Consider the following 68,561-nt stretch of genomic DNA (forward strand, 5'->3'; position numbering starts at 1 on the left):
GGTGTGTGTGTGTGTGTGTGTGCCCTGTGATAGACTGGCGCCCCGCCCAGGGTGTTACTGTGCCCCACCCCCTCCCAGTAATTGTTCAATAAATTTGCAGAGGAAACAAATGTAAACATGATCGTTTCTTGTATTTGATAATTGTGCAATAAATTTGCAGAGGATTTCTGTACAGGGTGTTTTTTTTAGAACTGAATATAATTTGTTTATGGTTCTCCAAACTTTTGCATAGGATTGTATCTTAGTATTGGTGCATTGGGTTTGTCAAGAATAGATAACTAAATTTTCTGCACCAAAACCAGGCAAGAAAATTCTAGATCTTGCTATTAAAAGGTTCCATTTATGTGATTTTTTAATTAAAGTTAATTAATTAATCTGTCAAATTCATAACGAGTCTTACATAACGTACTTCAAACCATACACTTTGTTTTTATATTGTACAGAGATACATACTGCAAAAAAGTCCAGAGATAAATGATTTTATGAGTTTATTCGTGTACACAACAGTCTAAAAACAAGCACAGAGATTAGAGCACATTCTGTATTGGATTCACAATCGGGGCAGTCTGGAGTTATCTCAAACGTGTATTATATCTCTAGTGAAGGGGAAACTACAAACAGATAAAATGACAATTAATATAAAACTAACAGTCTTTGTGACCACATGTGATCGCTGAGATTAATTCAAAGGAATGTATTTTTAACAATATAAAATCTTACTAAACAGGCAAACATTGACAGTAATGGGATGTGCTGATTGATTACTTAATTATTGCTTTTCGGGTTTTTTTTAAGCTAGATGGATTGCTTTTTCTCACCATGGTGAATCGCGACGTAAACATGTGATTACTTCTTTTTTTTGGGGGGGGCGGGGGGCAGACAAAGCTCCTCGCTGAACGACTCCCATGGAGATTTAATCCTCTTTGTTTGGCCTCACGCGTTTCCCGCCTTTTTTTCTGGTGAATGATAACAGAAGAGATAAAATGTATTACAATATATATTCAAATGCAATCATTGTACACAGTTTGTGTAATATTAGTTTTATAGCTTCACTCTGATAATGCCACAGTTTGGATCCAAATACAGGGGCATACTGCACCATGCTGTACAATGCAAAGCTAACTTGAGATAAACAACTAAAGACAGCTTCTTGCTGGCTTTACACTAAAAACATGCCTGGCAACAAGCTATAATTTTTGGTTTTATTACATTTCTCTAAATAAGCATACTATAGACCATTACTAGAACAATAAAAAACTAGTATTAAACTATCCTCCCCCTAATAATAATATAATACAAACATTAACAAAGTCCTAGTGTTCCAGGGAAAAACGTGAATGCTTTCTAAGCTTGTCCATAATACAACACTTTCTCTTTCAATGTGATGAGGACGAATTATTTGGCCCTTGCTTTCATATCAGTAAGCAACTTCAACATCTGTATTGTTCATTGTTTGAGAGCAATTCTGACTATTGTCCAGAAAATCCTTCTCTTTGACTAACTGGTCAGTGGCTGCCAGTAACACAGTTTGAACGATGGAAGTCGCAGCCTTATAGAGAATCCTCTTCAGGGTCTCGTCTTGGTCAGCGGGCTTTTTTTCAGGACTGCTACAAATCCCAGTCTCTAACTCAATACTAGAACAAAATCCTACAATAGACTCTGTCATGCCAGACTGTGTCTTGTCATTGGAGTCAACTGCTGCTTCAAACTCACCGCTTTGGGCAACTGCATTTTCGGTGCCGCACATCTCGTCCTGATTCAGAATCTTCCCGTCTTTCGAACACGTTTTGTCACTAGAGTTGCCGTTCTCCTGGTTGGTCTCTTCTTGCTTTTCAACATCGTTTTGGGTAGGAGGGTCATGACTGTTTGCTGTGGTGTCTTCTGTGGCAGTATTTGAACATCCATTCTCTCCGTTGGTTTTGGGTTCTACGGTTGGCTCTGTCTGGTCTCCTCCCTCTGATGATACGGTAGGTGTGTCTGACTGCTGACCAGATGGTCTGTTCGGGAGGGATTTCTCCTCTTCGTCTGAACTCTTGTGCTCGTCTGCCACCTGAGCTCCGTTACTGCTCTCAGTTTGTGCGGCAGCTTGGTTTTCTGACTCACCTTGTGGTTCAGTTGTCCCACTTGTGTCTGGAGAGCCATCGATGTCTTTAGTTTCCTCTTCGCTTTCTTTCTGTACTGCTATGCTCTCTCCTACATCCATGCTAGCACTCTTTCCCTTGCGCAATATGAAGTTCTTAAGCGAAACAGCACGGTTAAAATGTGTCCGTTTTGACTTGCCAGTCTTTGCTGAGTCTTTACCCGCCTGTGGATCTTCAGTCTGTTCTTGTTCACCTGTTGGTTCCTCCTCTCCCCCACAAGCATCTGCTGCTTTCTTTGATTTGGGAATTACACGTTTTTTGAATGAAGTCCAGATCTCAGTTGCATGCTGATCCACAGATTTTGAACGTGGTGGGGTAGCAGTTGCCTCTTTCTCTTCTTCCCCTTCAGCATTGGGCTTCTCTTCTTGGGTTTCTTCTTCACCTATCACCTTTGACTCTTCTGACACTTGTGTTGCCCCTTGGTCTGCCTCTGTGGCATTTTTATCTTTGACACTATCTGAAGAGTCTTTATCCTTTGGTTTGTGGATTTCAGCAAAGGATGGATCTCTTTTCAGACCTTGAAAAGTCCACGACCGTTTTAATTTCCACTTTTTTTGCCCACTATGCTCTGATTTTGTTGAGTCCAGTGTGCCAGTGCGTCCTGGTGCATCAGTGCTACCACCCTCTGCTCCTTCCACTTCCTTGACTTCTTCAGTACTTTTCTTGTGACTCTTCTGTCCCATAAGTTTCTTAAAGGAGTGCCAGCGCTTTATGGGTTTTGCAGTCTGGGATGTTGACTTTTCTGTCTCTTCTGGTGCTTGTGCGTCCTCATTTTGTTCCACCACAACCATGCTGGCATCAGCATCTTCCATTCTATCAAGAGATCTAGACCGAACCTTTCCGTGTTTTGATGCCTCCCCTGAGCTTTCTTTTTTCTCTGTGCTTTTGTGGGAGAAAATCATGGCAACAGGCTTGCGAATAAAATCACGTACACTGGACTTTTCACCCTGCTTTGGCTTGGCACCAGGTGTCTTCTGCTCTTGGCTGGCCTCTTCATTTTCTGGTACTTTATCAGTACCTTGGCCAGCAGTCTCTGCTTCATCTGCTTTTGCTGGTTCACTAGATTCCTGGTCTTTAGGCTCTGCAGACTCCTGATTATTCTCGTTTGTAACTGAAGCCTTATCAGTCTCCTCAGCAACAGCATCTTCAGCTACTGTACCGTGTTCTTTTTTCTTCTTCCCACCCATTACTTTTCCAAGTCCACTTTTATTCAGAAAAGAGTCCCAGATTTTTTCTGGGGCTGGTTTAACTTTATCTGCTGATTGCTCTGTGCTCTGTGGTTCCTCAGTGGTAGGTTGTGTCTCCTCCGGTGGAGCAGGGGCTGACTCTGCATTTGCAGGCTCCTCATCAGCTTTGGTCTCAGTGGATTCCACTTGGACTGGCTCTGCGTTGGCTTCTGTTGCCGCCATTTCAAAGAACTAATCTTTGATATTCTTCTCGTAGGTGCTATCCTGTCTTTTTTCGAATTGTTGAAGAAACACAGTTCATCAATGTCTAGATGTGTTGGATAGTATTCCACCAAAAAAGAGGAAGAACTTCTGCATCCTATTCCAGTCAGAAAAGTGGGGCCTTAGGTCTGAAAATTAAAAAAAATAAAAGGATGTCAGATTAAAAAAAAACTTGACCATACTAAATTCCCAAGCATTTTAAATACACAATACACTTGAGAACTAAGTAAGTAAACAAATCATGGTATCCTGGAGTAAAACTGGAGTATGTACCAGATACCAATGGGAGGTTTGACTTCTGCCTCCAATGTTTAAACCAATACTATTCAGATAAGTAGACCAGGCCTTTTGTTTAGTAATGAGCACTGTTTAATAGGTGGCCTTTTTACACCATCCTATCAAAACAAGGCTTATATGCCCATCAGTAAACAACATAAACAGCATTATACACCATACAATGGTACATTCATAGTCAGACAGCCCCAGAGAGAATAAAAAATATTCTTTTAAGAAGCTAATATCTGCTTGAAATACTTTTTTGTGATATAAATGCACAGAGGACATAAGATACCAAATGTAAAAATAGTTCTTCCTATTGATGTCTATATGGTGATACAAGAGATTATTAATATGTGTCATCCGGTGTCAACTTCTGTCCATTTCTTAACACTAGGCCTTTTCTTCCAAGTCCACAGAGGCTTCTTTTATTGGTCCATATTTTCCCCAAGCCAATTTTATGCCTCCCTTGCTCTGCCTATAATCAATTTAGTGAATGTTACAAAATTACAGCAGCCCAAAATATTCCCTATATTAGAAGCATGCTGCGATTTAACCGCAACTAAATGCCTAGCACCAAGTCTGTTTACTGTGAGACCAAGTTTACCCATCGGACTGACACATGGACAATTAAGTCTTGACAGTTTTGTCCTCTCTTTTCATCGACAAGCCCTTTAGGCCCCCTCGCCTTTTGTTATGATAAAGCGAGTTAGTTAGGGGAGCAGGAAAGGTCTGTACGACGAAGCTCCAGCGATTGAAGCTCGACTGTGGACTCGAACCTCAGCTAAACAGAAGTAAAGAGACTGATTCTAATGAGATGGTGCTCGGGAGGTGGGGGGTGGGTGATGCAAATGCTGGGGACAGCAGGTGTCCATGCTTTTCAAAAAGCTCATTTGCAATGCTAATGCAATTCCTAACCCCCTTTTTTGCAGAGAAAAAATGACAAGACGTTTCAGTAACAATGCTGCTGCAAAAATAGAGTACTTACAACGTTGAACCGATGACGTAAAAGGTGCAAGTTAGTCTAAACGTCACCAAGAAAGAATGAGTCATGCTTGGAAAACATCTTGAACAATGGGGATGATGTGAAATAGTGCGTTTTAAAGCATCATTCAGGTCATAATGACTGAATATCTTTTAGAAATACTTAGTAATGCTGTATTATGATATGTGACGTAGATATGTGTGGTTGCTTACTGGTGAATAAACAGGTAAATCATTAAATCAAGATGCAGCGGGAAAACAACAGCAACTCGAGCGCCACACGCGCGCACGCGCACGCACGTCCACACATGCACAAACAAACCCAGTTCACTGTGATGAAGCGCAGCACTGATTGCGCTGCATTCAACAATTATCTGCTCTAACAATTAAAAACGAGAACCTACAAATGGAAATGTATGTTCTAAGAAGAATAAAACACTCGAGGAGTATAAAATCAAAGTCACACTTGTGCACACTTGTGCGCGTATAATAAATACTAGGTGCAAAAAAAAGGCAGCCAGTCTGGTGTGCTTGGCGAAGTTGTCTGAATGAATGGTGCTGTCTGCTCGAGCAAACAAAGCAATAAAACATTTAATACCGGCTTCTTTGGAACAATATAGACTCATTAGGGATAAACAACTCACCAATTGTTAATATCCAAAAACACCTGCTTCTAATAACATCCGAAACATGAATACAAAACAAGTGCGCATTTATGAATGACGTTTTCCTAATAACGTACAGTGTGCAGAGTGAACGTCTGCGTCTACTACACTCCGCCATGTGATTTAACAAAGCGGCTCTACTGTATGGAAAAACACGCACACATTGCTTATGATTCAACAAAGCCGTCAAGCGCGAGCGGCGGCAAAAACGAGACAGCCCCCCCCTCCCCCCTCCCCTTGCCATTCAAGACCATTGATAAACACAGACGCTTCAATATTTCAAAATATTAACCGAAATTCCGAGCATATTTATAATCCTTACTTACCTCGTTTCGGTGACGGCAATAATAATTTGGAATAGTCTGGAAAAGGCAGCGAGACTAAATCCCCGTTCGCATCCTGCACGCCTCAGCACAGCACAGCACAGCACAGCCAGTCAGCCAGTCAACCCCAGTGTGCACAATCACATCGCGCGCGCGGGGACTCGAGGGTCGCGAGACACACACACACACACACACACGCGCGCGCGCGCACGCACGCGCACACACACTCACCCGTGTTGCTATCTTTTTGGTGTGTTTACGTTAACGTTTTGATTTTAAAACAGAGACATAAGACGAAATACAATTCGTATTATAGCAATGTTAGAATACGTGAAACAAATCATACTTTTACCTCTCTTAGAAGATGTGCTAAATAAGTAGCAATGAAACGGAAAACGGCTAAACAAGAAAAGGCTCACTGACCCTTTAAAACGAGCCTAAAACTACAACACTGCACTGACTGAATTTAAGTCGATATAAAAGCCAGATAAAAGTGTTAGAAATAAAATAAAAACAGACACACAAACCCCAAAAAAACCCAACCTTAAACCTGCCTCAAACCCACCCTGCCTAGCCACCGGTTTAAATTAGCCTAACATTCATCTTCAGCATTGCCAACTACAGTCCAAAACTAGACACAAAACAAGCCCAAACCTCAGTCGTCCCAAAAGCTTGTTAAAAAGTGCCAAAAACATCTTAATTCTTCAATAAAATAACTCATAAGCTTTAACAAAGTGCTAATGCTGCTTTCTGCAGCATTAATGCAGTTATCTTGAACTATAATCAACTACTGTAGAATTAGATACAGATATAATAAAAAAAAACAAAAGCTACACAAAATTCAATTTAAAAACAGCTAAAGTTAAAAACACACACACACCTATACCCAGTTTTAATCAACTGCCTCAAACCCACCCTGTCTAGCCACCAGCCTAAACTATCCCATCTTCAGCATTGCCAACTACAGCCTAAAACTAGACCCAAACCCCAGTAGTCTTAACAGCCCAAAAGCTTATTAAAATTGCCAAAAAAACTCCCCCAAAACAACTGAAAACCAGCCTTAAGTTTTCAATAAAATAACTCTAAGCTTTAACAAACAGTGCTAATGCTGTTTCTGCAGCATTAATGCACTTATCTTGAACTATAATTAACTACTGTAGAATTAGACATAGATATAATAGATGTGAGAATAAGCTGACCAGTTAGAATACATAAAACAAATTACATTTTTACCTCACTTGTTAAATGTTAAATAAGTATGCCAAGATATGGAAGGTCAAAAGCTCACTGACCATTTAAAGCTACTTAAAACTAGCCACTCCCACAAGAAAAACCAAAAGCTACACCAAATTCATTAAAAAAACAGCTAAAATTAAAAACACACACACAAAACCCAAACCCAATTTTAACCAACTGCCTCAAACCCACCCTGCCTAGCCGCTAGCCTAAACTATCCCACCATCTTTAGCATTGCCAACTGCTGCCTGAAACTAGACCAAAAACAAACCCAAACCCCAGTAGTCTTAACAGCCCAAAAGCTTATTAAAAATGGCCAAAAACACCCCCAAAACCAGCAAAAAACCAGCCTAATGTTTCAGTAAAATAACTCTAGGCTTTAACAAACAGTACTAATGCTGCTTTCTGCAGCATTAATGCACTTATCTTGAACTATAATTAACTACTGTAGAATTAGACATAGATATAATAGATGTGAGAATAAGCTGACCAGTTAGAATACATAATACAAATGACATTTTCACCTCACTTGATAAATGTTAAATAAGTATGCTCATGGTTAAGAGTGCTAAGATATGGAAGGTCAAAAGCTCACTGACCATTTAAAGCTACTTAAAACTAGCCACCCCCACAAGAAAAAGCAAAAGCTACACCAAATTCATAAAAAAAACAGCTAAAATTAAAAACACACACACAAAACCCAAACCCAATTTTAACAACTGCCTCAAACCCACCCTGCCTAGCCGCCAGCCTAAACTATCCCAACTTCTTCAGCATTGTCAACTACTACCTAAAACTAGACCAAAAACAAATCTGAACCCCAGTAGTCTTAACAGCCCAAAAGCTTATTAAAAATGGCCAAAAACAAGCCCAAAACCAGCTAAAAACCAGCCTAATGTTTCAGTAAAATAACTCTTAAGATTTAACAAACAGTACTAATGCAACTTTATGTTATCTTAAATTATAAATTACTCTAGAATTATAATAATTACTATTAATAGATATAATAGATGTGAGAATAAGCTGACCAGTTAGAATACATAAAACAAATTTTCATAAATTTTTACCTCAGTTGTTAAATGTTAAATAAGTATTCATGGGTAAGAGCGCTAGTGAAACAGAAGACTGCTAAGCTATGGAAGGTATGCAAGAAAAGGCTCACTGACAATTTAAAACTACCTAAAACTAGCCACAAGAAAAACCAAAAGCTACACCAAATTCAATTTAAAAAACAGCTCAAATTAAAAACACACAAACCCCAAATCAACTTTAACCAACTGCCTCAAACCCACCCTGCCTAGCCATCAGCCTAAACTATTCCAACATCTTCAGCACTGTCAACAGCCTAAAACTAGACAAACGCAAACTCAATCTAAAAATCAGCCCTAAAACCTGCTTATAAAAGCGTACCACCCAAAAGCTGCTTAAAAACGGCCAAAACATCCCCAAAACAAGCTAAGAACCAGCCTTAAAATTTCTACTGGTCTAAGTTTTAGCAAGCAGTGCTAATGCTGCTTTCTGCAATAAACTGTTGTACAACAATAACAATAATTATTAACAGATAGTTAACAGATTTTAGAATAAGCTGACCATTTTTGTAATTCACACAATACATTCACAATTTTATACTTTCAACAAATAGGATAGAATAGGACTAGTAGAACGTGAGCAGTGTGACTAACTCATGCGACATGCATGTGTATGTTTTACTAAAATTAATCAAATGTATGCAAAACATGCAACCTCCAAACCAAGTAAAAAAAAACCCAGACCAGCACCTGACAAACCTGTGACGTGATGAAAGTGAGCATGTGTGCTTGTTTTTAATGCATAAACGATTCTGTAATAGAACACTTTTTAAAGTAACACCTATTCTATGTTGCAATAGTGCGCAGCATTTAAAAACACCATCCTTCTCCCACTACTCTTAAAAGGAAGTATTTCTTAGTGTTTTTTGAATGTTTGATGGAAAGAACCCTTTCAATTTAAAGCAATTTAAAGTTTTTCAAGACCAAAATGGGTCATTTGCACCTCAGTGGACTAAGTGGGTTCTAAATGGGTGTGCTTGACTAAACCTGTTTTTATATAAAGAAATAAAATCCAGTGCACAAGTTTTTGACCTTCTTTGTGGGGTGTTTACAGTAACGTGTGTGTTACTACAGCTAAATAAATACACCACAAATAAATCTACACTCTTAATTAGGGGGTTCCTCCATGTTTCCTTGGATGGTTTAACCTTCTCTATTTAACAAACTCTTTAAAAGATATATAGAAGGTTTGTGCTGCTCAAAGTAAAAAGCATTATAAAAGATAGAAAACACATTTAAAAAGTAATAGCACATTAAATAGACTTTTTATGGTGTTTTTTAATGGAAGTTTTAAGAGGTTTAAGGACAGTGATGGCTCAGTGATTAAGGTACTGGACTAGTAATCAGAAAGTCGACGATTTAAGCCGCACCATCAAAATTATAAATCGCTTTAGATAAAGAATAACTACTAAATGCTGTAAATGTAACAACTGTGAATGTGTGTGTTCTTAATGTTTTCAATTCATTTTAGATTTACTGAGCACATTAAAATATTTGACATACACCGATCAGACATAACATTATGACCACCTTCCTAATATTGTGTTGGTCCTCTTTTTTCTGCCCCATACGCAACAAACTGTGATGCACTGTGTATTTTGACACCTTTCTATCAGAACCAGTATTAAGTTCTTCAGCAATTTGAGCTACAGTAGCTCGTCTGTTGGATCGGACCACACGGGCCAGCCTTCGCTCTTTATGTGCATCAATGAGCCTTGGCGCCCATGACCCTGTCTTCTAACACATCAACTTTGAGGATAAAATGTTCACTTGCTGCCTAATATATCCCACCCACTAACATGTGCCGTGATGAGGGGATAGTCAGTGTTATTCACTTCACCTCATAATGTTATGCCTGGTCGGTGTATCTAAATATGTTAACACTGACTCGATTGCTAAATTAATTACTTCCCTTTTGTAGGATGTTGTCTATCAGACTGAACAGGGTGGTTATGATTGGTCCTGTGCTTTAGGTGTTACTTGAATGAGAAGAGAAGACAAAAACAGCATATAAGCAGAGTAATGACAAAAATGTTAGTCGAAAGCCAGAGGCTTTACAGCAAGTAATGGACATTGGACAGGCAATTTTGTGAAAACTTTGATGCTGGGATTGTCTTAAATTTAATATCAGGGATATCCAGAAAGTTTGCCCTCTGGACAAAATAAAATAGGTGCTGCATTGTTCTGTATTTAATATTTGATCAGATTAAGTATTCAAAAATCTATGTTCGGTTAGAGCTTTCATTTCCCATCAGGGTTAAAATTTGCTTTTGGGCTAGTAACAGAAATCTAAGTGACCTGTCCTGTTGATCAGACCAGAAATGTAATGTTATTTGCAAGAGCATTTATAATGGCTTTTAGTGAGGGTCCATGTCTACTTCTATCATTCAGTGAGTCCAGGACACAGGATTTAAGCATGTCTGAACTGAGTTCATACAATTCAAATAATCTACACAATATGACCAATTTACACTAATTAGCCATAACATTAAAACCACCTCCTTGTTTTTACACACATTGTCCATTTTATCAGCTCCACTTACCATATAAAAGCACTTTGTAGTTCTACAATTACTGACTGTAGTCCATCTATTTATCTACATACCCTTTTAGTTTGCTTTCACCCTGTTCTTAGCAGGTATTATTTAGGTGGTGGATGATTCTCAGCACTGCAGTGACAATGACATGGTGGTGGTGTGTTAGTGTGTGTTGTGCTGGTATGAATGGATCAGACACAGCAATGCTGCTGGAGTTTTTAAATACCATGTCCACTCACTGTCCACTCTATTAGACACTCCTACCTAGTTGGTCCACCTTGTACATGTAAAGTCAGAGACGATCGCTCATCTATTGCTGCTGTTTGAGTTGGTCATCTTTGAGATCTTCATTAGTTGTCACAGGACGCTGCCATGGGGCGCTGTTGGCTGGATATTTTTGGTTGGTGGACTTTTCTTAGTCCAGCAGGGTCAGTGAGGTGTTTAAAAACTCCATCAGCGCTGCTGTGTCTGATCCACTCATACCAGCACAACACACACTAACACACCACCACCATGTCAGTGTCACTGCAGTGCTGAGAATGATCCACCACCCAAATAATACCTACTCTGTAGTGGTCCTGTGGGGGTCCTGACCATTGAAGAACAGCATGAAAGGGGGCTAACAAAGCATGCAGAAAAACAGATGGACTATATGGTAAGTGGAGCTGATAACATGGGCAGTGTGTGTAGAAACAAGGAGGTGGTTTTAATGTTATGAATACCAGGGAATACTTGCCACTATTTAAAATGTGTGAATTTGTGCCCAAAAGAGCATATGTGAGGTCAGACACTGATGTACAATGATAATACTCGGCTTGTAAGTGATATTGCTGAAAAGGGATCGATGAGGTGGAGATTAGTGCTCTGTGCTGCGTTCAAACTGGTCAAAACGTATCATTATGAACTACTTTTGCTAAGGTGCACAGCCAACAAAATTTAAAGCTTTATTTTATTTATTTATTTTATACACCTGTTAGCAATGGGTGTGGCTTAAGCACTTCAACTTGATCATTAGTAGGGGTCTTCAGATACTTTTGTCCATATAGTGTATGTTATGCAAGCAAATACACTATATGGACGAAAGTATTTGAGCGCATTTAAGCACAGTCAGTGATTTGAAAATTACTAACTGGAAGGGTGGCAATAGTCAACTAACATAGCTGCTGCACAGTCTAATCTCTGTGCTTAAATGTTTTGGGTAAAAGCAGCACAAATTTGCAAAGGACTCACAGAGAGAGAGAGCTCACTGCACAAATCTCATCTTGGTAGCCTTTACAAGACAAATCAGAGAGTCTGTAAATACAAATCGGATGTTTCATGAGCTCAGTGTGCCACTATGACTTCAGAAAAAAAGGCTCAGCTGTTGTAAGAATGGGTACAGCTATGTCAGGAAAGGAGTCCTACTGTGTGGTTTTGCCCTAATAACGTCTGATGACAGTGTGTGTGCATGTGTATGTATGTTGAAAAGGGGGTTGGGTGCTGCTGCTATGACAGGCTCAGCTGAGGGCTGTGTCAAGCTCACGGCGCTGCATGTCAAGTCCATTTCCTGCGTTCTCATCCTCTGCACAGAGGTCTTATTTGAGGTCTTATTTTAAGATGCCGGTGACGTGGGGACGGACAGACTGCACGTGCCAAAAAATGCAGCTGTAAACACCGTGATCAAGAGGAAGCTGATCAGCTAATACCACTATTGGTAAGAACATAAGGCTACAGCAGATTATGAGTGGCTTAAAAAAAAAGAGATACACTACACATGCAACCTAATGAGAGAAAGATAATCAGTGAGAGCTGTAGGTCTTTGCCCAGGCGCTGCTAAACATTCCTCACAAGAGCCATTCAGATAAATCAGGACAGTGAGCAGAGCAGGAGGAGGGGTTTGTTTGGGGGCTCAGCCAGGCTTACTGTCATTGTCAAGAGCTTGTGTAGAGGAATTAAAGGCTGATCGAAATCGTACTCCCCAGCACAGCGAAAAGCCAGCACATCCATGTTCTAAACTAGATTTCAGATCGTATAGTGTATAGGATGCACTGCTGTAATATAGTCTCTTTTGGGGTGGCCATTTGGGTAATGACACTTCCATGGGACATTAAATGGTGTAATTAGGTTTCTGCCACGCCATGTAAAATAGATTGCATAATTTACCCTCATCCAGCCTATGTCAGGCAGAAATAAGTTAAATGCTTTCATCTGATCACGTCCCCTTTTTTGAACCCATAGCCTAAATTATGAGGGACCAGGATACCCCAGTCTTGAGAAGGTCATAAAATATTTTGTTATAAAAATAAGAATGACAAACAGTCCAGGGCAGCATTCAGCAGCATGAACCTGAGGACCTGGATTCACTACTTGCCCCCACTCACTGTGTACATTCTCCCCTGTGTCCTCATGGAGTTCCTCTGGGTATTTTTGGTTTCCTCCAATATCCAAATGCTGCAGGTGGATCTGCTGCTGTAAAATGCACCTAGGTGTAAAAGCATGAGTAAACATGAGCGTGGTCTGCTTTAAGATGAACTGGCACCCTGTCCAATGTATATTAGTTCCTTGGGCCCAGAAATTCCAGATGGTGCCAGGACACTTCGATCCTAATCACTATCAACCAATATGGTTATTTTTTTATTTAAAAAGATTGGACATGCCGCTCAGGTGGCGCAGCGGTAAAACACACGCTGAACACCAGAGCTGGGATCTCGAATACATCGTATCGAATCTCGGCTCTGCCTGCCGTCTGGGCTGACCGGCAACATGAACAACGATTGGCCTGTTGTTCAGATAAGGGTGGGATATTAAAAAAGATAGGGACTCTCTCATAACTAATGCAATTACGAACTCTGCTGGCTGATTGATGGTGCCTGCACAGAGACGAGAAAAGAGTGCTGTCAGAGTGTGTCTCTCCGTACACAGTGCTGATCCGCATTGCACTCGTCAAAGTGTAGGTGACAAAATGCATACAGCTGCTGCCCACGTGTTGGAAGGGGCGTGGATTAGCTTCGATCTCCTCAATCAGAGCGGGGATTGGCATTGGTGGAGAGGAAGCATGACCCAATCAGGCAATTGGATGTGCTAAAATGGAGAAAAAGAGGAGAAAATGAATAAACAATATTATATATATAATATTGTTATATATATATATATATATATATATATATATATATATATATATATATAAATATATATATATATATATATATATATATATATATATAAATAAAGAGTGGACATTAGTACCTAAATTAGGGTTTAATTTAGATTTTTTTTGTAGACATCTCTCCACTCAGCTGGTCTGTCTGATAACTGTAAGAATATTTGATTATGTAAACCATTTTCTTAACCATTCATCTGCCCCAACAGCAGGAGATTACATCATGTCTGAAAGTGGGAATAAGTGGTTTCCCATTTCCAATTTCCAAATGTCCTAAACAGTTACCCTCCAAGGGATTTCTACATAATCTCTTTATGTGTGCACAGGCTGTCAATCTCCATGCTCGGTCACATGTGTGTGGGGGTTAAGTTGAGAGCCAAGGTCCCAGTCTATGGTGATCCATCTTGTCGATTAGCTTTACGCTATCTCATTATGTTTGTTGTGTGATGCTGGTACAAGCTTTTAAATAAAGCTGGGTATGCGTGTATTAACCAGTTATGTTTTAGAGCAGTGGTTCCCAGTGTTTTTAGCAGGGCTGCACCAGTAGCCAACAGCAAGTTTCGCAGACTGCACACTCACTTTAATGCACAGTTTTAATAGACATATGATCAACCATAACATTAAAACCACCTCCTTGTTTCTACACTCAATGTGTGAGTTTATTCTTTCCTTTGGGTTATCAGACTACACAGACCCTAAAACGCTTTCTCTTTGTCCATCTTCCTTCTTTAGGCATGCTTCAATAACCAATTCTTTTTTTATATCGAAATATGTTGCTGGCTATTATCTCTCATTTAAAGAACAGACTCAAGTAAAGCAGTAGGTTTTAAGGTCAAATGCAACACTGTCAATTGACCTAATAGTATGTAAAAACACAAAAACAAAGAAGAGAGTAACCATGTTCCATCCTTGTTATTCATACTCATTTCTGTTTCAGCATGTTTATGCTTCAGTGCCCAAAAATAATATCTTACCATATTAAGATATGGTATAGTGGGTTTGGTGTGGTGGCACTCCAGTGGCCTGCACAGAGCCCAGACCTCAAGCCAAATGAACACCTCTGGGATGAATCGGATTGTGAGCCAGGCCTTCTTCTCCAACATTAATGCCTGACTTTACAACTGCTCTTTGGACTAAAATGTACACATAAAAAGGGGGCAACTTTATATTAACACCCATGGTATTGGGTCATCCCAAAGATGCTTATCGTTAAGGTGTAAAAGCATTTATGTTACTGCTCAACACTGACTTCTCCAACTGTGCCAACAACCTATCTGTTTATTAGCCATTCAATTAATAGCAAGGGTTTAAATCACTTAACATTTCAAGCATTTGAAAAGGTTGTTCAAGGACAGCTGGAGAGTTAAGAAAGTAAATGGTTAGGCTGTCTTTTTGTGTCCTGTATTGCATCATTTATGTGTATAATGCTTTCAGTGTATTGACAGTGTATTGACAGTGGTAGCCTAGTGGGTAGAGCTTTGGGCTATCAATCGAAAGGTTGAGAGTTCGAATCCTGCCATTCTGCCACTGTTGGGCCCTTGAGCAAGGCCCCTAACCCTCTCTGCTCCAGGGGTGCCGTACAAGAGCTTACTCTTCGCTCTGACCCCAGCGTCCAAACAAGCTGGGATATGGCCTTCTTTTCCAACATTAATGTCTGACTTTACAACTGCTCTTTGAACTAAATGTTCACATAAAAGGGGGCAAATTTATATAAATGCCCATGGTATTGCATTGGGATGTCCAACAAGCTCATGGTCAGGTGAGCGTCCACATACCCTTGACCACATAGTTAAGATAACTATTGTATATGGTCTAAAAATCCTCATCCTTTAGTAACTTGTGTAATGATTGTGACTGGTTTATTTTTAAGCTGAAGGATCTCACTTCCCTAAACAATTTTAGTTGATAGTACTTGGTTCATCTCGAAGTTGTCCACAAAAACAAGTACAGTGGTACCTTGAATCTCAACGTCAATTGGTTCTTGGTTAAAAGGCATTAAGTGTCAAGGTATTTTTTTTCCATAAGGATGTATGGGAAACCTGTTACTGAGTTCCACAGTCCTATATGCAATATTTACACTTATGTAAAATTATGGGGCTGTTTTTGACACTTACACACAAAAAAAAATCACAAATATAATATAAAAACACTGAAATAAAAATAGCTGATTCTTACAATTTCTCAGAACCCCGAGCTGTAAATCCAGCTAAACACAGATACATGTGGACGGTTATTCCACACAAATGCAGTTTCGCCTCATATGCACACATTGATGGCATATTACCGCACCTCTCAAGCCGAGTGCTGAACAAAACGAATGTTCATTGTTAATTTGAAATTAATTAAATAAAAATTTTTTTAAACAAATTGAACACGTTGAGTTTAAGGGAAACATTGAGTTTAAGGGTACAAATTTTTTTGACAAAGGTGTTGAGTTTCAAAGATTTTGAGTTTAGGGGATAATTTAATTACATCAACTTTGCACAAGGAGGCTTTTAACTCTATGCTCTGTCTTCACCGCCCTACATAATGCACATATACAATTGCACAGTTATACTGCAAGTACAGTACTCTGCATAAAGCTGAATGATCCTCCACACATTTTTCAGCCGAGAACATTGTGTGCTAATTGAACTTAAAATTCTTTGCTGCCGTTTCCTGAATCTCAAACACAAAACCCCTATTCAGTCTGTACACTAACCCCAAAGATCCAGAGATTAATATGGCCTGTGTCCCCAATGAGGATCACACAATGTATCACTCCACAAAGTTAAAACATTTTCTTTTTTATTTACTTATTTATATATCAAATGTAATAAAAAATATATTTATAGCATTTTTTAAATACAGTTGATTTTTACATACACATACATTTTCTCTGTTCATATTTTCTCACTGCTGTAAAAAATCTGATGAAGTAATTCCTCGTGATGTGGTTTAAGGCTGTTAATACAACACATACTGTACAAACAACTTTGTTTAGACTTTGTTTGTCTGTCTAATCTAGTAGTGCTTATTTTCTCTTGAAATTGAGTTTTTGTAAATCTAATATAAATACAACAAAAACAGGCTAAGAATACACTGATCAGCCATAACATTAAAACCACCTCCTTGTTTCTACACTCACTGTCCATTTTATCAGCTCCACTTACCATATAGAAGCACTTAGTAGTTCTTCAATTACTGACTGTAGTCCATCTACTTCTCTGTGTGCTTTGTTAGATCCCTTTCACGCTGTTCTTCAATGTTCAGGACCCCCACAGTGCCACCACAGAGCAGGTATTATTTAGGTGGTGGATCATTCTCAGCACTGCAGTGACACTGACATGGTGGTGGTGTGTTAGTGTGTGTTGTGCTGGTATGAGTAGATAAGACACAGCAATGCTGCTGGAGTTTTTAAACACCTCCCTGTCACTGCTGGACTGAGAATAGTCCACCAATCAAAAATATCCGGCCAACGGCACCCTGTGGGCAGCGTCCTGTGACCACTGATGAAGATCTAGAAGATGATCAACTCAAACAGCAGCAATAGATGAGCGATCGTCTCTGACTTTACATCTACAAGGTGGACCAACCATGTAGGAGTGTCTAATAGAGTGGACAGTGAGTGGACACAGTATTCAAAAACTCCAGCAGCGCTGCTGTGTCTGATCCACTCATACCAGCACAACACACTAACACCATGTCATTGTCACTGCAGTGCTGAGAATGATCCACCACCCAAATAATACCTGCTCTGTGGAGGTCCTGACCATTGAAGAACAGGGTGAAAGCACGCAAAAAAGGTATGTACAGAAATAGATGGACTACAGTCAGTAATTGTAGAAGTACAAAGTGCTTCTATATGGTAAGTGGAGCTGATAAAATGGACAGTGAGTGTAGAAACAAGGAGGTGGTTTTAATGTTATGGCTGATCAGTGTATATTCACAAAAAGCATAAACAGCATTAATCTGAACAGTAAACATAATGTTTGGCTTTTAAAATATTTGACAGTTAAGGCTACACTGGGCAGGACAAAAGGATGTAAAATGATTGGAATGTGTGCCTATAGCTGCCCTGATATTTCGAGTCCTATCAAATGTTTTCGTTTACATCCTCATCATCATCATCATCATCATCTATAAGAAAAAAATGCAAACAAAAAAAATTTATAAATTGTACCTGATCAAAGTCATAATACAAACAAATCATTATACAATTGTACTTTTCATGCCACTATGCTCTGTTAACAAATTAAAATTAGATTTGAAATGTAAGTTCTAGAGGTGCACGGTAAAAAGGCACCATTGTACGTTCATCAATCCTCAAATATCACACAGTGTTTTCACAGGTACAGCATTTTTTCCAGATGCATTTGTCTCTTAGAAGGTGTTCTGGAAACCCTGACACACAAAACACTGCGTAAAAAGTGAAAGGTTTACACTCCTGTGCTCAGTTTAGTGAAATGCTAATGAAAAGTAAAAGAAATGCAGTGTGTGTTGCAGGTGTAATCCCAAAAACCTGATCTATACATCAAACAGATTATTTACAATAGCCCAATAGGTTTTTAAGTTCATAATCTACGCATTACATAAAAAAACCTCACTAATATCCAACATGCCTTTCCTGTTATGATCATATATCACTAGTCAGACTTTGCCTAATAAAGCCATGGAGGCCAGGGAACTCCCAAAATTTCAGAACCAAAGATTGTTTTTTGGCATTCGTAAATGCTCTTGATACAGTACAAGAACTGCCAGGCAGATTACAGCAAATAGAATGGCTGTCATAAATATTCATATTTTACATTACAGTACTTTGTTATATACTTTGTTTTACATCTAAAATACAAATAAATAAGTTTGTAAGTGAATTATAATAGTGCTTCATGCTCTACATTCATTACTATATATTACAAATGTGAATAATGGCACACTTTAAACTGTGGTTCTTATTAAAAAGCACATTTTGGTGTCCACAAGTTTTACATGCATGTGAAATGATTCTTCACTCCCACCCTGTGATTTCTTTTTCAAAGTTACTTTAAAATGACCTGTCCGTAGACTTCTTCCTTCCCTTAGTACCACTCAAATGCTTCTGCTTTTTGTGGTATACATAATCCAAGCCTTTGCCATCATGTTGGAGGTGGTCCATTGACATAGTGCAAGGCTAGATGGAAGGAATTTGCCAAAGAGTTAAAGTTGTGGCATGGTTTGTCCTGGAACACTGGTGGCCAAATCACCAGAATGAGCAGCAGAACTAGCAAAATTAAGAACAGAAGTGCCATCAGTTTCACGAACCTCTGCGGCAAGAGATGCTTTTTAGTCTTGGCACTGCACGGAGAAAAAAGCAACATGAGCAATAAAAAAAACCAAATTATTACATTAATATGATCACAAAAAAATAAATAAAATCAACAAATATGGTCATTAGTCTGTGATCTAAAAATGACATTCATAGACTGTGCCGGTTAAACAAAAGTTTTGGTTTCAGCCTCTAGGGTTGTACTGGAGTCAGTCTGTGTTCCAACTCATCCCAAAGATGTTTATCATTAAGGTGTAAAGGCATTTATGTTACTGCTCAACACTAGCTAATAAACAGATACATTGTTGGCACAGTTGGTGAAAGCGTTCAATTAATAGCAAGTGTTTGAATCACTTTACATTTTAAGCATTTGGAAAGATTGTTCAGGGACAGCTGGAGAGTTAAGAAAGTAAATGATTAGGCTGTCTTTATGTGGCCTTTATTGCATCATATACACTGATCAGCCATAACATTAAAACCACCTCCTTGTTTCTACACTCACTGTCCATTTTATCAGCTCCACTTACTATATAGAAGCACTTTGTAGTTCTACAATTACTGACCACAGTCCATCTGTTTCTTTGTATGCTTTGTTAGCCGCCTTTCATGCTGTTCTTCAATGGTCAGGACTCTCCCAAGACCACTACAGAGCAGATATTATTTGGGTGGTGGATCATTCTCAGCACTGCAGTTACACTGACATGGTGGTGGTGTGTTAGTGTGTGTTCTGCTGGTATGAGTGGATAAGACAGCAGTGCTGATGGAGTTTTTAAACACCTCACTGTTACTGCTAGACTGAGAATAGTCCACCAACCAAAAATATATCCAGCCAACAGACCACTTCTAGACCACTGATGAAGGTCTAGAAGATAACCAACTCGAAAAGCAGCAGTAGATGAGCGATCGTCTCTGACTTTACATTTACAAGGTCGACCAACTAGGTAGGAGTGTCTGATAGAGTGGACAGTGAGTGGACACGGTATTTAAAAACTCCAGCAGTGCTGCTGTGTCTGATACCACTCATACCAGCACAACACTCTCCATTAAGAGTTTGTTGTAACACTTATTTGAGGTTTATTAATAGAATTGTATAGGAAGTGCTACCAACACTTTGATTTGGATAAGCTTGTAAACTAACTTGACTGACTCAATAAAATACCTGGTTTAAAGGATTCATTTATTTACAAATCAGACAATACTACAGGATAGACCAAGAATGCCCAGACTTATTTAAAAAGCGCCAGTGAGGCTGCAGATTGATTCTACTTGTTGAATTAACTGGTCCTGTTTCTGAAATGTCTGATCAGGTGAATCAGGTGAAGCTCTGTAGCCTCACCAGCCCTTTGTAAATAAGATTAGACACCCCTGGTATAAACTATATATATAAAACCCGTATGGTTTTTAACCAGCCCAAACACTGCCACATCACCCCACTGCTGCGTTCTCTTCACTGGCTTCCTGTAGCTGCACGCATTCAGTTTAAAACACTGATGCTCACCTACAAAGCCAAAAATGGACCAGCCCCAAGCTACCTTCGAGGTCTAATCAAACCCCGCTCTGTACCACGCAACCTCCGAGCAACCTCCGAGCCAAGTCTCGCTCGACTTGATCCTCCACCCAGGACTAAAGAAAGACAAGCATCAAGGCTCTTCTCTGTTCTAGCACCCAAGTGGTGGAATGAACTTCCTCTGTCTGTCTGAACATCTGAGTCGCTTGCTGTCTTTAAAAAACGATTAAAAACCCACCTTTTTACTAAACACTTAAGCTGACTTGTACCTATTTACTAAAATTTTTTTCCATTTCCAAATCGGTTTCAGCAGATTTGTGTTTCTTTGACTGTTTACAAAAACTTGAGAAATGAAATGTTTACTATGGAAGCACTTCTGTAAGTCGCTTTGGATAAGAGCGTCTGCTAAATGCAGAAAATTTAAATGTAAATATATATATACACTACAATGTAATAAGCATTTACGAGCATATTTAAAAAGAAATAATAAATAACATATTATTGGTAAATAACTGATCGAGCCTTCAAACCTTCACTCACCTGTGTGTTTCAGATAATTCACTGTCCTCCATCAAGTTAGTTGAGCACCGTCTCTTTTTCAAAACCTAGTAGAAATGTGAGACAAGATTGCAGTGACAAGATGGCAGCTTGTGAAAATAAGAGACAAGATTTTAAAGTAACCCCACAGGACTAAGCTGCTTATGAGCAATTTGCAATCAGAAAACATTATGAGTGTAATTATACAGCAGGGCTAATAGGTGCAAAATGCATTAAGAAAATCAACTTCACAGATTAAAAGGATTACATCTGCTTTATTCCACAAACCTTTGCCGTTATTTCCTGACTGCAAAAGGCCATTAGAGAATTTATGTTGACCTAGAGTGTTATTGTAAGCTGGAAGAATGAGGTCACCGGGGTTGGTAACACACGAGATAAACAACTTGCACAAAGAAAAAAAAAAAAAAAAAAAACAAAAACACACCTGTGGGTTTGGTTGTCGTCTGGCAGAGTGAGACTGAAAGTCACATGACCCAGATGAACTCATGTTTTTAGTGTGTGGAGTGTGAGCGAGTCTCTCGGGTGAAGCGATCTCCTGATACCCAGCTCTTCCTACCCCGTTCCAACTCTGCTTCGGGTTGGATGGTGACGAAAAGCTGGAACACTTCTATGAAGATGAACACAAAGAACAAATTGCTTACAATTCTTGAGTTCCCAGAGCTGAACAACACAGAGCTCAGTGCAAGTGACAGCCTTTCTATGCTTAAAAAAAGAACCATAAACAAACACAGACTGATGCCAATAACTAATGAGGGTCTAACTTGATTTTTTTTTCTGATTTCCTTTCGGTCACCCATTCAAGACTAAATGGGCAAACTGTCACCTCTCCAGGAACACCTACGGGTGTTCTGGCCTGGTGCTGTGCGTCGTTTTATTTTATTGTTTCTTTCCACAATTATGGCAGCCATTAAAGAACCACTCACTGCAGTTGCTCTTTTTTTCATCAGTGTATTAACTGCCAACAGTGAGAGATTAAAAGAGCATCTTCAAAATGCTAATGGGTTTTCGCTCACCTTGTTATTCCAAAGCTTCAGCTGGCAATCAGTGCCTAGATTAGCCTAGAAAGTTAATTTTCTCAAAGGAATGCTTCCCTTCCTTTTCTAGCCTTCTTAGCATAGATATTGAAGTTTCCTTGATTGTTTCATTGCTGGGTGTGGATTGGATTGTTTCATGTTTGTGTAGATATTCGTCCGGCCATTAGCACTGCTAAAGTTGGAACTCCACTCACTCACTCACTCACTCACTCACTCACTCACTCACTCACTCACTCACTCACTCACTCACTCACTCACTCACTCACTCACTCACTCACTCACTCACTCACTCACTCACTCACTCAACCGCTTATCCAATCAGGGTGGCGGGGGAGTGCTGGAGCCTATCCCAGCTTTTCAATGGGCGCAAGGCACACAGCAACACCCTGGACGGGGCGCGCCAGTCCATCGCAGGGCAGACACACATACACACACTACTGTGGGAGGAAACGGGAGAACATGCAGATTTCTAGATTGGAATCCAGATTTGCCTGATAAAAAATGCTTGTAAGTAAAAGGTAGATTTTTTTGCAACATATATACACTTTCTTAGCTTAAGTAGCAAACCAAAGGGATGGGTCACTGTGGCATGCATTAAAATGAAGAAAAAAGAATGACTTCTAAAGAATAGGGCTAAGTATTATTTACTGATTGTTATGGTTGTATTTCTTAATATGCAATAACTCAGCATTACATTCACTTGGCACTCTACAACCCAGCACTGAGAAGTGCATCACAAAACAGACACTAAATTAACAAAATTATAGCAATTAAACCTACATACATGGAAATGTAAAAATTTTATTTTTAGCTTCATTTGAAACTTACTTTACTTTTTTGTTGAGATTTTATATTTACTTTTAATTTTGTAAATATTTCCATACTTGATTTGTTTAGTTCCAGTTTTTGTAATGTATTTAATGAATGTATGTATACACCGATCAGCCAAAACATTAAAACCACCTCCTTGTTTATACACTTACTGTCCATTTTATCAGCTCCACTTACCATATAGAAGCACTTAGTAGTTCTACAATTACTGACTGTAGTTCATCTGTTTCTCTACATACCTTTTTAGCCTGCTTTCACCCTGTTCCTCAATGGTCAGGACCCCCCACAGGACCACTACAGAGTAGGTATTATTCGGGTGGTGGATCATTCTCAGCACGGCAGTGACAATGACATCGTGGTGGTGTGTTAGTGTTTGTTGTGCTGGTATGAGTGGATCAGACCTAGTTGGTCCACCTTGTAGATGTAAAGTCAGAGACGATCGCTCATCTATTGCTGCTGTTTGAGTTGGTCATCTTCTAGACCTTCATCAGTGGTCACAGGACGCTGCCCACAGGGTGCCGTTGGCTGGATATTTTTGGTTGGTGGACTGTTCTCAGTCCAGCTGTGACAGTGAGGTGTTTAAAAACTCCATCAGCATTGCTGTGTCTCATCCACTCATACCAGCACAACACACACTAACACACCACCACCATGTCAGTGTCACTGCAGTGCTGAGAATGATCCACCACCTAAATAATACCTGCTCTGTGGTGGCACTGTGGGGGTCCTGAACATTGAAGAACAGCATGACAGGGGGCTAACAAAGCATGCAGAAAAACAGATGGACTACAGTCAGTAATTGTAGAACTACAAAGTGCTTCTATATGGTAAGTGGAGCTGATAAAATGAACAGTGAGTGTAGAAACAAGGAGGTGGTTTTAATGTTATGGCTGATCGGTGAATATATATAGGCAGCCCTAATTGTACTTTGACACATTTGAAGAATTTGACTATATACAATACTTTTAAATTAAATAACTGTCATTTGTTAAACACAGCTTGTAAACAGCATTATATCATTGTTGGTGGGTATTTTATTTTGTCCTAAACATCACTTTCATATTTACATTTACATTTTCAGCATTTAGCAGACGCTTTTATCCAAAGCGACTTACACAATGAGCAATTGAGGGTTAAGGGTCTTGCTCAGGGACCCAACAGTGGCAACTTGGTGGTGGCGGGGCTTGAACCGGCAACCTTCTGTTTACTAGTCCAGTACCTTAACCACTAAGCTATCACTGGCACAATCATATAGCTAAATTGTGGCTAAACCACTGTAACTGTAGCGCTTGTCACTTCTATTATATTCTATTGCTTGTTCTAAGGTATTAAACAACAGGCTCACATAGTTTTGGAAAAAAACAATGAGTAAAAAGCCAAAATGTAGCTCGTCACTCCAATAAATTAACCATTACAATTCACCAAACAAGTAGAGTGTGACAAGATTACTACTGATAATCTGTAAGTTTGAGGACCTGGTCTGTGCAGGGTAAGATTTTGTTTGGGTGTGTAGACAATACCTGTTGAATATTATCCGTTTGGACAGCTCTAGAGAAAAGCCGAGGTGTCTGAACCAGCCAGGCACTTATTCGCTCAGTGTCAAAGGTGACAGGTTCAGGGGAGCGCGAGTCTGGAGTGGAGGTTTGCTGAAACCATTCAAATTGTTTTCTACTGGAGTCTGCCAAGACAAACATTACACAATGATATGAAATCTTTTTAATAACTAAGCATGTCAAGTATTTCAGGTTTAAGATCTGGAAATGAAATAGCTAAATGGGCAATTTATATGTAATACAACAAGCTAAAACAGCATAAAGATTGCTGAGTATTATGATGAACCAAATTAGTTAGATTTCAGGATTAAGGTTACTGGAACGCCCGTAATGAGGGCAGCAGTATCTTAAGCTGTGATAAAGTGCCCTAGTTGGCATCATCACCACAGTGACTAATGAGACGCTGTAGTTTTACCTGGCACAGGGGTCTGGATTGTAGCCACTTGTAAGCTACATTCTGTTACCTAAGGGGAAAAACACAGCAGTAATAAATAAATTGTGCACTGTTCTTTAACACAGGTGTATAGTTATGTAAAATATTTTCTTTGATTTCTCAGATTGTTGGAAAAATACTGTGCAAATGGCCAATGTGTAGTAGCCAATAAGGCTTTATCTGCAATAACTTTCAATAGGACAAGGTCATTAAAAGCCACCTATTTTAAACGTTTTATTTATTGACTTTTCGCTATTTTGTTTATGCATTTATCCATTTTTAGCATAGACAATTCATCTTCCACTGCTCCGACGCGTGCGCAGTACACTGACCCATTCTCATTCGCCCACACCTTCTGTGAATTCGCATGAGGCCAGTATTCGCGCACGGAGAGCCACGCACTGATCTCCGCGCTCCCCCACCTCCTGTACAGTCGTCTCAGGCTACTAACCAAGGTCCTTACACAGCGCCGAAGACCCCGCCCACATTAGTCCGGTCTTTTACCTTCCCTGCAGACTTTAAATGGCCAATTTTGTCTGCTGCAGGCATTGCCTATTATGCCCTCTAGAGGGTGCCCAGCCGACCGGTAGCAGGGCTGAGGTTCGAACTCGGGAGTTCGGAATCTCAGCTCTTGTGCGCTAGCGGATTATCCGGCTGTGCCACCTGGGCGCCATTAAATGCCACCTATTGTGGAAAAATCTAGGGACATGAACACTTCAACGCAGCAGCTCCAAATTTGGAAACATACACTGTTTAATCATCTAGAGTTTAAAAATCAAGTTCCAAACTGCTTCGGAATTAACTCAGCACAAGAACTGTTTCACAGATCAGGTGTTTCATAGATTTGGTGACGACTAGGGACTCAAACCAGCGTTAGCAGTAGAGATGCAATGCATACCACCATTGGACACATGAGCAAAAAAAATTATGTGAAAAATAAAGGGTTGAGCATTGTCTTTTACCTACACAAGGGAAACCTTTGACGCTTCAAATAAACATTTTAGACAACTGCCTACAGAACACCTGTTTTAGCTTGTCAATGACCCATGCTAAAACTACTTGTTTATTCAGTTGTGAAAGAAATTGGCATCAGTTTATCCCATTAGAAACTGGAATGAACTGAAATGTAGCCTGTAAGCCAGTCCATATTATATTATAGCAAAATGGAAGAGAATACTCTACAAGAGTATAACCATCAGGTTATACAATATGCTTGATTAACTATTGAAACTATTAAAAGCAGAAAAGTTCAGGGAGCTCACCTGCTGCTCTACACTAGATATAGTCGTGGCTGGGCATGCATCTACAGGTCCCAGCTGAGCTCTTCTCCTCCTAGGCTCTTTGGTAAATAGCGCATCTGTGTTGTAAATCCCTAGAAAAATATAGCCATTATAACAATAGAGACAAACAATAAAATACATCTTGGAGCTACCAACCCCCTTTTGACTTGCAACATTTAATAATCGTACCTGGAAAACCCAAAAAATGTACAATAAATGTTGTCATGATATGTTGAAAAAGGTTTTGTTAGGTTTAACATGTTGTAAATAAGTCTTAAATATTAACATCTCTTGCACTTACTGGTCAATCATAGGGCACATGCATGAAATCAAGATTTGTTCATATTTAACTCGAGAATAAGAAAACGGGATCTAAGTGGTATTATATGTGGCATGGGGTTTGAATATTTCAGAACTGGCAGATCTTCAATCTTTAATGTTGACATAAAATAGTGCAAAACTGAAAAAGATCCAGCAACCTGCAGGTCTGCATGAGAATTGCAGGAATGACAGGAAGGCTAGGAATAATCAACTATGCCACTATGCCACTAAACAGTGGACTCTATTAGGCTACAGATATTAATTAAGAATTTTCACTAAACTGTCCTGAACAGACTGAGAGCTCTGATTCCCTGAATCTTTTCACAATATTATGAACAGTAGATGGTATTGTGAAATATTACATTATTTGCAAAATTGGGTTTGTAAATTATCTTCAATCATGCATTATCATCTGGCTGTCTGACAACCTGGATTCTGACAACCTAGGTTTGAAGAACGATATCAGAAATGGTAAAACATGGCAGAGCACATCAGAGCTGACATTTCGAACTCGTCGGTTCGAAACTCAGCTCTGCCAACCGGCTGGGCGGCTACATGAACAACGATTGGCCTGTTGCTCATACAGGAAGGGAAAAGCAGGACCTCATAACTGTGCAGATGCCATCAATCAGCCAGCAGAGGTCGTAATTGCATCAGAGTTGAGGGATACTGCATTGATCAGGGTGTGGCTCTCCGTACACAAAGCTGATCCGCATATGAACTCGCCTCAGTCAGAGAAAAAAGGGGAGGAAAATAACGGTCTGGAGCCAATTAAGATAACGCTTTATTGATCCCGAAGGAAATTGCAGAATTAAATGGTTTGAACAGGGCCTCTTAGTTCTAATGAATAAAAATAATATTACAATATTACTAAAATGTCATATTTATTATTTATAATTTTATAGCATACAATTACATTTTGAAGAACTAAACAGTTTAAACATTGTTTTAAGATTTTTGGGGCCTTGATCTTTTGGACAATGTGTAGTTTAAAACCCACCTGTATTGGCAGTAAAAGAAGAAGAGTTTCCATGGTCATGGAACACAGAGTTTCCAATGTCCACCGAGGGGTCCCACTCCAGCACTAACTGCTCCTGGCAGACCTGAGAGATGTCATCCTGGACCACTGAGGCTAACTTCTGGTCTTCAATGCCTTCCTCCAATGTCTCTGAAGGACATCCTGAGTCTGGACACAGAGCCCAGTCATCCTCAAACACCTACAAAAACAAAGCTTTAGTGTTTGGTGTACATGAGCTAAAATTGGCTATGCTCAGCATTATAGTAACACTGACATGACAGAGACATGCTAGGGTGCGCTGTGCTTGTATATGTATATTAAGGGCAACGCTGCTGTGTCTGATCCACTCATACCAACACAACACACACTAACACACCACCACCATGTCATTGTCACTGCAGTGCTGAGAATGATCCACCACCCAAATAATACCTACTCTGTGGTGGTCCTGTAGGGGTCCTGACCATTGAAGAACAGGTTGAAAACAGGCTAAAAAAGTATGTAGTGCTTCTATATAGTAAGCGGAGCTGATAAAATGGACAGTGAGTGTAGAAACAAGGAGGTGGTTTTAATGTTATGGCTGATCAGTGTGTTTGCTAATATTAGGAAACTGTGATGAAATGGTAAATAAGAGAAAAAAAGAGACTTCGAGATTGTGGGAACCAGAAGGATCTGTCTGTCTGCCTTTCTTACTTTAACATTTATTGACTACTACACCACCGTCAATCTTTAGTACAAAGAAGAAAATTCTTCAAATCCAGCATCTTTTAATAAATACAATACAGCAATTAATCTGATGGCTGCAGATTTTCTATTATGATAAATGTTACTACACCAAACTCTTTAGATGATGATATTAGAATGAGTCTGACTTTGCCAGTCGATGCTACTTGTTGACTACCTAATTTAGTTTTAATGCCTTGTAATTGAGGCATTATAATTGCTTTTAGTCACAGTTAAATCTAAATCTGAATAAGTCTGACTCACAGCTGCTTCAGAAATTCGATGAACAAGATCTTTCACACAAAAGCCGAAAGATGTGAAAAACACTGCTAATTCATTTCTGGATGTCCGGTTTGTGACACTGTGACCTTTATATGCCTGCTGTATAATGAGCATCAGTACAGCACATTTTCAGCATGATCTGGCTCAGACTGCAAAGACAAAGGACCTCAGAGAAAACGGATTCACGAGGACAGTACATGTATTGTACAAGCCATGCTTGGCTACAGGACAGCTATTCAAACTATTCCAGGCATATTTGTGATTTTTCACTCTGAATGTTTTAGGATGTGACATTTGGCAATAATATAATTAAAAGAAAAAATCTAAAGAAGTCTATTTCAATGAGCAAGTCTCTCTGCATGAATGTACATCATGTATATGTATTTAGTGATTCTTTCAGTATATGTACAGTATGTGTGTATATAGTGATACTTTCAGTATATATACAGTATATGTATGTTTATAGTGATTCTTTCAGTATATATACAGTATGTGTGTATATAGTGATACTTTCAGTATATATACAGTATATGTATGTTTATAGTGATTCTTTTAGTATATATCCACAGTATATGTATGCATATAATGATTCTTCAGTATATATACAGTATATGTACTGTACAGTGTATCACAAAAGTGAGTACACCCCTCACATTTCTGCAGATATTTAAGTATATCTTTTCATGGGACAACACTGACAAAATGACACTTTGACACAATGAAAAGTAGTCTGTGTGCAGCTTATATAACAGTGTAAATTTATTCTTCCCTCAAAATAACTCAATATACAGCCATTAATGTCTAAACCACCGGCAACAAAAGTGAGTACACCCCTAAGAGACTACACCCCTAAATGTCCAAATTGAGCACTGCTTGTCATTTTCCCTCCAAAATGTCATGTGATTTGTTAGTGTTACTAGGTCTCAGGTGTGCATAGGGAGCAGGTGTGTTCAATTTAGTAGTACAGCTCTCACACTCTCTCATACTGGTCACTGAAACTTCCAACATGGCACCTCATGGCAAAAAACTCTCTGAGGATCTTAAAAGACGAATTGTTGCGCTACATGAAGATGGCCAAGGCTACAAGAAGATTGCCAACACCCTGAAACTGAGCTGCAGCACAGTGGCCAAGATCATCCAGCGTTTTAAAAGAGCAGGGTCCACTCAGAACAGACCTCGCGTTGGTCGTCCAAAGAAGCTGAGTGCACGTGCTCAGCGTCACATCCAACTGCTGTCTTTAAAAGATAGGCGCAGGAGTGCTGTCAGCATTGCTGCAGAGATTGAAAAGGTGGGGGGTCAGCCTGTCAGTGCTCAGACCATACGCCGCACACTACATCAAATTGGTCTGCATGGCTGTCACCCCAGAAGGAAGCCTCTTCTGAAGTCTCTACACAAGAAAGCCCGCAAACAGTTTGCTGAAGACATGTCAACAAAGGACATGGATTACTGGAACCATGTCCTATGGTCTGATGAGACCAAGATTAATTTGTTTGGTTCAGATGGTCTCAAGCATGTGTGGCGGCAATCAGGTGAGGAGTACAAAGATAAGTGTGTCATGCCTACAGTCAAGCATGGTGGTGGGAATGCCATGGTCTGGGGCTGCATGAGTGCAGCAGGTGTTGGGGAGTTACATTTCATTGAGGGACACATTAACTCCAATATGTACTGTGAAATACTGAAGCAGAGCATGATCCCCTCCCTCCGGAAACTGGGTTGCAGGGCAGTGTTTCAGCATGATAATGACCCCAAACACACCTCTAAGACGACCACTGCTTTATTGAAGAGGCTGAGGGTAAAGGTGATGGACTGGCCAAGCATGTCTCCAGACCTAAACCCAATAGAACATCTTTGGGGCATCCTCAAGCGGAAGGTGGAGGAGCGCAAAGTCTCGAATATCCGCCAGCTCCGTGATGTCATCATGGAGGAGTGGAAAAGCATTCCAGTGGCAACCTGTGAAGCTCTGGTAAACTCCATGCCCAGGAGAGTTAAGGCAGTTCTGGGAAATAATGGTGGCCACACAAAATATTGACACTTCAGGAACTTTCACTAAGGGGTGTACTCACTTTTGTTGCTGGTGGTTTAGACATTAATGGCTGTATATTGAGTTATTTTGAGGGAAGAATAAATTTACACTGTTATATAAGCTGCACACAGACTACTTTTCATTGTGTCAAAGTGTCATTTTGTCAGTGTTGTCCCATGAAAAGATATACTTAAATATCTGCAGAAATGTGAGGGGTGTACTCACTTTTGTGATACACTGTATGTATATATGTAGTGATTCCTTCAGTATATATACAGTATATGTATTTATATAGTGATTCTTTCACTGTATATATACAGCATATATACACATTCTTTCAGTATATATACAGTATATGTACATATATAATGATTCCTTCAGTGTATACAAGTATGTTTATAGTGATTCTTCCAGTATATATACAGTATATGTATGTATATAGTGATTCTTTCAGTATATATACAGTATGTGTATACAGTGATTCTTTCAGTATATATACAGTACATAATTCCTTAACCAGCCAGTCAAGTGAGTCAAACAAAATTTTAAGATTAATGTTATTGCCTTACATTTATGCAACTGGTGAAGTATGTCTTTGACTAAACATACCAACTCCTACTTCTGGAAACATCTTACCTTCTGAGGTTTGCTGCACTTTTCAAATTGCAGTATAAATAAAAACAGCTAACCACTCTAAAGGCTTACCTAATGAATGCTAGCCAGTTGCTTCACTTTTATCATTACCTCCAAAACAGAAGCCTTTGCTTTTGGTGGCTAGTGGAAAACAGTTTTAACTATCCTGTACATAACTGGAAGTTCCATAAATTGTGTTCACTCTGTGTCAGAACATGTGCCTCCAGCAGTATGTATGATGATGTTTACCAGTCTCATGCTTAGAAGGCGTGTATGAAGTTGGCCAAGACCCTGAAACACACGTCCACAGTACAGAAGCAGCTCCTGTAGCTGGCTCTCGATGAGCTGAGCATCAGCTGGCTCACTCCTCTGTATCAGCTCTTCCCCCTGCTGGAGCAGAGCATTTAACCGGCCTGCGCTTTCAGCCACTGCCTCCTGGAAGCCCTGAGATACACACAATAATATCAGCAAAAATAGCAGAAGTGAAATATTTATACTGCTCTACATTATGTAATGGTATTCCATGGATTAAGTAAAAATCACTGTCTAATGTACCTGAAGTTGGCGCATCTTGTCACAGGTGTTTCTTCCAGAATAGTGCTCCACCTCAGCAAGTCTCAGGTCCATGTCAGCCAGCCAGATGGCCATTTCTTCTTTCTGCCTCTCAAAATCCTCTCGCTGGTGTACAAAGTGCTACCACATAGTTATGATAAAACACATTATGATCCATAATTCTCTTTCAGACTAATCATACTGTTTTATGATTTACACCCAAACCCTAGGCCATTCTAGCATTTTTAACTCTGTTTTTATTTCAGAAAACAGTCTTAAGTTTCATATTTTATGTTTAAGGCTGTCATTTGGTTAAAACACCCAGATTAATTTTTTTAATGAATGAGATAAATTCTTCTTAGTAAATTGCTCCATTCATGTTTTGCCTGATGGCATAAAATTTCCAACTACCATTTGAGGAACAGCCCCATTTGACAATGCGCCTACACCTACCCCCTGTGGTTTTGGGATCCTATGTACAACCCTTGCCCTCTGTCCCATAATCTAATTTTTTCAATGCTTGTTAGCATAATTTAGATAGGCACGTTGTTCCTATGCCCCACACAAAACTCCCTGCAATAAAAAGGCACCAAGACGACTGCTGTGAAGTTCACTTCTCATTCTTTTCTGTAACTGTTGTTCCTGATGCTTTCAGGTTATTCTGCAAATCTTTTCAAGTGACTGCTGGCTTTTCCCTTACAGTCCTTATAATCAATCAGGCAGTACATTAAGCTTGTGGAGCCAATTGTACTAACAATCCCGAATTCTATGCAAAAAATCCCAACCAATAGCAACAATAATAATTATTAATTGTTTATGATTTATGATTTGATATTTTAATGTTTGTGCATTTTTAAATGATCAATTTAATCAATTTTATTGGCTTATTTTTTATACAAGTTTAAGGTTACAATAAAACAATTTACAAACAAGTGTTTTTTTAATGTATCCACATTAAATTGACAAATTGGTAACACATCCCAAACAGAGTGTGAGTCCAGACACATTACAATCACTTACACTTAAACGCATCATAGAAAATCTAACCACCAAAACCTTTGGAGGAAGAAGAAAATCTAAGTACCCAGAGGAAGAAAAAAAATGTCTAACTGAAAAACAGCAGAAGATCATTATTAAAGCAACTACCTTCAACCGGCGACAAACAGAGTCCACGTTGGTGCTAAGCTGGTCCCAGCGCTGCCCACACTCTCTTGTCATATCTACCAGTCGTGTTCTTATAGGTCCACTAAACAGACCCAACAGAATGCAGCTCCTCTGGTTCAGGCTGTCCAGCTGGGCCAAGCGCTGCCTTGCCTCAGTGCGCAGGCTCTGGGATCACACAGTTTCAGCAGGTGAGTAATAAAGACACCAACTTAGGCCCAAAAAATAAAACACATACATAAATACATAAACATATCTGGGACCAACAAATATGAATGTCTTGGAATGCTAAATTAAGAAAGAATTAAATAAGGGGGCCCAAAGGCAGGTTACCATTTGGTGCCATATACAAAACTGATTACAGCCTTAGATAGTGTTTTTGGTATCTCTATAGAGGTTTATGAGAATGTCAGTGGTTAAACTTTTACAAATTACATTTGCATCAAACTGTTTGCCAGAACGATCCTGCTAAGTAAAACAGTGTTCAAGAATGGCACTTGTGTCAAATGTGGTATGTTATGTGATAGCCTGGGCCAGATCAATATAAAGATGCATAGGTAGTGTTTAGTGGTGGTCAGTTTACCTCAAACTTCTGCAGTTCCTCCTTTGCTGTGATGTATGGCACAAGACTTGAATTTGGAGAAGCTGCCAATTTCTCTGCTGCTCGCAGCCAGTCACCCAGACAGGAGTATTCCTTCATGAACATATGCCATAGCATCCATCTTCTTTCCAACCTGATAGACGAGCAATCAAGCATAGGTGAATACACTACATGGCCAAAAGCATTTGTTCATTTGTCAATAAGCTTGTTGGACAGTTGGTTTTAGCTGTAACAGCCAATTTTCTGAGAAGGAATGTTAATGGCTGGGCATCGATGTTTAATGGGGTTGAGGACAGGGTTCTGTGCAGGCTATTTTAGTTTCTTTAGACAAAGCTTTACTTCATGTCTTTCTAGATCTTGCTTTGCGCACAGAGGCACAATAATGCTGGAACAGGAAAATGCCTACCTCAAACTGCTGCACTGTTAGAACCATAAAATTGTCTTTATATAATTTATTTATTACACTCAACAACTGTTGCAGCTAAAAACATGAATTCCAAACTTATAAGAGGTGTCCTAATACTTTTGCCCATATAGTGTAGAAAATATCAATCATTACCCTGTGAATGGGCATAAAAATGTTCTGTTATATTGATCAGGTTATCACCCAGAATAACTTGGTATTGACTTGTGGACAAATGGATTCAAACCATGCCAGTTAAATGCATTACCGAGCATAACAGAGCAAATGGCCCCACTTACTGTCAGGGTCAGGCATTAAATTACATTGATGTATGCCACACATGTGCAACCACACACACACATCTCATTGTGTTTGGTTTTTAAACCACTGAACTCATTTAGATAAATTCCTCCGAGCATAATAACATGACAATTGCTTAATTATTTGAATGCCACACATCTGTCTTGAAGAATCTGCATTCATATTTTTCTGTTTTAATGTTGTATATTCTGGTCTTTCCATCAATGTACAGTGTGAAGTAGTGTCCGAATGTATATACTAACATACAGTTTCCATACAGATCATGCACAATTTATTGTCAGTGCATAACAAGGTACTTACTGTGGATATCCTTCAAGAGAAAAGGCATCATCTTGGCTTTGGTCGGCTATTGACCACCACTCTTTAGAATCTTCTTGACTACTGAAGTAAGCACCGTCTCTTTTCTCTTGCATACTGGCATTGTCAAGCGTCACCTGGTGGCAAGAAAACAGCAGGAGATTAACTCAATGAAATCCTAAGTCTATAAAATCCTTCTCTATTCCTTGTGGTATAATAAATTAAAAAGTACATTTCAATATGCATGCATATGTACCATTATACAAAAGCTATAAACATTCTTCAAACTAAAATTATCTGAATTACCAAACGCTACAAGCTAATCGCTTGGATTTTTGAGTAGGGTAAAAGTTAGCAGACAGGACCAGAATGAGTCACCCTGGGACTATGAGAGGAGCAGGTTCAATTTCTTCATCCCCTTTATCACTGTCAGGCTTAATCTGTGGGTGTTGGGGCGTACTAATGCCTTCTGCTTTGCCACAGACACCTTAAGGATTTAGCTACTTTGTACAAGGCTGTTTTACTGCTCGAGTATGGCACACAGACTACTGGCAAGGTCAAAAACATGCATGATATTAAAGAATAACTACAAGCAATGACGTAAGCATGCCTGGCTTACAGGTCTGTAGGTCTGCACTATCATGTAGAAATAAGAGTTTTACAATGTATGGAACTATAGTATGGAACCCCAGCAGGGGTTTATTATTAAGATACTATTTTGCTCAAAGGTAATAAAAAGCAGCTGGCATATTTAGGAGCAGATGCTGCACTCTGAGCCTGGTGCTTTCCACCAACGTAATATTTCATCCTACAGTTGGTTGTACAAGTTTTAGGATTCTCTTATTATGTTTTATGTAAATTGCATCACCATGCTATAAGGATATATTTACTTATATAGTTAGATACATAAGGATACCTAGGGTAGTGAGGGATTGGCCAATTATATTAAGGCCAGTGCCTCTAATGACTTAAGACCTTCCACTTCTTTCTGTTTACTTTATTCAGTAACATACTGTAGAGACTAAGGCAAATATAATCATTCAAAGCAAAATAAATGACATCATAAACATATTTTCACCCCGTGTTGTACCTAGGTCAGTACTTACAACACAGCTACTACTCTTTAAGGGTTGGTACCAGCAACAAGAACACAGTGGCATAACTGGCTTTATTTTTTACTACAACTTATTAAACATTATTGTAGCAGGGTATTAACCTCGGGACATCAACCATAGCCACCAGTATATACACCGATCAGCCATACCATTAAAACCAACTCCTGGTTTCTACACACACTGTCCATTTTATCAGCTCCACTTACCATATAGAAGCACTTTGTAGTTCTACAATTACTGACTGTTGTTCATCAGTTTCTCTACATACCTTTTTAGCCTGTTTTCACCCTGTTCTTCAATGGTCAGGACCCCCACAGGACGACTACAGAGCAGGTATTATTTGGGTGGTGGATCATTCTCAGCACTGCAGCGACACTGACATGGTGGTGGTGTGTTAGTGTGTGTTGTGCTGGTATGAGTGAATAAGACACAGCAATGCCGATGGAGTTTTTAAACACCTCACTGTACTGCTGGACTGAGATTAGTCCACCAACCAAAATTATCCAGCCAACAGCACCCTGTGGGCAGCATCCTGTGACCACTGATGAAGGTCTAGAAGATGACCAACTCAAACAGCAGCAAGAAATGAGCGATCGTCTCTGACTTTACATCTACAAGAAGGACCAACCAGGTAGGAGTGTCTAACAGAGTGGACAGTAAGTGGACACAGTATTTAAAAACTCCATCAGCGCTGCTGTGTCTGATCCACTCATACCAGCACAACACACACTAACACACCACCACCATGTCATTGTCACTGCTAAAAAATACCTGCTCTGTGGTGGTCCTGCGGGGGTCCTGACCATTGAAGAACAGCATGAAAGGGGGCTAACAAAGCATGCAGAGAAAGAGATGGACTACAGTCAGTAATTGTAGAACTACAAAGTGCTTCTATATGGTAAGTGGAGCTGATAAAATGGACAGTGTGTAGAAACCAGGAGGTGGTTTTAATGGTATGGCTGATCAGTGCATTATGTTATTTATGCAACATGAGGGGTGGGGTGGGGAATATGCTTCATGGGCTTGAATAAACTCAAATTCTGAAAGGGTAAAAGAACCATAGAAAAATAAATTGTAAAGCATTTGTACTGACTATGGTGCATAAATTTAGACCCCAGATAAGAAAATGTCTCTGGGCTCTGCAGTACAAGTTTAGCCACCAATGCTCATAAACCAGCTTTACACCTGTAACCCAAGAGTTACAAGACTGCCAGCTCAACCATGGCAGGGGAAAGCACCAAATACATTTTCCTCCCTCTCACACCTCCAAAAATGTCAGACAGAGCAAGGCTGGCTACACGGTCATGGTTTCTGTCAATCATAGAGATGGCACTTAAGTGCCTAGGGCTACAGTTACAGCACAATCTCAGGGCACACAGGAGGTTTGAGAATGTCTCAGGTGTTCTCCTCCTCCAGTCACACCTCAAGCAAAAATAATAGAACAGTCTATGTCTGGATTTATGAACAGACTTGTCCCCTATACTGTCCTGAATGAAATGATCTCAAGCCATCAACTCCTACTAGTCAATAACCCCAAACCATAATTTAACTGTAATCTTGCTTTTCACCTCACTCGCCTCAATCTCAGGTATATTCAGGCTTTCGTCTCTTCTAAAATGACTGTAATTTCTCAGAGTTTAGAGGTACAGCTGAGCTGTACGCTTCACCCAGTTGAGGATATTAAGCCACTGGACCGAGTCCTGAAGCACTGCAGTTGAAAATCGAAGACTGAGCAATTGTTTTTTTTTTCTCTGGACCCGTCTTGCTCAAGTCCAGAAGAAAAGTCAAACATGAACATAAACAATGGCTACACATTTTACCTAAGCTTGCTAGCAAATACACAAACAAACATTGGACTGTAGAGCTTTTTTTCACCGGTTTAGTGAAAGTGATGTTTTCCATCTTCTGAACACTGAAGGTCTAAAGGTCCTTCATTTGTGTTTAGGGTTGAAAAGTAGAATATGATTCCATACAGGTAACACACACATTTAGAACGCATTATACACCGACCAGGCATAACTTTATGCCCACTGACAGGTGAAGTGAATAACACTGATTATCTCTTCATCACGGCACCTGTTAGTGGGTGGGATATATTAGGCAGCAAGTGAACATTTTATCCTCAAAGTTGATGTGTTAGAAGCAGAAAAAAGGATTTGAGTGAGTTTGACAAGGGCCAAATTGTGATTTCTAGACGACTGGGTCAGAGCACCTCCAAAACTGCAGCTCTTGTGGGGTGTTCACAGCCTGCAGTGGTCAGTATCTATCAAAAGTGATCCAAGGAAGAAACAGAGGTAAACCGGCGAACGGGTCATGGGCGGCCAAGGCTCATTGATGCACGTGGGGAGCGAAGGCTGGCCCATGTGGTCCGATCCAACAGACGAGCTACTGTAGCTCAAATTGCTGAAGAAGTTAATGCTGGTTCTGATAGAAAGTTGTCAAACTCCATGCCTTGACGGGTCAGGGCTGTTTTGGCAGCAAAAGGGGGACCAACACAAAAGTAGGAAGGTGGTCATAATGTTATGCCTAATCGGTGTATATCATATATTTTTTTTATACATTTATTAAAACATGCCAATAACTACTTCTTTATCATACTTCTTTTGTATTTTATATTTGATTCTATAGTAAGTTACATCACTAATCTTTTGCATTGGCAAAGAAAATGACACATTTAAAACCAATCTTAAAAATGAGTGAATCGATATTTAAATGTATTGCTTTTATTTTATGACATGTTGGTATTATAATAATAAAGGTCAAAACCTACACTTCTGCACCCAGGTGGAGCAGCGGGATATTCCACTAGCACACCAGCGCCGAGATTCTGAACTCCTTAGTTCGAAACTAGGTGTTGCCACCGGTGGGCTGGGTGCCATCTAGCGGGCATCATTGGCAGTGCCTGCAGCAGACACGTTTCTGCTAGGGCGGGATGACCGGACTATGTGGGTGGGGTCTTCAAACACTGAGTAAGGACCCTGATTGGCAGATAAAGAGGTGCCTGTGCAGAATGCATAGTTGAGAAAGGGTTTCGCTAAGGGCTGCACGAGGAGGCGTGCGCGACAATGTACCCACCTTGATTGCAATCAGGGATCCCCCTGCAGCGGAGGACAAATCGATAAATAGAAGGAAAAAAAAACCTACACTGCTGCGGCCTCCCATTCTGTTACTTATATTACTTGATGAGGTGCATACAAACAAGATAGACCTAAAAGAACACTCAGCACATTTATTGCTATATGGAAAATGGCTTGGCTTTTGCATCAGCACAAACTCATTAAAGTATTTTAAATATTAGTAATTTTGGTGTTGTTATCTGGAGTTTATTTAGTTTGTTCTTGTATGCTGGAAATCTCATGCCTGCAACACAAAAAACATTGAAACACAGGAGCAAAATAAGTTTAAGACTATTCGAGTTGCACACATATTAAAACAATCCACAATAAGCAGGTGAATTGGTGGAAGATCCACCAAATGCTCATTCTTAGCAAGCAAAGACCTAGTATTCTATCCAAATCTGCTTTTGTCAGCTAATGTATTTGTTGCTCGAGGTAAACCTACTGCACCATCTCTCACAATTGCTCCCCTATGGCAATGCAAACAACACATAAAGCCAACGATTAGGTCCAGCTTTACAGCTTCACACTGTGTAATGTTCAAACATCCAGGCTATCTTATCTCTACAGAGTCTCAGTCAGTGTTCAGGATTTAGTTTTGCCTAGGCAAAGCAGGTGCATCTGGGTACTTTTCCATAACACGAGGAGCATTTAAATGAGCCTAAAATGAATAAACACTCAAACTGTGTTCAGGGAGAATCTAGCCTCGGACAAAAGGTGAGGCAGCAATGACAACTCCACCCTACAAGACAAATGAAAAATAATGATGGGCTCAGTGCATTAATGAAGTGCAAATGACTCTTTCAGGTTTTATGGCCTGAACCTTCACACACACACACACACACTGGCTCGGCAATATGACTATGTGCACCCTTTGATGACAGAAATGTGTCTGCTGATAGTGATTTTGCTTTGTTTATAGCTGTGCTCTCACAAACCATTACTGATGTTATGCAAGAAATAAAGAGATGTGGCTGAGAAATTTTCATACAGGACTCCACCTAAACCTGACTGGGGTTATTAAAAGGCACAGCAGCCTTGTTAGTTTGTTTGTTTATTAGGATTTTAACGTCATGTCCTACACTTTGGTTACATTCATGACAGGAACGCTAGTTACTCATTACACAAGGTTCATCAGTTCACAAGGTTATATCGAACACAGTCTTGGACAATTCAGTATCTCCATTTCACCTCACCAGACTTGTATGTCTTTGGACTGTGGGAGGAAACCGGAGCCCAGCCTTGTTAGTAGAAATGTTTACTTTACTAAATTTTTCTGTTCCTATTGTACTACAAAAAGCATTACATTGTAATAAACATAATTACCGTTACAGAATTCTGTCTACATTGCTCACCTTTGATACTTTCAAGGTTTCTTCCTGTAATTTTCAGGGAGTTTTTCCTTGCCACAGTCGCCCTCGGCTTGCTCAACAGGGGTTTTTGTATCTGTTGGTCCTGGATTTTGTAAAGTTGCTTTGAGACAATGTATATTGTAAAAAGCGCTATATAAATAAAGTTGACTTGACTTTCATTTGGATTATATAGGAAAGAATAATGTTTTCTTTTGAACAGAAATGTGCAGAATGACACCTACTAACACTACAGAACAAGCATTTAATATTGATTTTCAAAGAATAAATACACTTGAAGTAAACATACTTTTAAGGGACATGTATGCCATGGCAGGCTTGGGACTTAAATGTATTTTTTTTTATAAACAAATGTTTATGAATTTGAGTTTTCTGGGTTAAGATTGTACATACATACTTAAATGATTAAGTTATTGGTGTTCTGTAATTCTATTAAGTAATTTAAGTTTGTAGCATTGCCTCCTAATTCCATGTTCATGATTTTGATTATAGATAATGGATTCCATTTAAATACGGCTGCATCAGTTTGCGTTTACATTTTCAGTTAAAAAGCACTTGGAGCAGTGTTCTCTTGACAGGGTTGGAAAGAAAACCCAAACTGTCACTTGTTTGTTTATCAGGATTTTAACGTCATGTTTTACACTTTGGTTACGTTCATGACAGGAACGGTAGTTACTCATTACACAAGGTTCATCAGTTCACAAGGTTATATCAAACACAGTCCTTGACAATTTGGTATCTCCAATTCACCTCACTTGCATGTCTTTGGATTGTAGGAGGAAACCAGAGCTCCCGGAGGAAACCAGAGCTCCCGGAGGAAACCCACGCAGACACGGGGAAAACATGCAAACTTCACACAGGAAGGACCCGGACCGGACCGCCCCACCTAGGGATCAAACCCAGGACCTTCTTGCTGTGAAGCGAAAGTGCTACCCACTGAGCCGCCACATCAATGAATTTGAGTTTTCTGGGTTCAGATTGTACATACAGTGTATCACAAAAGTGAGTACACCCCTCACATTTCTGCAGATATTTAAGTATATCTTTTCATGGGACAACACTGACAAAATGACACTTTGACACAATGAAAAGTAGTCTGTGTGCAGCTTATATAACAGTGTAAATTTATTCTTCCCTCAAAAAAACTCAATATACAGCCATTAATGTCTAAACCACCGGCAACAAAAGTGAGTACACCCCTTAGTGAAAGTTCCTGAAGTGTCAATATTTTGTGTGGCCACCATTATTTCCCAGAACTGCCTTAACTCTCCTGGGCATGGAGTTTACCAGAGCTTCACAGGTTGCCACTGGAATGCTTTTCCACTCCTCCATGACGACATCACGGAGCTGGCGGATATTCGAGACTTTGCGCTCCTCCACCTTCCGCTTGAGGATGCCCCAAAGATGTTCTATTGGGTTTAGGTCTGGAGACATGCTTGGCCAGTCCATCACCTTTACCCTCAGCCTCTTCAATAAAGCAGTGGTCGTCTTAGAGGTGTGTTTGGGGTCATTATCATGCTGGAACACTGCCCTGCGACCCAGTTTCCGGAGGGAGGGGATCATGCTCTGCTTCAGTATTTCACAGTACATATTGGAGTTCATGTGTCTTTCAATGAAATGTAACTCCCCAACACCTGCTGCACTCATGCAGCCCCAGACCATGGCATTCCCACCACCATGCTTGACTGTAGGCATGACACACTTATCTTTGTACTCCTCACCTGATTGCCGCCACACATGCTTGAGACCATCTGAACCAAACAAATTAATCTTGGTCTCATCAGACCATAGGACATGGTTCCAGTAATCCATGTCCTTTGTTGACATGTCTTCAGCAAACTGTTTGCGGGCTTTCTTGTGTAGAGACTTCAGAAGAGGCTTCCTTCTGGGGTGACAGCCATGCAGACCAATTTGATGTAGTGTGCGGCGTATGGTCTGAGCACTGACAGGCTGACCCCCCACCTTTTCAATCTCTGCAGCAATGCTGACAGCACTCCTGCGCCTATCTTTCAAAGACAGCAGTTGGATGTGACGCTGAGCACGTGCACTCAGCTTCTTTGGACGACCAACTCGAGGTCTGTTCTGAGTGGACCCTGCTCTTTTAAAACGCTGGATAATCTTGGCCACTGTGCTGCAGCCCAGTTTCAGGGTGTTGGCAATCTTCTTGTAGCCTTGGCCATCTTCATGTAGCGCAACAATTCGTCTTTTAGGATCCTCAGAGAGTTCTTTGCCATGAGGTGCCATGTTGGAACTTTCATGACCAGTATGAGAGAGTGTGAGAGCTGTACTACTAAATTGAACACACCTGCTCCCTATGCACACCTGAGACCTAGTAACACTAACAAATCACATGACATTTTGGAGGGAAAATGACAAGCAGTGCTCAATTTGGACATTTAGGGGTGTAGTCTCTTAGGGGTGTACTCACTTTTGTTGCCGGTGGTTTAGACATTAATGGCTGTATATTGAGTTATTTTGAGGGAAGAATAAATTTACACTGTTATATAAGCTGCACACAGACTACTTTTCATTGTGTCAAAGTGTCATTTTGTCAGTGTTGTCCCATGAAAAGATATACTTAAATATCTGCAGAAATGTGAGGGGTGTACTCACTTTTGTGATACACTGTACATACTTGAATTATTAAGTAATTGGTGTACTGTAGTTCTATTAAGTCATTTAAGTTTGTAGCATTTAAATACGTCTTCACCGGTTAAAAAGCATTTGGAGCAGTGTTCTGTTGGCAGGGTTGGAAAGAAAACCCAAACTGTCCCCTCATGCTGAAAAGAAATGTGTCAGGATGGTTAAAGGTGATGCACAAACCACAAAAAATGTGTGCCATGAAGCAGAAACTGGACACCTGACAAATTACCTCTTGAAACAGCATTTTTTTCATAACCCTGTCACGTGACCATTGTTCCATGCAATATGTAATGGGTGCAGTCAAATTATTATCATATAAATGGGCAGAGAGGAGATACAAGCTATAGTCGTTATATCATAATAAGGTAAAATAAAATCATTCCACAAAGTTAAATGACAGATCTTTCTACTTAAATTAATAAATAATACGACAGGTGAAGTGAATAACACTGATTATCTCTTAATCACGGCACCTGTTAGTGGGTGGGATATATTAGGCAGCAAGTGAACATTTTATCCTCAAAGTTGATGTGTTAGAAGCAGAAAAAATGGGCAAGCATAAGGATTTGAGCGAGGGCCAAATTGTGATGGCTATGCAACTGGGTCAGAGCATCTCCAAAACTGCAGCACTTGTGGGGTGTTTCCAGTCTGCAGTGGTCAGTATCTATCAAAAGTGGTCCAAGGAAGGAACAGTGGTCAACCGGCGACAGGGTCATGGGCAGCCAAAGCTCATTGATGCATGTGGGGAGCAAAGGCTGGCCTGTGTGGTCCGATCCAACAGACGAGCTACTGTAGCTCAAATTGTTAAGGCTGATGAAGTTAATGCTGGTTCTGATAGAAAGGTGTCAGAATACACAGTGCATCACAGTGTGTTGCGTTTGGGGCAGCAAAAGGGGGACCAACAAAATATTAGGAAGGTGGTCATAATGTTATGCCTTATTGGTGTATATGCTATATGAATATTCTTGACCCAGCATTTTTCTTTTTAGAAAACCCATAATAGACTTAGTTTTCTTTCATGCATGCCCTACCAATTCTAGTACACGTAGCACAATTGACTAGAGAAGTATCTACTACAACTGATGTTACGGATCACAGGCTAATATTTAAACTGTTAAGAGGTGAAACTAGTCAATGTGTAGATAAAATGGGAAGTCAATTTTAACGATTTATTGATTTCTTTTCTTTACTTGATTTTCTTTCACTTAATAGAGAAAACAAGATCTTCAAAAGTGGTGTTTGTAAGCACAGCGTGACAGTGTATGGCCTGATAACTGTTTCCAGTAGCACTGGTTTTTCTTGTTATTTAAGATTTGCATTTAATGTCATGCAGCTTGTAACTGTATCAAATTCAAGATAGTAGTGTTTGTGCGTACACACAGAGACACAGACAGACACACAGAATCAGTATTTCTTCGGAATGGCATATAAAGATGACCTAATTACTGCGACTTTGAAACCACCTCTGAACACACAAGCTTGATGTGACTGTTCTGTGTTCAAAGCCAAATGCAGTAATCATTTTTCATGCTTTTTTCTACATTTAGATTAGAGCTAAAATTTGTGGTCATCTGTTAATATTTATTTATTTATTTATTAGGAATTTAATGTCATGTTTTACACTTTGGTTACATTCATGACAGAAAAGATAGTTATTCGTTACACAAAATTCATAAGTTCGCAAGTTTAATGTCAAACACAGTCATGGACAATTTTGTATCTTTAATTCATCTCACTTGCATTTCATTGGACTGTGGGAAAAACCTTAGCTCCTGGAGGAAACCCACGGGGAGAACATGCCTACTCCATACAGAAAGGACCCGGACACACTATCCACTGAGCCACCGTGCCGCTTCCATCTGTTAATAAGCTCTATGGATTTGATGCCTTTTTGCAGCTATAAGAGCCTCCACTCTTTGGAGGTAGTAATAATGTATCATATTTAAAGTCTTTAAAGGTCTAGGCTTTTAAGAAGGCCACTAGAGTTCCTCCACACCAAGACCTATCTTTGTGCACAGTGGCACAGTCATGTTAAACAGTAAATTTAAATTTATTAAAAGCTCAGTTACTTGTGACTTGTGAATGACAGTCAGGTGAATGTCTCTATAGCAGCAATTGTCATATGGCACACAGATAAGCACTTGTTGTTTTTTGTCAATGCCTGATACACCAAGTAAACCAGTGAACTCCAATTGGTTAAAATCTGTTCATTTACATTTTCAGCATTTAGCAGACACTTTTACCCAAAGTGTCTCACAGTGCTGTGACAGTATACAGATCTTAGCAATTGGGGGTTAAGGGCCTTGCTCAAGGGCCCAACAGTGGCAACCTGGCAGTGGTGAAGCTTGAACCAGTGACCTTTTGATGACTATTTCAATACCTTACTCGCTAGGCAACAACTTATTACTGTGTGTGTGTGTGTGTAAATACTGTATATACACCAATCAGCTATAACGCCAAAACCACTCACCAAATAGAAGGACCCTGCAGCTCCACAACTACCGACTGCAGTTCATCCACCCCTCTGCATGCCCTGTTAGCCCTCCTCATGCCGCTCCTCAATGGTCAGGACCCCCCCAGGACCACCACAGAGCAGGCACCATTCACAGAGCAGGCACTGTTTATTCGCATTCTTGGTACCATAATGCCCCTATGGCCATTAGTAAAAAACTCTTTCACTATTTGTATTAATGACATTAAATTACAACAATGCAAGTTCACATTATGTGTGGCATGGTGGCGCAGCTGGTACACTGGGCGTTGCTCAGCAACTTGGTTCTTAAAGTCTTGAGGTCACTTCTCATCTCCTGTCTCTACCTTGGGGGAGTTTCTGCATGGTGTTTCTATTTGCACTCAAATTTCTCTCCACCTTTCAAAAACAAGTGAAAGGTAAAATGGCTTTTCTTTATTTGCACCTGGGTGTGAGTGAGAAAAAGAATGAGTAAATGTTTGTTGCTTTGTTATGGTCACACTACCGGACATATTGGATTGTGAGCAGTCTTATTGTGATCATAGGGTAGTGCTCACTGTATGACTGATCTCTGAGGAGTGTCATCACCTAGTTCAACATTTCATTCATAAAATCTTACAATCCCTACTACATAATGGGATAAAAAAATTCCATAATCAAAAATGACTTGCGTGCTGGGATAGCAAAAGTAATTTTATAAATGCAGATATGTTAGGGCTCCTTGTAACCTTAAAAAAAAAAGACAAGATGTGTCCAGATCTGACTTCGAACCTTTGACATGTACCCACACCCCTGGTGCAGCTACAAATGTCCACCCATTTCTGTCTGTGCCACCTGGTGGTAGGGTCGATATAGCCTGAAGCCTATCTGCATTTCCGTCGTTAGCCTGAGAGAGACAACAAGGGGGCCCATGGCTCACTTTCGCTTCCATCCATCTCTTCTCTAGCCCACACCTCTGTCCTCCCTCCCTGTCCACCCTCTCAGAGAGTGCATTCATTGTCTCTTCAGTGCCCTAAGCCCAAGTGAGGGAACAAATGGGCCTTTTTCAGCATCCGGACAGGGAGGCAAGACTGGTGCCAGGACACCTGATCTTATCCAGCTAGCACACAAAACTAGGGATAAACACCCCCTCGCACACACACTCACACTCACACTCACACACACACACACACACACACACACACACACACACACACACCATCTCCATGGAGACTATAAAGGAGAAGATACATTTGGGAGCGTAACGAGTAGAGCAAACCCATTTAAACTGCTTTGCCTCATGGGACTAACTTAAAATACACCAGTGTCCCATTACAGAAAATGTAGGTCCTATACTGATAAGCCATACCCTCAATAGCCTGATTTGGTCTGAATATGCAACTCAAGAAAGACAATAGGACTGGAAGTGGTTTTAATCTGACTTAAAATGTTAAGTAAACTTAAGTCTTGGTCACCAGAAACTTGCCCATCACATCAACTTCACATCAAATGGCCATGTCCACACTGAGACTGACATAGAAATGGTTCAGCATTTTTTAACAGTTAACCAATACAGCATGATTTATAAATGTCATTCTGAAATTACATGGCTTACATTTATGAATCAGAATGTTGCCAAGCGAGTTGCTAGCAAGCGAAGCTTATTTGCCATGTAAACAGACACACCAAATATGTGTGATGCTTTTTGCTGACAAAAGGGAGGTGACCACCACCTATACACAGTTTTGAAATAATAAATGAAAATGAGGAATTTACCAGCCAGGCTTTACACATTTACAAGACAAAGTTTGTTTATTGGTTTGTTTATTTGGATTTTAATGTTATGTTTTACACCCTTCGGTTACATCCACGACAGAAACAGATAGTTACTCACTACACAAGAGTCATCAGTTCACAAGGTTATATCGAACACCGTCATGGACAATTTAGTGTCTCTAATTCACCGCACTTGCATGTCTTTGGACTGTGGGAGGAAACCAGAGCACCCGGAGTAAACCCACACAGACACGGGGAGAACATGCAAACTCCACACAAAAAGGACCCAGACCGCCCCACCTGGGGATCAAACCTAGGACGTTCTTGCTGTGAGGCGACAGTGCTACCCACTTAGCCACCGTGCCGCCCCGTTTATGACACAAAGAAATGAAAGTTCAACCTTTTCTGATGAGGGGGAAGGGTGGTATAATGGCCAATGCCAATAACAGGTTTTACATTTCAGATTTACAATTATCAGCACTCTACAGTATTTACACTAAAACAGCTCTATAGTAAGTAATTTGCTGCTATCCCTGCAGACATTCACTCCTTATTAAGAAGGGCTGCAACCATTACATGCCCCCAACGACAACTCAAGAGCAGTACCAACCACTTTTTTTCACCTGCAAAAAATGGGACCATAATGGGACCATGTATCATGCTCAGAGGCTGTAATTGCAGCAGAAAATCCTGTTCAGCCATTGTTTCTCCGCTTATACACACACAGCCAATCACGTGCATGTGTAGGTGCTCGGCCGGCTGATAGCACAGCAGAGATTCAAACTCAAGAGCTTGAATAGCGCTGCGCCACCCGAGCACCCCAAATATTTCCAAACTAAACCCTGTTTAAAGAACTTCATTAAAACTGTGGTGTAACAATTTTAACAATATTTTTCACACTTTTAATATACAAGTGATTTTCAAAAAGTTTCCGCACTGTTATATTTTGGTTGGAAACTGTGAGGGCGGTAGTAATTGGTCGTGTCTGAGAGACTGTGACAGAGCTTATAGTCCGGATTTAGCAGCATCTGATTTCCATCTTTGTGGACCGCTCAAAGAAGCTTTAAAGGAAAGAAGATTTTCATGTGATGACGATGTGAAAGCAGCGGTGCATTAGTGGGTACGCGTTCAACCATAAAATTTTTTGCTGATGGCATTAAAAAGTTGGTACGACGCTGGGATAATGCATTGGAAGGTGACTGTAGAAAAGTGATGTTATTTGTTTTTGAAATTCTTAATAAAGTTTAAAAAAAGTGAGGAATATCAGAGGTCTGTGTATTAGATGAACTAATCCGGTCAACCTGACTGAACTAAACTGAGTGAACTTTGCACACTTCTTTTGCCAAGCAATGCAAATATTAGTCAATATGGTGTCAAGTGACTATTTGTTTTGAGATGCATATTTTGAGATGCATGGTTTGTGTTGTTTTAGCCAATATGAATATTCAAGCACAAAGTTCACAATGTTTTGTAATACAGGAGGATACTTAAATGTTAATAAATTAGTGTAGAACATTTTTATGCACCCTTTCCCTCTTACAGAGATTCACTCACTCAATTCTTAACTGCTTATCCAATTAGGGTTGCGGGGGGAAGGGGGGATACTGGAGCCTATCCCAGCTTTTCAATGGGCGCAAGGCACACAGTAACACCCTGGATGGGGCGCCAGTCCATCGCAGGGTGGACACACACACACACACACACACACACACACACACTCACCTATAGGGCAATTTAGTGTCTCCAATTAACCTGACTGCATGTTTTTGGACTTTGGGAGGAAACCGGAGCTCCCGGAGGAAACCCACGCAGACACAGGGAAAACATGCAAACTCCGCACAGAAAGGACCCGGACCGTCCTGCCTAGGGATCGAACCCAGGACCTCTCACAGAGACTCTTTTCTATATATTGCCCCACACGTTTGTACCTCATAAATAAGTACCAGGCATAACATTATGACCACTGACAGGTGAAGTGAATAACACTGATAATCTCTTCATTACGGCACATGTTAGTGGGTGGGATATATCAGGCAGCAAGTGAACATTTTATCCTCAAAGTTGATGTGTTAGAAGCAGGAAAAATGGGCAAGCGTAAGGATTTGAGCGAGTTTAACAAGGGCCAAATTGTGATGGCTAGACGACTGGGTCAGAGCATCTCCAAAACTGCAGCTCTTGTGGGGTGTTCCCGGTCTGCAGTTGTCAGTATCTATCAAAAGTGGTTCAAGGAAGGAACAGTGGTAAGCCGGCGACAGGGTCATTGGCGGCCAAAGCTCATTGATGCACATGGGGAGCGAAGGCTGGCCCGTGTGGTCCAATCCAACAGACGAGCTACTGTAGATCAAATTGCTGAATAAGTTAATGCTGGTTCTGATAGAAAGGTGTCAGAATACACAGTGCATCACAGTTGCAGGGCTGGTTGGGCAGCAAAAGGGGGACCAACACAATATTAGGAAGGTGGTTACAGGTACGTTTTATTGGAAATGTACAACCTGATGCTTTTTACTACATTCTACATGTTTAGTTTAATGAGAAAACTCAGCACACTAGTAAAATTGCACCCAAATCTGGTTTTATTCATTATATTACAAATAGCAAAAATGAACACAGTAATAGAACTTTATGTTTGGGGAAATAGGGTATTTGTTGATACAGTGGCCTTGAGTCTTTGGGCAATAACACTAAAAACAGTGTTTTTTTTTTTTATGTGTCTCCAATGAATCCTCACTTACCCATATTAGATACAGCCACTTTGTATATCCCCTAATTACTAAGAGTATTATCTATAGGTATAGTATAATATATATGGTATTCCTTATTTAAGGCATGATTTCTGTGGGGTTTACATATACAGCAGCAGAATGAACGGAACTTTTGGGTTATCACAGCTCTGTTGCCAACAGGCTCACAGCAGGTGCAGAGCTCAGGGAGCCTCATTCACCTGATGGCTGAGGATTCAAGGACAGACAGCACATTTTTTTTCGGATTTGTATGTCTGTCTGTGACGTAGCACTTTCATGCCCAAAAGCAAGGGCATTTTACAGCTGAAAGATGGAGAACGATAAATACGTAGGTGAGCGTGTCTGATTGCACCAGTCAGATCAATTTATATTTTAATAATAAAAACATATATTTATGTTTAAGTATTGTGAAAACGCACTGGCAGATCATCCTACCCTCAATGCCTACAGGCAGAGACGGAACAACACACTATTCATCACTCATTCCTTCAGGGAGGTGAATTTGTGCCAACAACAGTTTTGTGTTGGTGAAATCCGAGAACAGGTTCTTGAAAACAAAGCTGCGCCTAAGGACTGGGAGTTTCAACCTAACACTGGCCATTAACCACAGTGTGCTCATTATAACATTGGATGTCAATGTAACCAAAGAGCATGAACATGAGATTGAAAGGACAATTAGTTACAGTTTAGGACAACATTCAACAAAAAGACGGATGAAGGGTAGCTCTGAAAGAGGAAAGTGCATAACTTCAAAATCTTTTATAACGTAGGTAAAATAGTAAACAATATACCACTGATTTCAATGAATGCCTGACAGTAGGGTTGCTACAACGATCAGCCATAACATTAAAACCAACTCCTGGTTTCTACACACACTGTCCATTTTATCAGCTCCACTTATCATATAGGAGCACTTTGAAGTTCTACAATTACTGACTGTAGTCCATCTGTTTCTCAACATACCTTTTTAGCCTGTTCTTCAATGGGCAGAACCCTCACAGGACCCCCACAGAGTAGGCATTATTTAGGTGGCGGATCATTCTCAGCACTGCAGTGACACTGACATGGTGGTGGTGTGTTAGTGTGTGTTGTGCTGGTATGAGTGGATAGGACACAGCAGTGCTGCTGGAGTTTTTAAATACCGTGTCCACTCACTGTCCACTCCATTAGACACTCCTACCTAGTTGGTCCACTTTGTAGATGTAAAGTCAGAGATGATTGCTCATCTATTGCTGCTTCATGTTCTAGACCTTCATCAGTGGTCACAGGACGCTGCCCACGGGACGCTGTTGGCTGGATATTTTTGGTTGGTGGATTATGCTCAGTCCAGCAGTGACAGTGAGGTGTTTAAAAACTCCATCAGTGTTGCTGTGTCTTATCCACTCATACCAGCACAACACACACTAACACACCACCACCATGTCAGTGTCACTGCAGTGCTGAGAATGATCCACAACCCAAATAATACCTGCTCTGTAGTGGTCCTGGGAGAGTCCTGACCAATGAAGAACAGGGTGAAAGCACGCAAAAAAGGTATGTAGAGAAACAGACAGACTACAGTCAGTAATTGTAGAACTACAAAGTGCTTCTATATGGTAAGTGGAGCTAATAAAATGAACAGTGAGTGTAGAAACAAGGAGGTGGTCATAATGTTATGCACAAAAACACAGCCTTGTAGATGTACGCCCTGTTATATATAGGCATCTGTCTGCAGCCTGTCGTTCAGAGTTGAGTGCATCTGCATAATTTAACATTTTACTTCACAATAACTGCCGTCATCGTACAGGCAGCTCATGCTAAATGTTGGGATAGGCATCCCCTTTATTATTTGTCCCGCTAAACTTTAAAATGCAGCCGTGCTTAGAGATCAGTGCACAGCATTACCATTTCTATACCGATTAGGAGAACTAGATGTGACCATTCATAAACAGTAAAATGATTATGACTGTGTCTCTAATTACCATCCAGATATACAGACTGGCATGGCATACACGTCTTTCATGTGTATGTTTGACATCAATTGCAGGCTAAACTTAGCATATTTTAAACTTTAATTGTTGTAGAAGTGCTAGTGAGTTTAAAATGGATTAGCTAAGGAGCCAGATCTGTTAATGGGAAAACTCTACTGTTACAGTCTCTATTCTATGCATTAACATTGAGCTGCAAATTCCCAAAAGGCTCTGATGCAAAGAAATAATAGAATTATTGTTCTCTCCTGATCCCACAGTATGATTTTCAGGATCACATTTCACTGTGGGATACAACTGGCCTGAACTAAAGAATAAGCCTTTAGACAAGCAAGAGTTGGGGAACTGGATAGCTTTAACTATGTGCCATTACCACAGACAACCTGTAATTCCTACATATCATCTTAATTACAGCTAACAATTTGACGAGGAGCATAACAAAACTGCAGCTCTAATCTGTAACTGGGTCAACGATATGACATTCCATTTTGTGTGAAAAGCCAATAGATTACTTTGAAACATTTTAGTAGGAACATTACATATACTGCCTTGCTTTAGTCTTGAGATTCTGCTAACATGGAACACAAACAAACACCAAATAAATGACATTAAGGTGTAGTAAAGGATCGGTAGCCCTTTCACATTTATTAAATATGGTTTTTTACGCTGGATGCCCTTCCTGACTCAACCCTCCCTATTTTATCCGGGCTTGGGACCGGCACTACAATGCACTGGTTTGTGCATCTAGCGGCTAGGTATCTATAGGACAATTCAGTGTTTCCAATTAGCCTGGTGGCATGTCTTTGGACTGTGGGAGGAAACCGGAGCACCCGGAGGAAACACACGCGGACACGGGGAGAACATGCAAACTCCGCACAGAAAGGACCCGGACCGCCCCACCTGGGGATCGAACCCAGGACCCTCTTGTTGTGAGGCGATAGTGCTACCCACTAAGCCACCGTGCCGCCCATACTGTATTATGAATGAATATGCATTTTTATTTATTCATTAAGAAAGTATCTATGTAAATAAGGCTAGTTTGACTGCATGCATTAAAAACAATGGGACAATTTGGGAAGAAAGCCCATACTGTCACATTATACTGAAAGGACCTATCAGATCAGAATCAGAATTAGAATTAGAATCAGGCTTTATTGGCCAAGTATGCTCACACATACAAGGAATTTGTTTTTGGTTAAACAGATGCTTGTAGTGCACGAAAAATACAATACAGACAATCTTATCACACAGCTCACACTCTCCTTACACACACATTCATACCTGTAAACATAGAAAACATTGTAAACATCAGCATGTGCAATTTACATTGTGGGTTTAAAAATGTGCAGTTTTGTGCAATATAAAAACTATAGAAAATAGAAAAACATATAAATAAGAAATGGAAGTGAATGTGAAAATCCTGTGTATGACATTACATAAATTGGTGAGATGTAATAATCTATGCACTGCCATTAATAGGTCTGTGGTAATTTTTAAACTACTGGATTACAAGTGACACTGTCCACAATCAAGCCAGCTTTACAACACAGTGGGCTTAAAGACTACTGTGTAAAAATGATTTAAATACCATGAATGTCATGACTCTTACAGCAGTATGTAAACCTGTGCTGTGCAGAATACAGCAATTAATAACTTAATACAGTAAAACACTACAGGTACTCTTATAAAAACTACACTGAGACTATTCTGAAATCCATTACTCATGTATTCACATATAGAACAATACGTTTAGGTTAAAACTCTATAACGTGTGTATTATTAATGTTAATCAATACGCCTCTACGTCATACCGATGTTTTTAAAATGATATAGAGTAAAAACAAACAGCATTACTGAGTGCATTAGCCTTACCTGATGTTCCCGACCTGCAGAGTCTACCAAGTTCATGTCGCTCAAATCCCGACTGGATTCAGTACTATTATGGTTCTATCTGCTAGGACACCATAAAGCTTTTACACTTAATAATCCCAAACCACAGCGATTTACCCTCCCTTACTCTTAAGAAGGAAACCATAAGAGTTCAAGCTAAGTGGCAACAACACCTGACGCAGGTAAACTGAAACCACGCCCCTTGTCCACGTGACTCGCTTTAATTTTGCTCTTTAAAGTTTTTGGATGCGGAGTTACAATGATAAATATAAATACTGTACAATATAAAACTAATCTTAGTAGACACTGCAGATATTACTTTCTTTGTGCATTTAGTTGTAGTTAGTAAAGTTAGTGTAGTGTAGTGCAGTGTAGTTTTTTAAAGTTGTTAAGGCACCTGACCTTTTCTGGGTTTTGAAACTGGTGATGGTGTTTACAAATGTATTTAAAAACAATAAACCTAGGTAACGCTTATATACACTTGTAAAACATATGTCAGATTCTAACAATTTCTGCAACTGTTTGTTTCTGTGACTGAAAGTTAGAAAGACTTGAATACCAGTACAGAGGAGGTATTATTTGGTTGGTAGGTCATTCTCAGCACTGCAGTGACACTGACATGGTGGTGGTGTGATAGTGTGTGTTGTGCTGGTATGAGTGGATAAGACACAGCAGCGCTGCTGGAGTTTTTAAACACCTCACTGTCACTGCTAGACTGAGAATAGTCCACCAACCCAAAATATCCAGCCAACAGCACCCCGTAGGCAGCGTCCTGTGACCACTGATGAAAGTCTAGAAGATGACCAACTCAAACAGCAGCAATAGATGAGCGATCGTCTCTGACTTTACATCAACAAGGTGGACCAACTAGGCAGGAGTGTCTCATAGAGTGCACAGTGAGTGGACACGGTATTTAAAAACTCCAGCAGTGCTGCTGTGTCTGATCCACTCATACCAGCACAACACACACTAACACACCACCAGTGCTGAGAATGATCCACCACGTAAATAATACCTGCTCTGTAGTCATCCTGTGGGGGTCCTGACCATTGAAGAACAGGGTGAAAGCTAAAAAAGTATGTAGAGAAACAGATGGACTACAGTCCATCTAATTGTAGAACTTTAAAGTGTCTCTATATGGTAAGTGGAGCTGATAAAATGGACAGGGAGTGTAGAAACAAGGAGGTGGTTTTAACTTTATGGCTGATTGGGTGTTGGGCTGTTTAAATACCCCCTGGCAAAATAAGTAGAATCAATGCGCACAAATTTAACAGGACTAATACAATATAAACAAAAACTTTTCAAAACGTTTCCCTGTTCTGTTTACTCATTCATTTCCAGAAGGGGAGAGTGGGGTTGGTTGGCACAGTTTTGACTCTAGTATTACCAATCCACACCAAGTGAAAGTTTTACTTCTAAAATCACACCTACAGTTCATCTTATTTGTATTTATGAATGTATATCTAAACTCCTTTGTATAATTTGGTCAGTAGTTGGCACAGAAACATCAGACTATAGATTTAACATTCATTAATTCACTGTCTGCTTTACAACAGCTTTATCTTATTCAGGGTCACGGTAGGTCTGATTCACTGGGCAAAACCAGACGGGTCACCAGTCCATCACAAAACACACACACAGTTAACCTGACTGCATGTCTTTGGACTGTGCGAAGACCTTCCAAAGCTCCGAGAGGAAACCCACACAGACACAGGTAGAACAAGTAAGGAAAGGACCTAGACCGCTCCACCTAAGAATCAAACCTATGACCTACTACATAGAGGTATGTCATTACTGGCTACTACAATCCAAGTGCTATCATTAAGAGATTTGAAAGGGTGATATAAAGACTTTTAATACAATTACAACTACAGTCGTTTTGGTTTATTCTACAGTTTCTGCTGTTGAGCTCACCAGTTAAGCTACTGGATTAGTAATTAGACGGTTCCTGGTTTAAGTCCCAACAGCGCCAATTTATTACTGTTGGGCCATTAAAACTCAGTTGTTCAGATTGAACTTGGTCACAATTGTAGTAAAGCAATTTGATAAAAATAATCTGCTAAATAAATAATGAAAATGTATCTTTATGAATAAAATTATAGAGCACAGTAACACTCATGTATAGGCCTACACTGGGTGTAATATGCATATTTAAATGAGGGCATGTTCAAATGGGTCAGTTACATAAGTGCAGAAATCAAAAGGGCTTCCTGTGAATCAAATAACAACTTATTTGTGCTAATTGCAATTGTACAAATGTAATGATTTTGAAGACTATGTAACAAATGGAAATGTGGCATAAGATCACAAATAAATAATATACAGTACATTTGAACTTTAATCCTTCTTGTGAAAATAATACTAAGAATATCTTTCAAGATACTAACCATGTAAGACTAGGATGTGTGGAGCATGTGTTTCCAGAGTGGAGTAACTGTATTGATAGGCAACCCTCCCAAAAGCTTTGTTCTGTTGATTAGGGACGAACAAAGAAGGAATCCTCTGGGACATGACCTGCTGTCTGACAAGCACTTACCCCAAACATGGCAAGACAGTGACACCATTTAGCCCCTTTGATCAACACAGAAGAGCATTGTGTGCCAATATACCGGCATCTCTGAGACCTGCCTGGCAACCTTCACTTATGCTCTGCTCACTAACATACCCTCTATTTATCTTCCTTTCTAGCCAGTGAGGGGAGAAAGTGGTAGCTCTCACTCATTTCTCTGCACGGAGAGGGCTCTTTCCTTCAGCGATTATTCAGTGTACCCATCTGAAAGGATTACTCACTCTGCTAATTATGAACAAAACACACTGTAATTATGCACTGGAGTGGATTTATTTTCTGTACCCCCATTTTAATTATGCAGCCAAAAGGAACTACCAAATTGGTCCAACCAGGAAAACAGTGTACGTCTCCACTGAGGTGTAAAGGTGAAAAGGTCACAAACTTCATTATAGAATAGGGTCAGAGGTAAAGTTTATACTCTCTGTCAGTGGCATAGTATTTATATCAGAATAACAGTATTATACCACCTATATTAATACTCTCTCTCTTAGAAGCTGAAAATTAAATTGAAAAATGTAGCTTTTCTTGTTACTACACACAAGTGCATGTACTTATGTAAGATACAGCAGTGTATTAAATACACTACATTACCTGTTCCTATTTACATAAAAACACTAAACCAACCCTTTAGGCTACTACCCCTGCAACTAGCAAAATAGTGAATGTACAACTTAAAATATTTTCCTTTTAGATTTATATGAAAATATATATACAGATATGTACTACAATATGGGCTTAATGTAATTTTAATTTATTTATATTCGTTAACTGTTTATCCTGGTCAGAATTGTGGTGAGCAACACTAGGTACAAGGTAGGTATACAACGCTCACACGTTCACTTACTTACCCACACCCAAAGCATTCAGTCCACCATCTGCGTAGTGTGTGCGGTGGGAGGAAACAGGACCCCCCCCCACACACACACACACACACAAAAGGCCACTGACAAGGGAAGAGAAAAAAATCGTATTGTCCTAAGTTGTCAGGACCCATGTTGCTGTGCAGTTTTTGTGTCACTGTGACACCCTTTAATGTGATTTTAGTGCATCAAAATAAAAGCATAATAATGCACAAAACTGTATTTTGACCATACATGCACAAAAGTAAATATATTCCGGCATTATAATCAGTTTGAGTGGCACAGTCCATGAGGATATATTTACTGCATGATGGTTTTTCATGCAGTGCCATCCAAGAGATTGAAGGTCATATACATTTAACAGTGGTTTCCAGATAAGGACTGATATAAGGACTGGATTCCCTAATATTTCACAAAATTACATTAACAGCATTTAACAGATGCTTTTATCCGAAATGACTTACAGTTGAGACCAAGTACAATGTAAGCAATTAAGCGTTAAGGAATTAATCCAGCAACCTTTAGAGCACGTGTCAAACTCAAGGCCCGCGAGAGCTTAAAAGACGTATGATTGTCTTAAAATACACTGTAAAATCGTACATAAACTGCATCTCCTACAATGCCTGCCGATTTTGTGACCTGCAAAGTAACCGCATCCCCCCACGAGATGACAGTGTTTCCACATCAGCGTTTAACTGAGGCGGTTTTCCAACAAGTGATGTTGAGAAATATTTACAAATAATCCCAAAATGTACAAGAAGAAAAAATTAAAGCAGAAGGAAGAGAATGTAATGAAAGATGGGAAAGTTCGTGCTTCAAGAAGAAAAAACGATATGTCTCTTGTGTTATGAGGCCGTGTCTGTGGTAAAGGAGTACAATATAAATGTACAGTAGATATACATTATAAATATACAGTATACATTTGGAATTTTGACACCAAACACAGGATTTAGCCTAAGAAACAACAACAAATTGTCCAAGACTTAAAAGGCAGACTGCAATCACAGCAGGATACGTTACAATCGGCCCTTTGAGGGCCACCATAATGCAGATGTGGCCCTCGGTGAAAATAAGTTTGACACCCCTGCTTTAGAGCAATAGTCCAATACCTTAACTGCTGAATTACTAATGATCTCTTATTTAGTGCCTTCTACATCCACAAGTTATACCATATGTATTTGCTGGATTATGAAAGGCCAATTATGCATTATGCATTATGAGTACTATATGAATCTACAGTATTAATCAATGAATATTCTATAAACTCTCCTACTTTTATTCTGCCTCTGTCCCAACTTTTTAAATGTGTTTAAACACCAAATCAAGTTCAGAATTTTTCATCCTGCTCAGGGTAATTATGGGTCCAGCAATACCTTGTGTCCAGCGTTTCCTTGTGGAACTGAATTTTTTTACATTTTGAATATTCTCCTTGTCCGTGTGGGTCTTACTACAGCTTTAAAGCTATAAAATAAACATTGAAATCTTTCATAGAACATTGCATATACAATTTTAAATATAATTTTTAACTTATAAAATTAATTTAATTACAGAAAGAAACCCAACTTTTCAGGAAATACAGTTTGTACAGGGCAATGTTAAGTAATTGTAATAGCTGAAATAACTGAGTACTAATATCACAGCATGTGACAGGATGTGTTTACATTTACATTTTCGGCTTTTAGCCGACGCTTTTATCCAAAGTGACTTACAGTACTGTGACACTATATTATCTAAGCGATTGAGGGTTAAGGGTCTTGCTCAAGGGCCCAACAGTGGCAATCTGCCAGTAATGGGGCTTGAACCAGCGATCCTCTGATTACTTGTCCAGTACCTTAACCCCTAGGGCCTTAACATCTGCCCTGTTTTTATTAAGTAAAAAAAATTTAAAATGAATAAGGGATACCCAGGTTTTTATTTACATCTGTAAACTTATAAAAAGAAGTGAACTTTGTCAAATCTAGCTGCCCTGGGTGGTAGAGTTACGGTAGACTGTAAATAGGTCTGAAGTAAAACTGGTTTGTGTAATGTGTATTTGCACATGGAGATTACCTGTCTGTATGTAATGCCTATTCTATTAGAGAGTGGTTTATTAACCACGGCGACGCTCTTTAGAAAAGCTGGTGTACAGATGCTTCTTTTGTTTTTGAAATACTTACGTGCCCCCTCCCTTCTCTAGCAAAATACACCTCAGTCTGCACTCTGCAGGCTGTTTTAATTTAGCCCATTCTTAAAATGAGGCGTTCAGTGTTTGCATTATTACGTAATGTATTGACTCACTGTGGTGTTATTTTAATCAAATGCCCCCCTCTGCTGGCGGTGCTTTGTACTGCAGGGTACATAGCACAGAATTGCTTTGTATTTGTGACCTTATGTTTGTACAGTACATTCAAAGATGTGTTAAATTATTAGCTTTTTCAGCGCAGGAAAAGTTATTTATATATAGGAGTGTCTTATTTTTCTATAATGTGAGGCTTTTATCCAGTAAGATCAATGAATCTTTATTCTTTATTGTTTATTCACGGGCGGCACAGTTGGTAGCAGTTGTAGCCTGGGTTTAATTCCCTGGCCGCCTATGTGTCTGTGTGGGTTTCCTCCGGGTCCTCTGGTTTTCTCCCCCAAGTCCAAAGACATGCAGTCAGGCCAATTGGAGCTATTAAAAAGTGCCTTAGTGTAAGTTAGAGATACACTGAACAAAAATATAAACGCAACACTTTTGTTTCTGTTCCCATTTTTCATGAGCTGAACTTGAAGTTCTAAGACTTTGTCTATGTACACAAAAGTCTTTTTTTCTCAAATATTGTTCACAAATTTGTCTAAATCTGTGTTAGTGAGCACTTCTCTTTTGCCTTGATAATCCATCCACCTCACAGGTGTGGCATATCAAGATGCTGATTAGACAGCATGATTATTGTAGCTTTTAAAGTATTCATCATATTGCTTCTAAACAAGTTGTATTTTATCAAGTGTAACCCACTTTACGTACTACAGCTCTTATACTGACCTTTATTACATTATAAAAAAAACTGATTTTTATAAATAACTTCAATAGCGATTAAAGTATTCAGCATATTAATAACCTCAATAGCTTTTAAAGAATTTATCATATTGCTATAAAAATTTTTTTTTTATCAAGTGTAACGCACATTACATACTACAACTCTTGTACTGACACTTTTAACCTTAATTACATAATAAAAAACAGACTTTTATAAATAACTTTAATAGCGTTTAAAGTATTCATAATATTAATAACTTCAACAGCTTTTAAAGTATTTATCAAATTGCTCCAAAACAAGTTGGATTTTATCAAGTGTAATCCACATTACCACAACTCACTGTTAGTGAGCACTTCTCCTTTGCCGAGATGATCCATCCACCTTACAGGTGTGGCATATCAAGATGCTGATTAGACAGCATGATAATTGCACAGATGTCCACTTAAAAAAAAACAAAAACGTGCAGGTTTTTTTACACAGCACAATGCTACAGATGTCGCAAGTTTTGAGGGAACGTGCAATTGGCAAGCTGACTGCAAGAATGTCCACCAGAGCTGTTTCCAATGAATTGAATGTTCATTTTTCTACCATAAGCCGTCTCCAAAGGCGTTTCAGCGAATTTGGCAGTACATCCAACCGGCCTCACAACCGCAGACCAAGTGTAACCACACCAACCCAGGACCTCCACATCCAGCATCTTCACCTCCAAGATCGTCTGAGACCAGCCACCCGGACAGCTGCTGCAACAATCGGTTCAGAAACCGTCTCAGGGAAGCTCATCTGCATGATCGTCGTCCTCATCAGGACATTGAAAAAATTCAGCATATTTTAAACTTCAATAACTTTTAAAATATTCATCAAATTGCTTTAAAACGAATTGTATTTTATCAAGTGTAACCCACATTACACACTACAACTCTCATACTCAGAGGTGATTTAATGCACGGGCTTATCTGGGCTTTAGCTCAGGGGCCCTGAATAATTGAGGTTAGCCGACCCTCTAGAATAGCAAGTGGCTAATGCTAGCGGTAAAGTAAAAAAACAACAATATTTTCGTTAAGTAAAATATAAAAATAACTAAGACAATGAAATATCAGAATACATGTAATCACAATACACAGTGAGTGCACAGCAAGGGATTTTGGGAATCTGTGTAAACTGCTTAACCAGGGCTCTCAAGTCTCACGCATTTCAACAAGCTCACACGCTCACACGCCACACATGGCATTTCTCACTCTAAGAAATTATTAACTTTGCATGTCCTCTTTTTGAGACCTAAAAAATGCGTCCGGCTGGGATTTTAAATCATTGTTCAATATAGTGTGTATGTTTTTGCATTGGTTTGTTTTTAGGTCTTTTTAGGAGTTAAAATAAGTGTAATTTTCACGTGCACGTACCAACACAGAGGCTTTTGTCAACACCGTGATGAGTCGTTCGTGATGATCCGATTCTATTGAACGACTATTTGAAATGAACGAAAGGAACCGAGTCGCGCCTCAGGGAGCTGTTATAATATATATTTTTATTTCTGCGCAGTTCTTATCGATTGTAATCCATGCATTCTGCTTCCATCAGTAAAAGTGATATTAATATCGGGGCTGTCTTATAGTATACCCAGTAGCACCTCCTGAAGATTGAAGTCATTTTTTTGAACGGCTCTTTAAAAGGAACCGAGCCAAGAGATCAGACTCCCTTCAAAGAACCATAATTCCCATCACTACTGTCAACACAGTGATAGCACTGCATTCTGTGGAAATTGCTCAGCTTTTGTACAATACATCAAAGAATAAAAAATAAAAGGATTTTTATTTATAGGTGACCACTGTTTAAGTTGTTATTATTGTTTAGGGCTTAACGCTGAATGTGAAGGAATACGATTATCTGATCATAAAAGCCTTGTTAAAGAGCAGCTGTACATTTATTAAAGTTCAGTAACACAGCTGGATGGTTATTGACTCATTTGTCAACTATTTAAACCTCTACCCCATACACATTACCATGGAGTCACCAACGACATTAAAAACCTAAATATGGTCACCCTAGGTAATATCTTCATTTATTTTAATCTTTCATTAGTTACTAAAGTTACTATAGTTTTCCTACTCTTTGTATAAGACCTATACCTGCCGGTTAGTGTTCGTTTGAATAGTAGGCCTAAAGAGGATGAACCCTCTGCCCCCCCCCCATATCTCACTCCAAGCAAACTTGAAAACTTGAGAGCCCTGTGGTTAACGTTACTATGCATCAAATTGCTCCAAAACAAGTTGTATTTTATCAGGTGTAACCCACATTAGATACTACAACTCTTATACGTTTACCTTTTATTACATAATTAAAAACTGATTTTTGTTCATGACTTCAATAGCATTTAAAGCATTCAACATATTAGTAACTTTAATAGCTTTTAAAAATGTTCATCAAATTGCTTCAAAACAAGTTGTATTTTATCAAGTGTATCCCACATTACATACTACAACTCTTATACTGATACTTTTATCCTTTATTACATAAAGGGTAAAAGTTATGATTAAGGGTATTTTTCATAACTTCAATAGCATTTAAAGTATTCAGCATATTAATAACTTCAAAACAAGCTGTATTTTATGAAGTGTAACCCACATTACTCACAAAGTCCAGTACTTCAAATGAGCGAGTAAACGGTTGCGCTTCTGATTAGAATCGTATCTGCTGATGGAGACAGTTTGCACACATTTAAGATGCTGTAGCTTGTGTAACCTTGCAACTTGTCGTGCCGATCAAGATTCTCCTTTAGGAGCAGTGCAACAATGTGAAACTTGGTTTAATATTCAACATTTGTCTGACATTCGGCATTCCGATCTAAATAAGTGGTTAAAAAAACACCTAAGACCTTCTTATTTTATAATTTCTTACACTAAAATAGTCAACATACTACAAAAACAATTTCATGTTCATTTTAAGATGACATCTATTTATGTATTTTTGTATATTTGAAATATAATTTGTATATTTGAAATGTACATTTATTACTGATTTATTGATTTTTATTTAAATGTAATGTAAAATAAATTCTATTTCAAAAAATAAGGTTTGTGTAGTAGGTGAGAAACATTGATGTGTTTGTGCACAAATTGTTTGACATTAATTCATCAAATCATACAAGATTTAAATGGATTTATTTGTCTGGATAGGTGCAGAGTAAATGTCTCCTACGTTTATATTCAGCATTCCGATCTAAATAAGTGGTTAAAAAAACACCTAAGACCTTCTTATTTCATAATTTCTTACATGAATGAAAATAGTCAACATACTACAAAAACAATTTTATGTTAATTTTAAGATTACGTCTATTTATCTAAAGAAAGGTTATAATGAAACCGTTTATCAAGCTCCCATTTCGTCTAACCAGTTAGGGACCGTCATCAAACTAACGGTGAAACGTAGGAAACAGTTACTCTGCACTTATCCAGACAAATAAATCCATTTAAATCTTGTATGATTTGATGAATTATTGTCAAACAATTTTTACACAAACACATCAATGTTTCTCACCTACTACACAAACCTTATTTTCTGAAATAACATAGTATTTATTTCACATCACGTTTAAATAAAAATCAATACATCTGTAATCAATTTATATTTCAAATATACAAATTGTATTTCCACAAATACAAATCATACAAGATTTAAATGGATTTATTTGTCTGGATAAGTGCAGAGTAACTGTTTCCTACGTTTCTCAGTTAGTTTTATGACGGTCCCTAACTGACGGTTTCATTATAACCTTTCTTTAGATAAATAGACGTAATATTAAAATTAACATTAAATTGTTTTTGTAGTATGTTGACTATTTTCATTCGTGTAAGAAATTATAAAATAAGAAGGTCTTAGGTGTTTTCTCAACCACTTATTTAGATCGGAATGCCGAATGTCAGACAAATGTTGAATATTAAAGTAAGTAAGCAATAAGGACGCGTGTAGGCACGTAGACTTATAATTTAATTTAAAAGAGAAATACATTTACAGAAAATAAAATAAACATAATAAAACCATAAGAACAGAACAAGCCCAAAACTCAGCTATTTGTAGTGATCACAAGACTTTCGACTTCACAGCAAGTCAACTTTAATCTAACAAACTTCAGAGGAATTTCGTTTCTTTGTAGTGGCTTTGATCCCCGAACATCAATGCATTACGTCAGCATATCAAAGCTAACAGGTGTTTCCGAAAATCTTTAGGTTGCTCCCGTATATCGGATCAGTCAGAATACATGTGTATATAAATGTATGTAATATATTATATTTATTTAAAAAAAAAAGATATAAACCATATTAACAATTATACCACACATTAACATATATACCATTACGTCACTGTTCAAAAAGTTTGCATTATTGGCTTTTAAAACAAATCACTTGCCACTAGGGCTTCATTTATATAAATGTTATTTAAATTTTATTTTCTATCAGTTAATACTTACAATAAAGACATGTAGTTTTAATGTAGTTTTAGTGAATGACAATGCAACTTGGGCAAATTAATTGGAAACAGCTGTAGAATGTTTTTTAAATGCAACACATTCAAATTGTTTTATTAGAGGTATAGATACAGCCTTTTTGCGTAATTATTGTTTGGTAGATATAACTATAGTACTTATTATTATTATTATTATTATTATATTTAGTTTTATTATAAGTAATTGATGTTGATATTTTTCTGTGTTGCATCCGTTAATATTTAATAAGAATGTAATCATGGTTGTGCAACAATAGTTTTATTCCAAAAGGTAATAAATTATCACTTAAATTTAATACATTTTGCCCAGCATACTGACCATTTTATTTGATTTATCAGCATACATGTCTTTAGATACTTGACTGAAGAATGTTAATGTTATCAAATTATATTGTAAGTACGTTATAAATGTTATATTTAATGTTTATATCTGTTTGAGCAGTGAAAGCTCATGTTTAGCCTTAACTTATCCCCCTCAGTGTCAGAGATCAAACTTGGAAGTACAATAGATCCAAGTTCATTAATGTCACATATCAAAAGATAATTGCTTTGTAGTGCGCCTTTGATGACCCTTTGTACTTCCACAATGAACACAGAGGTGTTAATTGTCCAATAATGACGTTATTAATCCTGACCATGTACTTAAGATGGTAAAGAGAATAAATACCAAGATCACCTCAGACTCAGTCAGAACAAACCGAGCACAGGTAGGCAGAGGTTCAAGCCAGGACCAAGATTGTATGATTAGTGGATAACTGAGAGAAAAGCATGGATGCCTCGAAGTTCTCCAACTTCACCATTGATTACATCCTGGGGGAGAGGACAGGACCTCAGACACCTGCAGCAGAACATGGAAACTCTTCTTCATCAGCATCTCCAACCTTCGAGGAGGATTTCAGTAAAGTGAGCCTGAGCCCAGGGAGTGTATACAGGGCCCAGGCTAGTGGAGCCGCAGCGATGGGTTTCCAAACACCGTGTCCAGGAATCTTCGATACAGCACATTATTACAACACGGTTCAATGCTGTGGACCAGTCACTTACTATCAGACCAACTTCAGCATGAGTTACTTTGGAGGAGAGCACTGGTTTCACGCTCATCCAGGTAAGAACTCTATTTTGTAACTGTTAATTTGTTACTAACATGTCATAGCATTTTCATATTTAGTTTATTTTCAACTGTAATATAGAAGTTTTAAGTTCTATGTAGCATTACGTGAACTCGACTGTACAGTGACGTGCAAACCGAAGCTTGTATGTGATTCGAATCATTTACGCGGTGATTCAAATCCTTTAAGTAGCTGATTCGTCCAGTCGCTATCAGTTTATCAGTTTGCATTTTACTTAACCTTGATTTGAAACTTATGGATATCGTAATGATGATATTAATAAGATTACTGTTTTTTTTCCCCTACAGAATGTGACAGAGAGGAGGGCCACTGTTACCAGAACAGTCAGATGAGACAGAGGAACCGCATCAGGACCGTTTTTACTGAGAACCAGATCAGACAGCTTGATCAGCTTTTCAGCATCACAGACTACCCGAGCGCAGAAGAACGAGCTCAGCTCGCAAGAACAACAGGACTAAGTGAAGAGACTGTGCGGGTAAGATTACTATATTTTTTGGCATTAATACTAAATATCAATTAATAATACCACATAATAACAATTGTTCCTTTGTTTGAGTGCAAAATTTACTTACGTTCTGTTTTGTTTTTGCAGGTGTGGTTCAAAAATCGCCGGGCTCGTAGGAAGAGACAGAGGCCTACCAGCGACTCAACAGAGGCTTAAATAAACCAGATTTTTCTAATATAATTTACTGTACAAACTAATTTTTGTTTTTCATAAAATAAAGATGCATTTTTAATCCTTAAATATTGTTTGTTTTGGTATTTTGTACTAAGTCTTATACAATTCTTTATCTTAAATGGGCAGTATGGCCTTTTTACCTTGCAACTTCATTAAAACAGTGTTAATTTACTACATACTACTCAGGTATACTGATGGGGCCCCCAAATCAGTATACATTATATTATATACCTCCAGTATGAAACTAGAGCTATCTTTGTGGGGTACTCTATCCCATCATAGTGTGTTTATGGTTTGAATCTAATGCTGAACATATATATTTTATTATATAGATTAATATCTATTAATTAAGCTTTATCAACAGTCAGTAAAGTGTCAGCACAGCACACACTACATGATGGGTTGACACTACATTAAAATAATACTTAGTGACCAGATCTTCCCTGGTTGACCCTTACAAATTGCGATGTATCTTCTCAAACAATTAACCATTTCAATTGTTGCACCACCATATAAAACCTAAAGATGAAGAGAATACATAACATGAATATATAAAGCACAGGTAAAATACTATCAGTTCAAACTGGGTGTTGCTGTTCCCAGTAATATAATTAACAAATGTTTTTGGAGATAGACTGATGTGAGACAGAACAAATCACTACAAAAATTAGTCATTAGTCATTAGTCTTGGCAGGTGCCAAAATAGTACGGAGTAACCCAATAATAAAGTTTGCCTCATAACATAGTTAGGTAAACAAATGTTATTAGTACTTTGGGTATAATGTAAATTATGAATTATTGCAAAAACATGTACAGTGTATCACAAAAGTGAGTACACCCCTCACATTTCTGCAAATATTTCATTATATCTTTTCATGGGACAACACTATAGACATGAAACTTGGATATAACTTAGAGTAGTCAGTGTACAGCTTGTATAGCAGTGTAGATTTACTGTCTTCTGAAAATAACTCAACACACAGCCATTAATGTCTAAATGGCTGGCAACATAAGTGAGTACACCCCACAGTGAACATGTCCAAATTGTGCCCAAAGTGTCAATATTTTGTGTGACCACCATTATTATCCAGCACTGCCTTAACCCTCCTGGGCATGGAATTCACCAGTGCTGCACAGGTTGCTACTGGAATCCTCTTCCACTCCTCCATGATGACATCACGGAGCTGGTGGATGTTAGACACCTTGAACTCCTCCACCTTCCACTTGAGGATGCCCCACAGGTGCTCAATTGGGTTTAGTCCATCACCTTTACCTTCAGCTTCCTCAGCAAGGCAGTTGTCATCTTGGAGGTTGTGTTTGGGGTCGTTATCCTGTTGGAAAACTGCCATGAGGCCCAGTTTTTGAAGGGAGGGGATCATGCTCTGTTTCAGAATGTCACAGTACATGTTGGAATTCATGTTTCCCTCAATGAACTGCAGCTCCCCAGTGCCAGCAACACTCATGCAGCCCAAGACCATGATGCTACCACCACCATGCTTGACTGTAGGCAAGATACAGTTGTCTTGGTACTTCTCACCAGGGCGCCGCCACACATGCTGGACACCATCTGAGCCAAACAAGTTTATCTTGGTCTCGTCAGACCACAGGGCATTCCAGTAATCCATGTTCTTGGACTGCTTGTCTTCAGCAAACTGTTTGCTGGCTTTCTTGTGCGTCAGCTTCCTTCTGGGATGACGACCATGCAGACCGAGTTGATGCAGTGTGCGGCGTATGGTCTGAGCACTGACAGGCTGACCTCCCACGTCTTCAACCTCTGCAGCAATGCTGGCAGCACTCATGTGTCTATTTTTTAAAGCCAACCTCTGGATATGACGCCGAACACGTGGACTCAACTTCTTTGGTCGACCCTGGCGAAGCCTGTTCCGAGTGGAACCTGTCCTGGAAAACCGCTGTATGACCTTAGCCACCATGCTGTAGCTCAGTTTCAGGGTGTTAGCAATCTTCTTATAGCCCAGGCCATCTTTGTGGAGAGCAACAATTCTATTTCTCACATCCTCAGAGAGTTATTTGCCATGAGGTGCCATGTTGAATATCCAGTGGCCAGTATGAGAGAATTGTACCCAAAACACCAAATTTAACAGCCCTGCTCCCCA

The 68,561-nt window shown here is 39.3% G+C and overlaps 2 protein-coding genes across 3 annotated transcripts; both read right to left on the reverse strand.

The window, feature by feature from the left end:
• Nucleotides 1–475: 475 nt before the first annotated feature.
• On the reverse strand, nucleotides 476–6,043 carry si:ch211-137a8.4 (myb-like protein X). 2 transcript variants are annotated; one of them, XR_010015516.1, is made up of 4 exons: nucleotides 5,841–6,043; nucleotides 1,714–3,717; nucleotides 819–956; nucleotides 476–611 (listed from the first exon to the last, which is right to left on the reverse strand). XR_010015516.1 is itself a non-coding variant. In XM_063017124.1 (3 exons), the coding sequence occupies exons 2-3, from the start codon at nucleotides 3,548–3,550 to the stop codon at nucleotides 934–936; spliced, it is 1,860 nt and encodes a 619-aa protein (XP_062873194.1). In that variant the 5' UTR covers nucleotides 3,551–3,717; nucleotides 5,841–6,043; the 3' UTR covers nucleotides 476–933. The 2 variants fall into 2 exon arrangements, 1 of the variants encoding a protein (XP_062873194.1); XM_063017124.1 differs by having other exon boundaries at nucleotides 476–956.
• A 12,908-nt stretch (nucleotides 6,044–18,951) lies between these two features.
• Nucleotides 18,952–35,295, reverse strand: si:ch211-137a8.2 (uncharacterized protein LOC777613 homolog). Its single transcript, XM_063017356.1, has 13 exons — nucleotides 35,272–35,295; nucleotides 34,656–34,789; nucleotides 33,614–33,764; nucleotides 33,016–33,198; nucleotides 31,873–32,010; nucleotides 31,567–31,761; nucleotides 27,639–27,855; nucleotides 26,300–26,409; nucleotides 25,020–25,068; nucleotides 24,572–24,729; nucleotides 21,611–21,793; nucleotides 21,454–21,472; nucleotides 18,952–19,076 (listed from the first exon to the last, which is right to left on the reverse strand). The coding sequence occupies exons 1-13, from the start codon at nucleotides 35,293–35,295 to the stop codon at nucleotides 18,952–18,954; spliced, it is 1,686 nt and encodes a 561-aa protein (XP_062873426.1).
• Between the last annotated feature and the right edge of the window lie 33,266 nt (nucleotides 35,296–68,561).

Source organism: Trichomycterus rosablanca, chromosome 20, assembly GCF_030014385.1.
Source record: "Trichomycterus rosablanca isolate fTriRos1 chromosome 20, fTriRos1.hap1, whole genome shotgun sequence".
Lineage (NCBI taxonomy): Eukaryota > Metazoa > Chordata > Actinopteri > Siluriformes > Trichomycteridae > Trichomycterus > Trichomycterus rosablanca.

What these genes read in the sequence shown, in the direction of transcription:
- si:ch211-137a8.2 (XM_063017356.1), bottom strand. Translation starts at nt 35,295, where the DNA reads ATGATAGTGCAGACCTACAGACCT. An exon ending in TTCTTTTACTGCCAATACAG is followed by an intron (nt 26,410 to 27,638) that starts GTGGGTTTTAAA and finishes ATATTTTTCTAG; the next exon opens with GGATTTACAACACAGATGCG. An exon ending in AATCCAGACCCCTGTGCCAG is followed by an intron (nt 24,730 to 25,019) that starts GTAAAACTACAG and finishes TTGTCTTGGCAG; the next exon opens with ACTCCAGTAGAAAACAATTT.
- si:ch211-137a8.4 (XM_063017124.1), bottom strand. Translation starts at nt 3,550, where the DNA reads ATGGCGGCAACAGAAGCCAACGCAGAGCCAGTCCAAGTGGAATCCACT. An exon ending in AAATGCAGTTGCCCAAAGCG is followed by an intron (nt 957 to 1,713) that starts GTGAGTTTGAAG and finishes ATCATTCACCAG; the next exon opens with AAAAAAAGGCGGGAAACGCG.